The sequence below is a fragment of the Phoenix dactylifera genome, unplaced genomic scaffold (genome assembly GCF_009389715.1).
Source record: "Phoenix dactylifera cultivar Barhee BC4 unplaced genomic scaffold, palm_55x_up_171113_PBpolish2nd_filt_p 001446F, whole genome shotgun sequence".
NCBI classification, from domain to species: Eukaryota; Viridiplantae; Streptophyta; class Magnoliopsida; order Arecales; family Arecaceae; genus Phoenix; species Phoenix dactylifera.
Window position 1 is genome coordinate 1 of NW_024068765.1, and position 72,089 is coordinate 72,089.

The following is a 72,089-nucleotide window of genomic DNA, read 5'->3' on the forward strand; positions in this document are numbered from 1 at the left end:
CTCCACCTCCTATTTTCGGTATCACCAGATGGACCGCCGACTTTGGTCCATGCCGGTCCATCTGGTCCGGGGTTTACATTCTTCCCTCCTTAAAAGAAATTTCGTCCTCGAAATTTTACATACCTGAGCCTGCAAAAAGCTGTGGATACCTCGTACGCATTTCATCTTCTAGTTCCCAAGTTGCTTCCCTTTCAGAATGGTTATTCCATTGAACCTTCACATAGGAAATGGTGCGCCGTCTCAAAACTTGCTCCTTGTGATCAATGATGCGTAGAGGAAACTCTTCATAAGTCAGATCCTTTTCAACCAGTAATGGCTCATACTCTACTACATGACTAGGATCTGCAATATACTTTCGTAGTAGAGAAACATGGAAGACATTATGTACACTCGATAGCTCTGGTGGTAAGGCTAATCTGTAAGCAACCTCTCCTACTTTGTTCAGAATTTCAAAGGGACCAATGTAGCGAGGACTTAGCTTACTATGTCTTCCAAATCTCATAACTCCCTTCGAGGGGGATACCTTCAAGAAAACAAAGTCACCCTCCTGGAATTCCAATTCTCTTCTTCTTTTGTCTGCCCAACTCTTCTGTCTGTCCTGAGCTGCTCTGAGCCTTTCTCTGATCAATAAAATTTTCTCTCTGGTAACCTGCACTAACTCAGGACCCAGCAACTTTTTCTCTCCTACCTCATCCCAATGTACAGGAGATCTGCACTTTCTTCCATAAAGGGCTTTGTAAGGTGCCATCTGGATGCTAGAATGATAGCTGTTATTATAAGCAAATTCTACCAGGGCTATATGATCATCCCAGCAGCCTCCAAGATCAACAGTACATGACCTCAGCATATCCTCCAAGGTCTGAATCGTCCGCTCTGACTGACCATCCGTCTGAGGATGATAAGCAGTACTGAGCCTCAATTCAGTTCCCATAGCATTCTGAAAGCTCCTCCAGAATCTAGATACAAATCGTGGGTCCCGATCAGATACAATACTAACCGGTATGCCATGTAGGCGCACAACTTCCTCAATATATCTCAGTGTCAGCTTTTCAAGAGGAGTGCCAACCCTAAAGGGTAAGAAGTGAGCTGACTTTGTGAGACGATCAACAATCACCCACACTGCATCATTCTTCTTAACTGTCTTGGGAAGTCCAATAACAAAATCCATAGTGATATGTCCCCACTTCCATTCTGGTATCTCCAACGGTTTCCAACAAACCTGCCGCCTTTGATGTTCGCTTTCACCTGTTGACACACCAAGCATCGAGCCACAAAATCGGCTATTTCTCTTTTCATGCCACTCCACCAAAAATGCTCCCTCAGATCTCTGTACATTTTTGTGCTACCTGGATGGATGGAGAAACGGGACTGTGAGCTTCTCCATAATTTCCTCTTCAATTCGATATCATCTGGTACACATAAACGGCTACCAAATCGAAGAGTACCATCCTGATAATACTGAGCTCGGGTCGCAACCCTGTTTCTACATCTTCTCTAAGCTGACATAAATGAGCATCTGTCTGTTGGGCAGCCTTAATTCTCTCAAGTAATGTTGGTTGCACCATCAAACAAGCCAGCATACCCCCAGTACTCATAGTAGTCACCTCGATATTCATCATATCGAGATCTCTTATAATCTGCTTCTGAGTGGTGAGCAGAGCTGTAGTGCCTACTGTAGACTTTCTACTGAGAGCGTCAGCCACTACATTAGCCTTTCCTGGATGATATTTAATACTTAGGTCATAATCCTTCAGCAGTTCAAGCCATCTCCTTTGTCTCATATTAAGCTCCTTCTGTGTAAATATATACTTCAAGCTTTTATGATCAGTAAAGACTTCACATGGTTCTCCATACAAATAATGCCTCCAAATTTTCAGAGCAAAGACTACCGCTGCCAGTTCCAGATCATGTGTTGGATAGTTCTGCTCATAGGGCTTCAACTGTCTAGAGGCGTAAGCCACCACTTTTTCATTTTGCATTAGAACACAACCCAGTCCTTTCTTGGAAGCATCACTAAAGATGGTGAAACCTCCAGAACTAGGTAGAGTGAGGACAGGAGCAGATACTAATCTCTGCTTCAACTCCTGAAAACTCTGCTCACATTCTCCACTCCAGATGTACTTTGCTCGTTTCTGTGTCAAACGAGTTAAAGGGGTGGCTATCTTTGAAAATCCCTCCACAAACCTCCTGTAGTAACCAGCTAGACCCAAGAAGCTTCTGATCTCCGTCACATTAGTCGGACGAGGCCAGTTCACTACTGCTTCAATCTTCCTTGGGTCCACTGAAACTCCGTTCCTGGAGATCACATGCCCAAGAAATGCAATGCTATCCAGCCAGAATTCACATTTGCTCAGCTTGGCATATAACTTCTTTTCTTGCAGAGTTTGCAAAACTAACCTCAAATGATGTTCATGCTCTTCCTTGCTTTTGGAATAAATCAGGATGTCATCAATAAACACAATAACAAACTGATCCAGAAATTCCTTGAAGACCCTGTTCATCAGGTCCATAAAGGCAGCAGGAGCATTGGTTAATCCAAAAGGCATAACCAAAAATTCATAATGACCATACCTAGTCCGAAATGCTGTTTTGGGCACATCCTCTGTTTGAATTTTCAGTTGGTGATATCCGGACCGTAGGTCTATCTTCGAGAACACTTGAGCCCCTTGCAACTGATCAAATAGGTCATCAATCCGAGGCAATGGGTACTTGTTCTTCACAGTTACTTTATTCAACTCCCTATAGTCAATACACATCCGCATGCTCCCATCCTTCTTCTTTACAAACAACACTGGAGCTCCCCATGGGGAAACACTAGGCCGGATGAACTTCTTATCTAGGAGTTCTTGCAGCTGAGTTTTCAGTTCTCTCAACTCTGCCGGTGCATCCGATAAGGAGGCTTGGAGATCGGTCCAACTCCCGGTACAAGATCAATTTTAAAATCAATCTCCCGATCAGGGGGCAGTCCAGGTAGGTCATCAGGAAAAACATCAGGATATTCTCCCACAATAGCAATATCATCTAGTGTTGACTGATTTTGAGTATCTATGACATAGGCTAGATAGGCTTGACACCCTTTTCTTAATGCTTTGCGTGCACATAATGCAGAAATAATATGTAAAGAGGACTTACATTGCATGAGTGCATCGCCTTGAAAGAAAAATTCCAGCTCCCCTGGTATCTGGAATACTACTCTCTTTCTGAAGCAGTCTATATGAGCATGGTACTTGGACAGCCAATCCATTCCCAAGATGATGTCAAAATCTCGCATGTCTAGCTGTATTAAGTCTGTCACTAACTCCTTTTCTCCTAACTGAATTATGCAATTCTTGAAGATAATGTCAGCAATTACTATTTTTTGTAGGGGTGTTAGCAACATATAATGGCTCCACTAATTTCTCAGATAGGCAATGTAAGGAGCTAGAGAATTTGTTAGATACAAAAGAATGTGTAGAGCCAGAATCAAACAATATAGATGCATCAACTGAGTTGATGGAAATGGTACCTGTCACCACACTGTCACTTGCACTAACATCCTGCTGAGTCAGTGCAAAAACCCGAGCAGTCCCCTTCTGCTTCTGATCCCCTGATCCAGTAGGGCCTGAGGTCATTCTTCTTCTGCTGACAATCACGTGCAATATGCCCAACCTGACCACAGTTAAAACAAGCTCCCATCTTCTTAAAGCAAGGTCCTCCATGTGACTTGTTACAGAACTTGCAGACCCCGAATTTCTTCTTCTTGTTTGCATTTTCTCCAGAATTTCTTGGCCTTGCATTCTGATCCCCGGTTGCCCTAGACCTTTTCAGCTCATCTCTTTCCTTTTCTGTCCTGTTCAATTCAGCTTCTAATTTCAAAGCCCTTTCCAACACATCCTGGTAACTAGTGAAAAGCAGAACAGCCAACCTTGACCTGATCCCATATCTCAGGCCTTGTTCAAACCTTTTAGCTTTACTTATCTCCTCCTCCATAAACTGAGGACAAAACCTGCCCAACTCATTAAACTTGCTGGCATATTCCAAAACTGTCATATTCTCGGTCTGTTTCAGGGCCAAGAATTCGTTCTGCTTCACCAATCTCACTGACTGAGGAAAGTATTGGTTGTAGAATTTACCTTTAAATTCCTCCCATGTCAGTTGTTCACCATTTCCTTGGACAGCAGCCTTCATAGCTATCCACCAGAACTTAGCGTTTCCTCTGAGCATAGGAACCGCCAATTTGACCTTGACCTCCTCGGGAAATTGTAGGGCATCATACATCTCCTCTATCTCCCGAATCCAGGCCTCCGCAGCCAAATAATCAGCACCTCCCTCAAACATTGGAGGGTGCAGCCTCCGAAATTTCTCATAATAGGTATCGGTGGACGATACCGGTCGGCAAGAGAGCTGCGTCTGCTGCTGCTGCTGAAGAAGCTGTGCCACCACCTGACATACCCCAGCAAGATCTGCCTGAGTGGCTACAGCATTTGCAGCTGGCCTTGCTGGCATGTTGGTAGCTTCTTGAGATGATGTTTTCACTCCTTTTCTTCTATAGTTAGCCAGAACTTCGTTCTCGCTATCACTCATCGTCACCTATCAAAATATAGTATTAATCATTATTCATTTCATCACATTATATATATATGGAACTTTTCTCTTATTATTATTATTGCTATTATTTTTTATTTATTTAATATTTAAAATGTCATTATTGTTCTTACTGTGACTCCAGTCATGTGAAAGCTAACTTAGCTACCCATTCCCATGATTAGTCTTAAAGTTTTTAATCATAGCTAAAAATTATTGCTCTGATACCACTAAATGTCACGCCCCGAATTTGGTTCGTGACACGGCCATGTTATTGCCAAGTAAAGCATACAATAACACGCAGCCACATAAAACTTCAAATTGTAAACAACTATATTCATGAAAGTCATTAGATGTTCATGTATTAAAATTCATACAAAACTTCTAAAAACAATATCAACATTTAACATTTGTCTTTCCCATAACCCTGGAGCATGTTACGCTCCTTGTTCCTAGCATCGTCTATTCATCTGTAAAGACATAAATAAAATGGTGTGAGCTATAAAGCTCAGTAAGTAAACAAGCATAATCTTATCGGATCAAGCAATATGTTATGTATGCTAATGCACTATTTGAAGAACAAACAGTTGTAGTAACAAGAGCATTTTCTTTAATCAAATCCAACATAAAACTATGCATGTCCATTTATGCAACTTTATAAACATGATTATGCATCATAAAACTTTTTGCCATTATGCCATGCATTGAAATCCGTACTCTCAGATAGTAGTGCAGCTATGGCCGCTCTTATTCCCACGGCAAGGCCTTTACCACTGCAGGGTCATCTTCCAGTTACTATTACCCACTGGCGGGGGTCGTAAAGCCAAGTTACTTTTACCCACTGGCGGGGGTCATATGCCTAGTTACTGTTACCCACTGGCGGGGGTCATACATAGCGATCTGAGAGTTCTTAAAACATATCATGCTTTTCATAAATCTCATTTCATAGAAACATTGGAAAATGGATAATGGCATCATGATAAATAAAATTCATGTTCATGCTGAAACCTTTGGTTTTCGTGCATCTTTCTATATCATCATAATCATGTGTACATAATATAATAATAAACATGATGAATGCTATATATCCAAAATCATGCAACTATTGCTAACACATGCTTGATCCTAATTTTTGTATAAACATAAATAATCATATACAATTTCATAAACAAATATTTGATAAACCATAAGATTATATCAGGGTTACTTACATTAGTTCGCCCACCAACCTTAGGTTTGAGTGCCAATTCTTCAATTACCTAGCAACATCATTAAATTACTTGTTAATTACACATTCGACTTCATTTAATTACTATCTTTCTTAATAGCCTAATTCAATTTCTGGTTCAGGCCCATGGCCCAATTTAATTTCTGGTTCAAGCCTGATTTAGCTTCTGGTTCAGGTCTGGGCCCATTTGTATTCAGGCCCGACTTTTAATTAGATTCTGGATCAGGCCCTTGGCCTGATTCAATTACTGGGCCCATTTGTACTCAGGCCCAGAAACACAATAGTTAATTAAATCTTATCAATTCTAATTAATTTAAAGGGGGCCTAAACTTAAACCATATTCCATTTAGTCCCTATATTAAAACTTGAACTCTTCAGGCCCAGTTAGTTCTGGTTTTAAAAACACTGGGCTTGGATCAGGGCCCAGCCCGGCCTCAGGCTCCTAAAGCCAAGTTCATTTGAAGCCCACTCCGGAATCAGGCCCACAGTCTTTTTTTTTTTTTTTTCTCTTTCTTTTTCTTCTCTTCTCCCTTCCCGAAGCTTCCTCCCTCTTCTTTCTTTTCTTCTCTTCTTCTCTTTCTTTCTTCTTTCCTTTTCCATCCCGATCCCCTCCTCCTCTTCTCCTCTTTCCCCCCACGAAGCTAGGGGTGAGCTCGGAAGGGCTCGGGATGAGGCCGGCCCGAAGCCGGCGGCGCTGCAGCCAACCGGCTGCACTGGCGGCGGCCGTGGTTCCACCTGCGGTGCCTACGGCGGCTGAGATCTTTCCTCCTCCACCTCCGGTCGGGGAGATGGGCATGGCCACCCGTCGAGGAGCGGCAGAACCGGCCGAAGCCGGTGGTGCACGCACAGTGCACGGCCGACACCCGCTGTCGGTCCGATGGCCTCCACGGTGGCCCGAGCCGGTAGCGTCCACGGCCAGTAGGGAGATCCCCTTTGGCTCTCCTTCTCCGATCCTCTCCGGCCAACACCGGTTCCACCTATGGAAATCCGATCGGTCCGAGCCGAGGACTCTTCCGTGCATCAGAGGTAAGTATTCATTTAGGGTTTAGATCTAGGGTTTAATGGGAAGAGGAAAATCGCAGTCGAGTGGAAGGGGGAAAGGCTAATTCGGCCTGGGCCGTCCATGGCCTTCGATCGACCGATCCAACATTGGATGACGGTCGCTCACAGTGAGATCTTCCCCTTCTTTCCTCTGTTAATCGTTTCCTAGCTAGGTTAAATCTAGCTTAACAGCATGTAAATGGAGGAGTTAGAAGTTTACCTAGCTTCGAGAAGCCGTGAAGTGTTCCCGGCGACTGCTATGTCTGCTCCGGCAGTGTAGTTCGGCGTCGAACTGGCGATCCTTCCTCCTCCGGCGCCACTGCTCCCGATCCAGCTCCTTGCACAGAGAAAAAGAGTGAGGAAGGTAAGGATGGATGATGGAGTCTTCTGTGACTCCATGGGCTTTTATAGCCCTCCATCTACCTCGGAGGGGTGGGGGACCGCGGCTGTTAGGCAGTTTTAACTGCCTCAACAGCTGCCGCTCTCCACCTCCTATTTTCGGTATCACCAGATGGACCGCCGACTTTGGTCCATGCCGGTCCATCTGGTCCGGGGTTTACACCAATCAATACAAACTACAAAGTACAGAGGACAGACAGACATGAGGATGGACCATGGTTGCCGTACAATGGATGCGTCTCAGCTTGATTTCGACACGCGTCATGAATTTCTTAAAAAATTATATCAATTTATCTGTAACAAAAAAAAAAGTTCTAAATTTTACCGAACCACTAAATTTGTACTATGTGGAGTGCAAAAATGTATTTGAAGCTTAGAAGGAAATATATCTTAAACAAATTTGATAATTAATATTTTCTACTAAGTATTCTATAAATTATCATTCCCATGCTATGCTAATCCACTCCCCTATATTTATATGAGAATAGTAACAATTAGATCTGTTGGAGAAAAAATAGATTGCCCTAAAACACATGGAGATGCATCGCCGGCACGTGACGACGGGCGCAACGGCAGCAACCCTCAAGGCGCCCGACCTCAAAGGCGCCCGACCTCAAGGTGTCTGACCTAAGTGCGCCCGACCTCGGAGCTCACCGCCTTGCGGCCCTGATCTCGGCTAAGCTGAGCCCGATCGACCTTACGTCCGAAGAAGACCCAGTCAAAGGATGAAGCAGACCTCTCCACTCCACCAGGAATCAAGCCCCTCTCCTCCTCATCCGGAATCCAATCCCGCGACCTCCGCCTGAGCGACTGTCAGCAATTAAATGCGCACGATCTCCACGGACCTCCCGCCTGCCCAAAATCTCAGGTCATCTACGGTAACTCGTTGACTCACTCAATTTCGTCCAGTCATCCACGGCAACTCATTATTTCACACGATCACACCCAATCATGACAGTAACCCATTAATTCGCCCAGTCACATCGCAGGTAACCCCGACCCTCCTCCTATAAAAAAAGGGACTGGAAACTTCTAACTTGGACTCCTACATACAAACTCTCTCTTTTTTCCACGAAAGCCCCCTCTGACTTAAGCATCGGAGGGCCGGCGTCGGACACCCCGGCAACCGGCTTCTTGCAGGTCTTCCGGAGGACGCAGCCCGCCGACGCACTATCTCCCGAAGCTCCTCCTTCTTAGCCAGTGGTTGCCTCCGGGTTCAGTTTCCAACAACAGTTGGTGCTAAAGGAAGGAATTGAAGCTTCGACTTCTGCTTCTGCTTACTTAAGAAGCATCGGAAAGCCGGCGCCGGACACCCTGGCCACCGGCTTCTTGTAGGTCCCTCGGAGAATGCAGCCCGCCGACGCACCACCTTCCGGAGCTTCTCTTCTCAGCCAGTGGTCGCCCCCGGGTTCAGTTTCTAGCAACAGTTGGCGCTAGAGGGAGGGATTGAACCTTAGAGGAAGCGATCCATCATAACTAATATTTTCTAGTTCACTTACTTATAAAATAAATTTTTCCATGTAGGAGCAGCACTTCACCATCACCATCTACGACTAATAGCCTTCAGATTTTGTATCACCATGCTTGTATCGCATACACATGAGTCTACGCTAATCTTCTATCCTATGTACAAGGGATCAATAACAAAACATTAGTGTACATTTTCTTCTTTGACATGAATTACACATTTTGTTCTACTATTTAGAATTTTTTTTTTTTTTGTCTTTTCGTTCCCTCTCCTATCTTCAAAATTAAAGATAAAGAAGCACATTTCAGATAATAGAACCCTGTTTTTACAATGTTGTAAACAAAATTCACCTAAATATATACACATTCCAAATTTCCAACACATGACTAGGCACCCTTTATAAAGCTCCCAAGAGAGAATGTTAAAAAAAAAAAAAAAAAATCTAAGAATTTTTTTTTAAATTCTAAGTGGCAGACCATCAACAGTACCATCACACTCGTACTTTAATATCTATTTTCTTAAACCCCGCTTTTTATCAAGCGCTCTCCCTCCCTCTTGCATCCTGACCGTCCGTCGGCTGCGCGAACACACCGGTCAACGACAAAAAAACTTTCAAAGCGACATATTGACACGTGTCAGTATCAGGGAGACCCAGAGGACGTCCTGGAGGATACCGTAGTAACTGTGGTCGAGCAGGAGGTCCTTGGCGTCATCGTCGGCTTCATCAGGACCGTCGGCACCCTGCTCCTCCTCCAATCGTGCTCCCCGATGAGCTCTTCCGTTGCCCACTTCAGCTTCTCGCCGTTAGTTCGCTCCGTTACTTTCCTCCCCCGAAACAGCACCGACTCCACGTTCCTCTCCGCCAGCGCCTCCTCCGCCGCTTCAACTCCGTCCACCGCTCTTGCCAAGCTGACCCCATTTCCCTGAAATACCCCTCAAACTTTAGCTCTCCTTGTTCCCAAAATGCCCTCTCCAGTAGGGCTATTCTGGTAATTTAGATAAAGTGGGAATAAAGCGAGAACATTTTTTTCCGAACAATACCTGAATGCGGATGTAGCTCGTTGTCCTGTTCGTCCCGAACGCCATGGCCACCGCTTGATCCACCTGATAATTTATAAAACAAAATAATTCAGAAAATTATTTCTAAAAGTGAAATGACCAAAATGTCCAGGGTATTTTCGTCATTTGAAAAAACTAGCGACGGAAGAGGTGGCGGGATTCGTACCACGTCGGCCTGGCCAATCCCTGCGATACGGACGAGGTCCGCCGCGGACGGCGGTGCCGAAGTTCTTCCGGCGGGTTCCGGCTCCCCGGCCCCTAGCGAGAGCACCAGGAGGTTCTCTACACCGGCAGCGAAGGGGAACTCCAGGTTGTTATTCAGCACGTGCGTGACGGCAGCCGCCGTGGGGTTGCTCATCACCAGCCCCCCGCCGACGGCCCGGATCCTCGTACGGCCGTCCACCGACCGCATCTCCACCGCCGCCGCTCCCGCCGCCGCGCACGTGGCGGCGCACACCTCCCGCATCAGGAAATCGTAGCCGTCCGTCTCCACCGCGTCCGCCCGCGAGAAGACGAACGGCGCCCCTGAAGCCAGGTCGTAGCACGGGATCAGCACCGGCTTCACGGTGTCCCGCAGCGTCGCGTCACCGAAGATCCCTCGGAAGAATACCCCGGCTTGTCCGCCAGAACGCCGGAAAATCTTGCGGAGGAGCCCCTTCTCGCCGGAGGTGGCGAGCCGGGAGCGATTCTTCGTGAGGAGGCGGTGGGCCTCGTCGGCGGAGAAGAGCGGGCGGCCGTCGGGACCCCGGGTGAAGAGCATGGCGGCGAGGACCCCGCCGGCGCCGGATCCGGCAGCCAGGTCGAAGAAGTCGGCGATTCGGGCGGCGGGGTCGCCGGAAAACTTGCGAAGAAAGGCCTCGAGGCGGGCGAGGGCGAAGCCGGCGAGGATGCTGTCGGAGGCGGCACCGCCCCCGTCAATGGAGAGGATGCGGACCCTTCCAGCGGCGGAGGCCTTGGGAGGCGTCGTCGGCGGGCTTCCGGCGGAGAGGAAGAGCTTGGGGTCGTCGCAGCCGAAGAGGAACTTGTTCTCGAGAATGGAGAAGATCTCGTACCTCAGCTTGTCCACGTCGAGGCTCGGCTCCATCCAAGCCGCCGCTGACTCCATTCTTGAAATAATAACTCGTATCGATCCGAACTGGCTACTCAATCGGTGGGAGAGAGACGGGGGAGAACGGAGAGCCCTCCGTTTGGCTTTTATCGCAAGAAGAAGCAGCGCAAGTTAGCATGTAATCACCGTGCATGTTAGTTACAGATCGTGAGCCCCGCGATCAATCGGCAGCTGGCACCTCCCGCTTCGGTCTCGGAAGACGACACGAGGACGAGCATACCCTCGGTTATGAACAGAAACTACAAGTTTGTCGTCGTCAAGTGCACAGATTGTGATGTCTAATCTGCAATGGACGGTTCTGATTTCTAAGGGATTTGAGGGAGCGCGGCGGGGCGGGTCGGGGCAAGGCGGTTAGAGTTGAGGGAAGGAAATCGCGGGAATTTGCCGAGGAATTGGGAATCTCGATGCACACGTGGTTCAACCGGGATCTGGGGACCGACGCCCTCCGAGTCCGCAACGGTAGTTGGAGAGAACGGGGATCGGACGGTAAAAATTTGATCAGAGAGAGGTGTCGGGGGAGGAGGCGACACAGCCAAGTGGGAGCTGGTGGCATGGAATCGCTGCTGGGTTTGAGCATCCAAGCAAGATATTAATAACTAAATATGAATTAAGGAAAAAAAAACATATTCTTATGACCGAATCTTGCACTAGTACAAAGTTTGGATATATTTCTACCCAAAAATAAAAAATGTTTGGAATATACCAATGCGGACATTCTATTTTTACTTCCCATGTTTTGATACAGAATAGAGATATAACACATGGTATTTATGCACTATAACTTTGTAGGCACTCTTTTATCTTTTTTATTGTCTTCTAAGTATGATATCAAATATATGTTTATTTATAAATATTTTGATCATCACAAAATTTTCATTAAAACTAAAACAGTTTTTTTGACGTCTCCTAGAAAAAAAACTTTTAGAGATTTTTTTTAGTTTTCTAGCAAAATCAAAACAATTGTTAGATTTTTTATAAATAATCCCTACACCATTTAAATTTTTTTGGGAGAGCTAGAAAGTATTTTCTGGCTCTTCCAAAGCTTTGCCAAAAAGTGCCTAAGTCCTTCTAACTTATGCTTAATGTCACTAGTACGGTAGTGCAAGCAAAAACACATTTAAAAATAAAATAGTTTAAATATTATCAACTTTTGATTTGATTTTATAGGATAGAATTGTAAAGAGAGAAGATTAAGTTTAGACAGGGATCATCATGCTATAGGATATGATTTTTATAGTTTTGGGAATAATGAGAAATAAATAGCTTTATTTTAATTTACTCTAAAATCTACAAGTGAAAGCAAAGACAATAAAGAAATAACAATTCACCGGCAAATTTCCTCTTTCTTCTTTCTGGGGAGGCTACAAAATTTTTCTCTTCCTGATACAATACAAACATGCTATCACAGTCCACCATGATAGATCTTTCCACTAAATTTGTCCTCGTTTTCATAGCACTTCTATCGAATTATACTTATCTAGAAACTTTGATTATTAAGATGCTCATCTTTTTCTCATGATCTAGTCTTTCCTTCCATGACCATTGATTTTACCATTTCTTAGTGAAGAAATACTTGTTGGAAAATACTATCTAGAAATTGCTATATTGTTATTATAGAATACTGTTATAAAAGAATAATCTAGCCTCAAAAATGTGATTCGCCCCAGATATATGGCTTTGTGGCGATCTCGTCCTCAAAATACAACAACCTGACTCAGCCCGATCCTCCTCTAACAAGCACGATCGCTGGAGATACTTAACCTGATCGACTCTTTTAGATGTCCGAAAAAGAAAAATATAGAAAAGAAAAAATTTAAAAGTAGACGAACTTTGTCTGTGGAAGAAACTCTCGAGAGATAGAGCACTAGTAAATGATAGAAAGAGATCAGATTGTGTTGGAATAATTATAGATGCTGGATTTAGAGCTTATTTATAGATTCTAGCTATATGACCGAGGAGATGCAATGGTTTTGAAAATACGTAATATTTCGGAAGCAAACGTTCTCTTCTAAAAAGTCACAACTCTTTTAAAACATGCGTCTAACAAAAAAATATTTTAAAGCATTTAAAATAACTAAAATTTAGGAGATAAAAATTTAAATCTTTTTTAAATTAAAACTTCAAGAATTCTCCATAAAAGATTTAAATTTTAAAAATCATAAAGTAGAATATCTGGGTCACTTACATTGTGCAATAGGTGAGGTGTCCTGTATACTTGAACCTCACTTAGTGTTGATAGTATCTATCGGAAGGAACCATAGTGGATTAAACCTTGAATTAGGTTCTTTGACTCAGACTTCTACTTATCACATATACAGTATGGATCAATTGGATCTTTATGTGGTTAGTACTATTTAAAAGTCTTGTGCTTAGTGTTTTGATTTTTTATGAAAATTTTGTTAGAGTTAGCCCAAACTCTTAGTCGCAGCCTATACGACAATTTCTATATAGGTAAGTCCTCCAAGGGTATTTGTGACCTAATACCATGCAGATTTTCTATGTTGGACACATTAAAAGTATAACTCAATCTTTTTAATATATTTTTGTCACTGATAAGTGCACTCATCATAGGGATGGAAGCAGATATACTCTGAAAAATGTGCTATGATATAACCATTCAATCAACTTTGTTTCTACCACATTAAACCTCCTTTATGGAATCTCCAATCACAAAGGTTCGGTATCCACTGTTGGTAAGCAAATAGTAGACTTAAGCTCCATCTCCCTCGATGATTTTAGGACTCCACTCCTGGACAAACTCTTAGTTAATTGATCTGTCAAGTTTTTCTTAGACTTGACAAATTTCAAGAAAATCACATTGCTCCTTTTGAGCTGTCTTACAGATTTATGACGAATTTGGATATACCGGTTCATCTTTTTGCTAGTATTCTTTTCGTTTGTCAGCTCTATCACAGTCTTACTATCACAATGGATTAATATGGCCACAACTGGCACTAAAAGTGCTCTAAGATAAGATTTTTAATCCAGTCTGCTTTAGTACAAGTGGTATCCAAAGCAATCAACTCGGCCTCCATGGTACTTCAAGATATAATTATTTGCATTATAACCCCAAAACTTATTTAAATTATTAAATAAATTCACGTAAAAATTGAAAATATGAACATAATAAATTAATTATTTAATCTTTTTTGTGTCAAATACTGCTCTCTATCTCTCGTCAATTGGTTAAACTCCCTATTTTTTCAAATTTTTACATTATTTACCCCATTAAAGAATTCCAACACAGCAAATCAACCTCAAGGCTAAAGTTGTGATACAGACTGTGCATGCACTAATGTTATCTTAAAACAAATTATTAGCATGTATGATTGAGGATGATAGTGTTATTTTGATGATTAACACAACAATTGAGGAAATATCAAAATAATAATACAGTTTAACTTGATACATCACTAATGAATACCACACTCTCGATACATTGAAAGAATGAGATCAAGATGACTTCCAATGATTAACAACGAGATAAAATTTGTAGTAGAAAAATGATAGAAAGCTTTTAAATCTAATTCAACAAAGTTTCAAATAAAATATACTCTTAAGGGCAAAACTGTAATTTTATTGTTAAGGGTATGAAGCTCTATCGTGGCATACACTCAAAATTACTTAAAATATGTTCTATTGATTTATAAATTAATCTAACATTAAGATGCAGGAAATTATGGGTTGAGTCAACCCCAAAAAAGTTTGGAGTCGACCCTGATACATATGGCACGCACTGGCACGGAGTAACTTACTTGGGACAGTGTATGAGTCGACCCTAGAAGAAGTGAAGTCGACCCTGGCACATTTTGGATCCATCTGGCACACCCTTGAAAAAATGGCTCAGATGAACAGTAAGTTGGGTCGACCCCAAGTATCCTTGAGCCGACCCCAAGAGAGGAGCCGACCCCAAAGAACTATGAGCCGATCCCAACTTGAAGCCTCCAAGAAAACAACTTTCTAGATTTTACTGAGAGGGTCGACCCCAAGTTTCCTTGAGCCGACAGCAGATGGAGCTGACCCCAAGAAGGCTTGAGCCGACCCCAATGGAGCCGACCCCAAGCAAACAAGAGCCGACCCCAGGATAGGTGTTCAAAAACCATGTTTCTGGAATCCCTGAGAAGGTTGACCCCAATGGAACTTGAGTCGACCCCACTGTAGCACGGGTCGACCCCAAGAAAGTATGAGTCGACCCTAGTGAAAATGCCGAAAAACAAGGTTCCTGTGGTTCCTGAGAAGGCCGACCCCACTGTAGCAGGGGTCGACCCCAGAGAAGTTTGAGTCGACCCCAAGGCTGATGAACAGTAACTTGAGTCGACCCTAGGAAAGCTTGGATCGACCCTAGCACGGGCAAGAGAATAACAGCTAGTTCTGCAGAAGTACTTTTTGACCTCCTAACGGCTAGAAACGGCTAGTATTTCAAATCTAGCGAATGAAAAGTGACTAATAGAGGTTGGAAAAGTATTTAAGAGATACTATTCATCAGAGGAAAGAACCTTTTGCAAAAAATCAATAGTGCATTCAAGAGAAAGCAAGCCCTAGTATTTTTCATCAAGTTACTTCATTCAAGTCCCAAAAGAAGGTAGTTGAGCAATCTGAAAGTGCATTTAACAGCTCCACCAACTCTTTGTGAAGTGAAGTAACCTGAGCAAAGAAGAGAATAGCATCCTCAAAGCGATAACTATTTCTCATCTCTTCTTTTAGTATATATTTGTTATATTTGCTCATTTAGGAGCTTCAAACTTCTTCCTTTTTAATTTTCTTGTAAGGTTTGTTGGTGAGCCCGTAAAACCAATGGTGTAGGTTGTTGGTGATCCCAGAAAACCAAAGTGTAAAGATTTTTAGATTGTGAGCCCGAAAAACAATCCAACTGTAATCCGCAGGATTATAGTGAATTTCTAAGGGGACGCTTGGGGAGTGGACGTAGGTGTTTAGGTGTTTAGGGGAGTGGACGTAGTTGTTTGGAACAATTAATAATATACATAGTTTTTAAAGCAACAGTAAATTCTCCATAATTTTTAAAGATGCAGAAAATCAATTTTCATAGAAATTAAAGCTGTAGCAAACTTATGCATGGATTTTAAAGCTATTGTAACTTTCTACACAGATTTTAAGTATGTAGGAAAATTTTGCATAGATTTTGAAGATCGAGAAAATTTTATGTATAATTTTTAAAGCTTGCAAAAAAATAGTTCGTACAAAATTTAAAGCTATAGAAAATTTCTACGTGGATTTAAAGTTGCAGTAACTTTCTATACAGATTTTTAAATCTGCATAATTTTTTTGCACATACTTTAAAGTTTCAAAATTTTTATACGGATTTGAAAGTTGCAAAAAATATGTTCCCATTATTTCACAGCAGTTCGAATTTCTTTAAATATTGATTTTTGTAAAGAAGACAACTTTTAAATGATAAAGTTAAAGCTATCTAATTCTATTAAACCAAATTTAATTCTATGCAATTAAATTAAATTTGATAAGCAATCAAATAGCAATTTTTAGTATAATCAAGATTCATATTTTTAGACTACTAGAAAGTATTGCCTAGAAATTGCTATATTGTTATTATAGAATACTGTTATAAAAGCATAATCTACTAAAACAAATTCAGAAGATTGAAAAGACATTGTCTGGATTGAGGCGTCTAATGCACACTGCCTTAAGAACGTAATTCGCCTCCTACATGCGGGGCTGTGGCGATCGTTTTCTCAAGGTATGATAATCCAACTCATCCTCATCCTCCTCTAATGAATCGCTGGGAAGACTTGATCCGACTGACTCCTTCTGATGCCCAAAAAAAGAAAATGATAGAAAAAAGAATAAGAGTGGAAGAACTGTCTCTAGAAGAATCTCTCAAGAGAAAGAGCACTAGTGAGTGAAAGAGATCGGATTGTGTTGGAATAATCCTGTGTGCTGGATTTAGAGCATATTTATAGACTTGTATCCAGATGACTGAGAAGCTGCGATGATTCCGAAGATACGCAATATTTTAGAAACATCATATCTTTTAGAAAACTAACATTCTCTTTCGAAGAATCACAACTCTTCTGAAAGAGACATCTAATAAAAAAATATTTTAAAATATTTAAAACAACAAAATTTAGGAGATAAAAAAAATTTAAATCTTTTTTAAATTAAAACTCCAACAATAATAGCCTCGTTGAAAGGTTATCATCATGACAAGATTTATCACTACAGAAAAAACAATTATTTTCGACACTTAACTGCCGATGCTAGGGAGAAGCATTGGCAATTTGGCTGGCGTGCCAAAATTTGCTGAAGCTTCTAAAATAGCGTCGGAAGATATCGATGCTTTCTCTAGAGCATCGGCAGAAAACTGACTTAGACAACGCTAAAAAGCGTCAGCGAAAACCAAAATGGAAACTGTTGTGGTTCAAATCTGGCCTGAGGGTGGTCACGCCGGTTGAGCCGAGGAAGCCGCCGGTGTGGAGAGGGGAAGATGGGAACCACCTCCTGCATGACGGCCGCGGACCTGCACAAAGCCTCACTGGTTTTCTCAGTGAGGGCCCTCCGACGATCAAAGCAGGCAAATTTTGGACCGGCCTAGAGAGTCCCTTAGGAATTACCTGACTGAGCTATTTATAGCCTCGGTGGAGTGACCTGGGTGATGGAGGTACTGTCAGTCCCCATCATGGGGGGTATGGCTCTGAGCCAGATGGCGTGCAGCCCAGGTAGGCAGGTGACGTGCGGTACAGTCCGTTCTTAAGAACGATAGGGTGTCGACCGTTATAGTAGGGCATGGTCAGAGTAGTCAAGGTGTCGTTTGACTGCTATTGGCCGGTTATGGAGGCATGGCGCGGCAGTGTGGTGGAGTACAGTCGTGTAGGTGGGCGTGGGCCTACACGTGGAATGTGGTTGTTGGCCAGGCCGAGCTTGTTAAGTAGTCATGTCAGGCGTTTAGTGAGGCCGGCTTGGTGTAGGCTTGGAGGGCTCGATTTTCCGGATTCTGAGGTGTACTTGAGGGAGCGCTCCGAGCTCGGGGGTCAGAGCGTATGCTGTGCATTGCTGGGGTCAGCGTCTCGAACTTGGTCGGGACAGGTCGGCGTTTATTGGGAGGCACCCCGAGCTCGGTCGGGGGAGTCAGCGAATGTCCGGAGTTGGTGGAGTTCCAAGGACGAGCTGGCTCTGGGCTGAAGTGAAGGTTTAGTCATTCGTCGTTGGTATTTACTGGGCCGAAACTGGGTGGCCTAATTAGTTGTAGGCTGGACGATCCGTTTTTTCCTCTATTAGAAATGACGCTTTAGAAAGCGTCGTCGGAGGCCAATTCTCCAACAACGTTTTACAAAGCATCACGATTGGCCCCCCCCTTCCCTACAAATCCCTAACCCCCTCCCCTTCTCTCTTCATTGCTCGCCTCTCAATCCCTAACCCCTCCAGCCACCTCCCCACCTTACAAATCCCTAACCCTCTCCCCTTTCTCTCTCTGTTGCTCGCCTTCGGATTCCTAACTCCTCCAGCCGCCCCCCCTCCTTACAAATCCCTAACCCCCTCCCCTTCTCTCTCTATCGCTCGCCTTCCGATCCCTAACCCCTCTAGCCACCTCCGTCCTTACAAATCCCTAACCCCCTCCCCTTCTCTCTCCATCGCTCCGAGTTCTTCGGCTTCTTCGACCCGTTCAACGCGGCAGCTGGTGGGGGCATGTGAGATGCCGCAGCAGGTGGCTCCTGCGGCAGCTGGTGGGGGCATATGAGATGCCGCAGCAGGTGGGTCTTGCAACGGCATTGCTTGGTTCCCGAGAGGCATCTTTGGGGAGGATATCTTCTTTGCATTTGGCGGAGGGAGAAGGGGCGGGGAGGCGTCTGCCAGGAAAGCGCCACATATCGTGCAGACATTGCTTTGCAGCGTCAAGGATCTATAAAGGGGATGACAAAGAAGATGAAGATCTCGAGGTATGTGATGGATTCCAATAGGTGAGTCTTGTTGCTCAATTTCTTCGTCCGATGCCCAAAATTCTTTGCTTCTATATGTCTTTGCTAATCTATTTCTGCATTTTTTTTCTATTTTTTGTTGTTGATGTGTTAATTCTCTTATATAATAGAAACCTATGAAGCCATCCTGTTGCCCAAAAAGACAACCCAAGAGGGGGGGTGAATTGGGTTTTAAGTAATTATTGCAATTAAAAACTTAATGAGTAACTAATTAAACCTTATTGCAAGTGGATTAATTAGTTTACTATATGCAGTGGATGAAGAGAATGGGAGAGACAATTAAGCAATCACAAACACAAGAGATTTTATAGTGGTTCGGAGCTAACCCTTGCTCCTACGTCCACTCCCCAAGCTTCACTTGGGAGTTCACTATAATCCCTCGGATTACAGCCAGTTGTTTTACAAGCTCACAACCCAACTTGTTGTTTTACGAGATCACAACGAACTCGGTCGGTTTTCACAGGCTCACCGACTAGAACCACCCGATTGTTTTCCCGGGATCACAATCAAACCCTTACACCGTTGGTTTTAACCTCGGCTCACCAACCAACCTCTACACCCTTGATTCAATCCCCTGATTGAATCAAGTAACAAAAAAACAGTTTGTAAAGAGTACAGGAATAGCTTCTTGAAAAGCAAATATAAACAATATAACTAAAGAAGAGTTAGAAGCCCTCAAACAGATTTTTAGATTTGAGGAAAGAGGCTTCTCGAACTCTGCAATCTCCTCGTGAGTGGGATGAAGATTTGCTGTCAGATGAGGAGCCTTGAATGCGAGGAAGATGTTGGGAGGATGGACTTCAATGCACTTCTTCCTTCTTTCTCTTGTATTTACTCTAGAGAGGCTTTGGTAGGTGGAAATCCCTTTTGCTTTAAGGAGTCTCTCTTTCTTACTCTATTACTGTTCACTCTGGCTATTTAAGCCATCCCCAACGAAAACTAGCCGTTAGACACACATTTATGGCCGTTCTGCACACTCTGCAACTCCTGACAAAGTGTCCGTTGGGATCGGAGTCGACTCAGCTGTTCCTGGAGTCGACTCATGCTTTACTGGAGTCGACTCGTCCACTGTTCAAAATTTGAAATAAAGTGTCGTCCCGTTCTGGAGTCGACTCGGCCAAACGTGGAGTCGACTCGCCAATGTCCGGAGATGACTCGGCCCTCCGGAGACGACTCGTTCTCAGGGTTCCAGAGATATGTTTTTCTTCATTTCTTTCTCGAGTCGACTCGGATCATTTTGGAGTCGACTCGGCTCTCAGAGTCCGAAAACTGATCCTCTGTGTTTGGAGTTGAACTGCCTCTGAGTCGACTCGGATTTTGTTGGGGTCGACTCGGCTGACTTGGGAGTCGACTCGTGAGTACTTGGAGTCGGCTCGACTCTCAAGATCCGAAAACTGTTTCTCTGTGTTTTGAAGGTGAACTGCCTCGGAGTCGACTCGGACTTTGCTGGAGTCGACTCGGCTCTCAGACACCGAAGTTGGCTCTCTGACTTTGTCTTGCATTCCTCTGAGAGTCGACTCTTGCTTCCTTAGGAGTCGACTCGCCAACCATTGGAGTCGACTCGAGTTCTTCTGAAGTCGACTTAGTTCTCAGAGTCCAAAATGACTTCTCTGTCTTTCAGTCTGTTACTCCATGGAGTCGACTCGTACTTTGCTGGAGTCGACTCTAATTCTTCAGGAGTCGACTCGGTGATAGGGTCTGAGATTTATCTTTCTGTCCTGCTGTCTGTTCTCAGTCAGAGTCACTCGTAATGTGCCGGAGTCGACTCGAGCTTGTGCCAGTGCTTTTGATACACTTGGAGTCGACTCGTAATCTTTCGGAGTCGACTCGAGCTTCAGACTTTGGTTCAAATTGATTTCCATACTTAGCCAAAATGTATTGAACCAAAGCTAGAGACATTTAAACATAAATTCACAAATATTTGGCTGAAACACTAGATTGAATTCATTAGTATAAGATATACTCAAATGCTTTGAGCTCATCAAAATCAAATAGGGTTATAATCAATCACTCCACAATCTCCCCCTTTTTGATGATGACAAAACATTGAGTATTTATAAAGTGAATTGCTCAACCAAAAGGAGATTTATAATAAAGTTTTGAAATGAATTCAAGTGTCTAGTCATTTAATTTATCCAAAATTGAAAGGTGTGAAACAATAAATTTTGAAGTTAAAGCTCCCCCTTTCATTTGGAATTATATAAGCCTTTATGTTATGTAATCAATTGTTTGGCCTATATGTGTTTAATGAATTTGCTTTCTTAAAATTTCAGATTCTCCCCCTCAACATATGCATTCAATTTTGTTTAGATTCTCTGAATTTTCTTTTAATGTCTTGAAGCTTTTGAGCTTAAATTTTTGATTTTAGAGGGAAAATCTGCCAATTTGTTCTTGAGTATGATTTAACTAATCTCCGAATATCCTTTGAATGGATTCTGGAGATTACTCCTTTAGGAGCCCCAACAGAGAGATAATGAGCCTCGAGGTATCGAATCCACTTAGAACAAAATACTTTGTGCTTTAAGAATTTTCTTTTTATTGATTCTCCCTTTACATTTCAATTCAATATATTTTCTTCCCCTTTTTATCATCATAGCAAAAAGGCAGAAAGCATAGAAAAGTACAAGAACTCAAGAATGCACAAATTTGAAAGGAGGTGTCTACTCATTGTATTGATGCTAATTTGAGTACAATTGTAATTACATATCAAAAGAAGTCCTCAAGGGACTGTACATCATAAAGTAAAAAGAACAAAAACACTAGGGTTTCTTTGTGGTGGAGGATGTGGCTTCCTTGCTCAGTCTAGTGTGTTTGATGACCATGCTTAACCCCTCATTGATGTTTTCCAGTTGTTCAAGTATCTCCGAGGTGGTTCTAGACTGAATCGAAGAAATGTGGTTGACACTCTCCTGGAGGGTGTCCAACCTGGAGAGCAGTGCATGGGCTAGTTTCTCGGCACCCTGGCTCCGGCTTCCTAGCTCTTGTCTGATGCCGTCTCGCATCTTCTTCATGTCGTCCTTGACGTCACTCATGTTCCAGTATTGAGCTTGGACCAGGCTGCGCACATTTGATATCTCCTCCCTCAAGTGCGCAGTCATCTCGGCTAATGCTGCCAGGGAGGGAACAATCTCGGTGGAGGGAGCACTCGAAGGACCTCGGAGCTCCCTCAGCAACTCATCTCTGAGATCCCTCACTATCTCCTGCCGCAACTCTCGGAGCTGCTCAGAAGAAATGCGGACCTCCAGTGGCTGCTGCTGAGTAGATGGGGCAGTGGAGGTGGAGGGCTCGGTATGGGTATGGGCAGAGGTGGAAGGGTAGGTGGAGGGATCTGTATAGTGGTCCTGGTCATGATCAGGACTGGGTGAGTGATGAGTGGTAGGGTCAGAAGATGTGGATGACTTCCTAACCCAGACTCCCCCTACCTTGTGGAATCCCATCCTATGAAAGGTTCCCTCACCCATGCGATCTGTAAACCGCTGTGAGCGAGAGGGTTCCTCCTCAGAAATGGGGACCTCTAACTCCCTAAATATAAGGGTGAATAACATGTCATAAGGGAGGCTGAGCCTAGGTTTATCTAGGGGCTCATAGAGGTACTTGTAGATAAGTTTTGGAAAGTTGATAGGAGTGTCTTGGAGGAGGTAGAACATCAAGGCTAGGTCTCTCTCCGAAATGAAGTCAAACCTACCAGTCTTCGGAAAGAGAGTCCTAGAGATAACACTAAGGAGAAGTCGCATTTCAGCCGAAAGCTGATTTGCAAACACCTCCTCTATGGGGGACACTGGTGGACTCCCTAGAATGGCCGTAAGGGACTCTGTCCTGTCAGAGGGGTGTGTGGGAACAATCCCCTCACTCGAGAGATGGAGGACTCGTGCAATAAAGTCCTCCGAGATGAATACAAAGACACCCATAACAGTTCCCTGGATACCTCCGCCTACCCGTGCCACTGAACCATAAAACTCCCTAATAAGCCCTGGATAGGTAGGGAGGTCAAGAGTGCAGAAAAACTCTAAACCTTGGGCTCTAAGGTGATGCCCTAGGTTGAACCCTTCCCGGGAGAGGAAGTCAAAGTTGACTTGCCTCCCGGTAGAGACAACCTTCCCGGCGCATGAGCGCAAGGGAACCGGCCTAGGTGGGGAAGGAACCGGAGGTGGTGGCCTCGCCGGTTCGTTTCGAGCCTTGGACCGTCGCTCGGCCCCGCTCGCGGAGATGGGTCTCTTTCGGCTTGGGACAACTGCTTTCCTAGGCATTTTTGACCTAGACACGGGAGAGGAACTAGGAAAAATGGAGGAAAACTCGATGGAGAAGACCTAGAATGGGTCGGAGACGAGGTCGGAGTCGGCTCTAGGGTTTTGGAACAGTGTCGGCTGTGAATAGAAGTGAGGAATGAACGTTTCGATTAGGGTTAAAAGTCGGATTCCCGACCTCGAGTCGACTCCAGTAAGTCGCGAGTCGACTCGACCGCGAGTCGACTCCAAAATATGCGCGAGTCGACTCCCCCATGAGCCGACTCTAAAATGTATCCGAGTCGACTCGAACTCTGGCACGCACCCAAAAATCATGTTATTTTCGCGCCACAAGAGAGAGTTATGGACTTATCCATGATTTAGGAACTGATTTGATGATCATAGATAACAAGTTCTATGTCCACCATAGACTAATCCTCAAAATCTATGAACTAGAGGAGAGTATCACTAGAATGGATCAATCACTCCTAACCCTCTTCTAAGTATGCAAAATCGATCTTCACTCAGAGGTTTTGTGAAGATATCAGCAAGTTGATCATCAGTACACACAAATTGAAGTGTCACATCACCATTGAGTACATGATCTCTTATGAAGTGATGTCTTATCTCAATGTGTTTAGTTCTTGAGTGATGAATTGGATTTTTAGTTAGATTAATGGCACTTGTATTATCACAGTTAATAAGAATTTTATCTTGTTTAATGCCATAATCTTCAAGTTGTTGTTTAATCCACAAGATTTGAGCACAACAACTCCCGGCAGCAACATATTCGGCTTCCGCCGTAGATAGTGCAACCGAGTTTTGTTTCTTGCTAAACCAAGAGATTAAATTTTTTCCTAAGAATTGACATGACCCGCTGGTGCTTTTTCTATCAAGTTTACAACCAGCAAAGTCTGAATCTGTATACCCTATTAAGTTTATGCTAGATTCTTTAGAGTACCATAAACTTATATTTTTTTGTTCCTATTAGGTATTTAAAGATTCTTTTAACTGCAATTAAATGTGATTCCTTAGGATTAGATTGATATCTAGCACACATGCATATACTAAACATGATATCAGGTCTACTTGCAGTGAGATATAATAAAGATTCTATCATACCTCTATACATCTTTTGATCTACTGATTTACCTGATTCATCTTGGTCTAGTTTGCATGATGAACTCATGGGTGTGCTGATTGACTTGTTTCCTTCCATATCAAACTTCTTAAGCATCTCCTTGATATATTTAGCTTGATTGATGAAGATCCCTTCTTCAGATTGTTTGATATGGAGCCCGAGGAAGTATTTCAGCTCTCCCATCATGCTCATTTCAAATTCACTTTGCATTAGGTCAGCAAATTCTTCGCAGAGGCGATTGTTAGTAGCACCGAAAATAATATCATCTACATAAATCTGAACTACTAACATATCTTTGTTTTTCCTTTTTAAAAACAATGTTGTATCAACGTTTCCTCTAGAGAATTCATGGTCTAACAGAAATTTGCTAAGTCTTTCATACCATGCTCTAGGTGCTTGTTTCAAACCATAAAGTGCTTTGTTTAATTTATACACATGATTGGGGTATTGATGATTTTCAAAACCAGGAGGTTGTTCTACATACACCTCCTCATTAATATACCCATTCAAAAAGGCATTTTTTACATCCATTTGAAATAATTTGAAATCTTTAGAGCATGCAAATGCTAGTAACAATCTAATTGCTTCAAGTCTAGCTACAGGAGCAAAAGTTTCATCAAAGTCTATACCTTCTTCTTGATTATAGCCTTTTGCTACTAGTCTAGCCTTGTTCCTAATCACGATTCCATTTTCATCAAGTTTATTTTTCTATATCCATTTGGTTCCTATTATTGAGTATTCAGAGGGTCGCTCAACTAGGTTCCATACCTTGTTTCTAGTGAATTGGTTTAGTTCTTCTTGCATTGCATTTATCCAATTTACATCATTTTCAGCTTCTTCTATGTTTTTAGGTTCAAGGTGTGAGACAAATGCTAGATGATTATTTAAATTTCTAAGAGATGCTCTAGTTCTAATAGGTTGAGATGGATCATCTAAAATTAATTCCTTAGGATGCCCATGAGCATACCTCCAAGCCTTAGTCAGCCCATGATCCACAATTACCTCTTGGCTTGTTGATGCTTCTCCAATTTGCTTTGGTTCATCTTCTTGTAATGTCATCTCATCAATTTTTTCTTCAAGAATTTCTGCATCATCATCAAGAGCTACTTTCTTGCTGGAAGAGATGTCATTAGTATCATCAAAAACAACATATATTGACTCTTCAATAACAAGGGTTCTTTTGTTAAAGACTCTATACGCTTTACTTGATGTAGAATATCCTAAAAAGATACCTTCATCAGATTTAGAATCAAATTTACCTAAGTTATCTTTTCCATTATTATGAATGAAACACCTACATCCAAAAACATGAAAATAGTTTATTTTAGGCTTTCTACTTCTCCAAAGTTCATAAGGTGTTTTCTTTATAATGGGTCTCAATAAAACTCTATTTAATATATGACATGATGTATTAATGGCTTCTTCCCAAAAGTACTTAGGGAGGTTACTTTCACACAACATGGTTTTAGCCATTTTCTCTAGGGTTCTATTCTTTCTTTCTACAACTCCATTTTGTTGTGGTGTCCTAGGTGCAGAGAAATTATGAGTTATCCCCTTTTTACTATAGAATTCATCAAATAGATGATTTTCAAATTCCGTTCCATGATCACTTCTAATAGCTATGACTGAAGCATTTCTAGCATTAGTTACTTCCTTATGAAATTTCTTAAATACAGAAAATGCTTCATCTTTATGAGCTAAGAACATGACCCAAGTATATCTAGAAAAATCATCTACAATAACAAGACCATATTTGTTTCCACCAAGACTTGTGGTTCTAGTTGGTCCAAATAGATCCATGTGTAGTAGTTCAAGAGGTCTACAGGTAGAGACACAATTTATGGATTTAAAAGAGCTCCTCGATTGTTTGCCATATTGACATGCTTCACAAATTTTATTTTTCTCAAATTTTAGTTTTGGCAAACCTATTACAGAATCTCTTTTAACTAACTTAGATATTGTATCCATACTTGCATGTCCTAATTTACGGTGCCATAACCAGCTTGCATCATCAACCTTAGTATCACTAGCTACTAAGCAAGGACTGTTTTTAGCAAGATCATCTAGATCTACTACATAGACATTTCCACGTCTTATTCCTTTGAATACTAAGCTATTGTCAATTGAGTTGGTTATGATGCATAGGGATGGTTTAAACAGAACATCAAAACTCTTATCACATAATTGACTTATGCTAAGTAAGTTATGTTTAAGACCATCTACCAATCGTACATTATCAACAAAGGTTGAGGAGATGATTTGTATTTTACCTATACCAATGATGTGACCCTGATTATTGTCTCCAAACGTCACTACACCTCCCTTTTTAGACCCTAGGGTGAAGAATTGCTCCTTGTCACCCGTCATGTGTCTTGAGCAGCCACTATCCAAGTACCAACAGTTTTTGTCGACTTTGGCTGCAAGACACTCCTACACAAGGAAATCATACAATTTTAGGTACCCAAATTTTCTTGGGTCCTTCATGGTTAGTAATGTTGGTTCCTTTTGGAACCCAACCCTTTTTAATTTTTCTTTTAGCTTTTTCTTTTCTATGGTCACATACATTAGCTTTATGTCCTATCTTTCCACAGCAAAAATAAGTTATATTCTTAATTTTGCTTTTCCCTGCTCTCACAAAAAAATTACTAAGGAGCTTTTGCTTATTCTTAGGTTTATACCCTAAACCAGCTCTATTGAACACAGCTCGTTGATTATTAAGTATCATTTCCAATTTTTCAGAACTATATGTAAACTTTTCTACAAAAGGTTTGTATTTTTCAAGTTCTTGTGCCAACTTTTGTTTTTCAGTTTTTAGTATGTTTAAGTCTTTTGTGAGATTATCTCTTATAGTTTGTTTATCGTTTTTAAGTTCTGAAATTTTCTTGGTTAGTTTTTCGTTATCTTTAATTAAGGTATTAATTTTTTGAATTAACATTTGCTTGCTTGTTTTAAGTTCTAAATTTTCTTTAATGATAAAATCCTTATCCTTAACTAATTTATCGTATTTATGGAAATGAGATTGATTGGTTAGTTTTAGCTCTTTATTCTTAAGATTTATTATCTTATATTCATCCATTAATTCATTAAACGCATCATATTATTCATCAAAGGTAAAATCTAAATGCGTTTCAGATGTTACCTCATTTTTATTCGCCATAAAGCAGAGGTTAGCCTTTTCCTCTTGTTCCTCATCCGATGATGATGATGATGAATCGGAATCCGATAAGGTGGAGACGAAGACTTTCTTTTTCTTATATTTGCTGGCCTTCTTGAGCAAAGGATAGTCCGCTCTGAAATGTCCCGGCTTCTTGCATTCATAGCATCCGATTCCCTCATTTTTCCTTTTCTTACCTTTATCCTTGTAATAGGAACTCGAGGGACCTCTCCTCTGATGAAAGGACTTCTTTCGGTTGATGAATTTTCTGAACTTTCGCACGAGAAGAGCCTCATCATCATCTCTCTCATGATCTTCTTCTTCACTGCTGCTACTGCAAGATAAATCCTTGTTAGAAGAAGTAGATTTGAGAGCTATTACCTTTTTCTTATGAGAGGATTCTTCTTCGCTGTGTTGTTTCATTGTGAGCTCGTGCGTCATTAGGAATCCAAGAAGCTCCTCAAGTGGAAGCTTGTTCAAGTCCTTGGCTTCTTGGATTGCCGTAACCTTGGCCTCCCATGACCTTGGCAGACATCGAAGAATTTTTCTGACTAGGTCACTGTTAGTATAATTTTTGCCAAGGCTTTTTAGGCCATTGACAATATCAGTAAATCTAGTAAACATGCAAGTGATAGTTTCATTGGAATCCATCTTAAATAATTCATACTTATGTACTAGTATATTTATTTTAGATTCTTTTACTTAATTCGTGCCCTCGTGGGTCACTTCAAGTCTATCCCATATCTCTTTTGCAGAATTGCAAGTAGAGACTCTATTGAATTCATTTCGGTCTAAAGCACAATAAAGCACATTCATTGCTTTGGCATTTAGTTGTGCCTTCCTAATATCATTGTCATCCCAATCTTTTTCAAGTTTGGGTATAGTAACACCCTCTACAAAAATTGATGGGATGTATGGTCCATTAAGTATGGTGGTCCACATCTCATAGTCTTGTGCTTGGATAAATATCCTCATCCTAGCCTTCCAATATGAGTAGTCGGTTCTATTGAAGAATGGAGGTCTATGGGTGGACTGCCCCTCAATATGAGAAGATCCAAATGGGGTTGTCATTTTGATCTTTTACTCTTTTGATAGAAGAGTTCCTGCTCTGATACCACTTGTTGCCCAAAAAGACAACCCAAGAGGGGGGGTGAATTGGGTTTTAAGTAATTATTGTAATTAAAAACTTAATGAGTAACTAATTAAACCTTATTGCAAGTGGATTAATTAGTTTACTATATACAGTGGATGAAGAGAATGGGAGAGACAATTAAGCAATCACAAACACAAGAGATTTTATAGTGGTTCGGAGCTAACCCTTGCTCCTACGTCCACTCCCCAAGCTTCACTTGGGAGTTCACTATAATCCCTCGGATTACAGCCGGTTGTTTTACAAGCTCACAACCCAACTTGTTGTTTTACGAGATCACAACGAACTCGGTCGGTTTTCACAGGCTCACCGACTAGAACCACCCGATTGTTTTTCCGGGATTACTATCAAACCCTTACACCATTGGTTTTTAACCTCGGCTCACCAACCAACCTCTACACCCTTGATTCAATCCCCTGATTGAATCAAGTAACAAGAAAACAGTTTGTAAAGAGTACAGGAATAGCTTCTTGAAAAGCAAATATAAATAATATAACTAAAGAAGAGTTAGAAGCCCTCAAACAGATTTTTAGATTTGAGGAAAGAGGCTTCTCGAACTCTGCAATCTCCTCGTGAGTGGGATGAAGATTTGCTGTCAGATGAGGAGCCTTGAATGCGAGGAAGATGTTGGGAGGATGGACTTCAATGCACTTCTTTCTTCTTTTTCTTGTATTTACTCTAGAAAGGCTTTGGTAGGTGGAAATCCCTTTTGTTTTTAATGGAGTCTCTCTTTCTTACTCTATTACTGTTCACTCTGGCTATTTAAGCCATCCCCAACGAAAACTAGCCGTTAGACACACATTTATGGCCGTTCTGCACACTCTGCAACTCCTAACAAAGTGTCCGTTGGGATCGAAGTCGACTCGCTCGATCTGGAGTCGACTCTGCTGTTGCTGGAGTCGACTCATGCTTTACTGGAGTCGACTCGCCCACTGTTCAAAATTTGAAATAAAGTGCCGTCCCGTTCTGGAGTCGACTCGGCCAAATGTGGAGTCGACTCGCCAATGTCCGGAGATGACTCGGCCCTCCGGAGACGACTCGTTCTCAAGGTTCCAGAGATCTGTTTTTCTTTATTTCTTTCTCGAGTCGACTCGGATCATTTTGGAGTCGACTCGGCTCTTAGAGTTCGAAAACTGATCCTCTGTGTTTGGAGTTGAACTGCCTCTGAGTCGACTCGAATTTTGTTGGGGTCGACTCGGCTGACTTGGGAGTCGACTCGTGAGTACTTGGAGTCGGCTCGGCTCTCAGGATCTGAAAACTGTTTCTCTGTGTTTTGAAGGTGAACTGCCTCCGAGTCGACTCGGACTTTGCTGGAGTCCACTCGGCTCTCAGACACCGAAGTTGGCTCTCTGACATTGTCTTGCATTCCTCTGAGAGTCGACTCTTGCTTTCTTAGAAGTCGACTCGCCAACCATTGGAGTCGACTCGAGTTCTTCTGGAGTCGACTCGAGTTCTCAGAGTCCAAAATGACTTCTCTGTCTTTCAGTCTGTTACTCCATGGAGTCGACTCGTACTTTGCTGGAGTCGACTCGGCAAGCATCGGAGTCGACTCTAATTCTTTAGGAGTCGACTCGGTGACAGGGTCTGAGATTTATCTTTCTGTCCTGCTGTCTGTTCTCAGTCGGAGTCGACTCGTAATGTGCCGGAGTCGACTCGAGCTTGTGCCAGTGCTTCTGATACACTTGGAGTCGACTCGTAATCTTCCGGAGTCGACTCGAGCTTCAGACTTTGGTTCAAATTGATTTCCATACTTAGCCAAAATGTATTGAACCAAAGCTAGAGACACTTAAACATAAATTCACAAATATTTGGCTGAAACACTAGATTGAATTCATTAGTATAAGATATACTCAAATGCTTTGAGCTCATCAAAATCAAATAGGGTTATAATCAATCACTCCACACATCCCAAGCTTTTCCCTCTCTCTCTCTCTCATGGCTCTATGGGGTACCATATACTTTCTGTTCCTCTTTGTGTTACTGGCAGAGTTGAGCTTCTACTTTGCATCTCAGGTGGATTTCTTTTGATGATAGCTTTTAAATTTTTTTTTCTTCTTTCTGAGGTATGACATTTATTTGGCAATGAACCCCTTTTTATATTCTCAGGCTTATATCATTTATATGAAAAGCAGAAGCACCCACATGGGGTATTGAGACGGAATCACCAAATGCGCATTGTTGTTCATGGAGGAAGGTTTGAACAGTGGTTCTAAGATCTTTTGAACCAAAGCACTGATAACAATTGCTTAGCAGTCAAAATCTTTTGAATAGGGCTAATTTTTAAGTAGCCCGAATGGTTTTGAATTACTCAATCACATCTCTCCTTAAGGCGCCACGGTGCTGGAAGGATGACTTCTGAACTTTAAAACTTGCTAAAAAAGAAAAAAAATTATATAATTTTTTCAAAAAAAAGATAATGATGCTTTAAAGCGTTGTTATAAAAAAATAAGTGGTTAAAAGCTGATATTTTCAAACGTCGCTAACTGCCCGACGCTTTTAAGCATCACTAAAATGCATCACTAAAAATCGACCCTTTAGCGCTGTTGCCCAGATAGACAACCCAAGAGGGGGGGGGGGTGAATTGGGTTTTTAAATTAACTTGAATATTTAAAACTTTGTGGATGATTAATTTAAAGCTATAGCAAGTTGTTTAATTAAAGCTAAGTGCTGTGAGTAGTGTCCGGAGAAGAAGATGAGAGACAATGCACTACAAACACAAAGTTTTATAGTGGTTCGGAGCTAACCCTTGCTCCTACGTCCACTCCCCAAGTCTCACTTGGGAATTTCACTATAACCCCCTTGGATTACAGCCGGTTGTTTTGCAAGCTCACAACCAAACTTGTTGTTTTACGAGCTCACAACGAACTCGGTCGGTTTTCCCAGGCTCACCGACTAGAACCAAACCCCGATTGTTTTCTCGGGCTCACAATCAAACCCTTACACACGTTGGTTTTAACTTGGCTCACCAACCAACCTTAAACCCCTTGATTCAATCCCCCGATTGAATCAAGTAAATACAAGAGATAGAAGAAAACAGAAAATAGCTTCTCAAAAAGCAGATTTAAAACAATATAATCGTAAAGGAGTTAGAAGCCCTCAAACGCTTTTAAGCTGGTGAAGAGGTATGGCTTCTGGAACTCCGGTCTCCTCTTGAAAGAGTGGTCGACTTGAATGCAGGAGGAGGAAGCTATGATTGTTGGAAAGAAGTTGTTGGAGCAGTAAATGCAGATCTCCCCTTTTTCGTTTAAGAGCACTTGGAGAGCTTGAAAACTTGAATGCTTGGAGTGGAATGTCTATTCTCTACCTTGCTACAGTCCTCTGTGGCTATTTAAGCCAACCCCCACGGAAACTAGCCGTTACTCTGCTTTTTCTGGCCGTTCTGCACACTCTGCGCAGCCTGACAATATGACCGTTGGTGGGTTGGAGTCGACTCGCGCGATCAGGAGTCGACTCGGCTGTAGCAGGAGTCGACTCACGCTTTTCCGGAGTCGACTCGGCAACTGTTCCAAATTTAAATTAAAGTTGCCGTCTTGACTGGAAGTCGACTCGTCTTGACCTGGAGTCGACTCGCCAACTTCTGGAGCTGACGTGGCAATTTTGGAGTCGGCTCATCCACTGAAGTCCGTGGATCCAAATTTGAATTTTGTCCACTCGAGTCGACTCGACTGTCCTGGGAGTCGACTCGAATCTCAGAGCCCGAACTCCCGATTCTCTGTCTTTTGGCTCATCCAGTCTTGGAGTCGACTCGAACTTCCTTGGAGTCGACTCGATTCTCAGTTTCCGAAAGTTGGTCTTCTGCCTTTTGACGTGAAGCTTGTCTCGGAGTCGACTCGAGCTGTCTGTGAGTCGACTCGAATCTCAGAGGCAGTAACATGGTCTTCTGTCTGTTGATGGTCGCTCAGTCTCGGAGTCGACTCGCGTACTGCGGGAGTCGACTCGAATCTCAGACCCGAAAACTGCTCTCTGACTTTTCTTTGTGTTTCTCTTGGAGTCGACTCTTACTACCCTGGAGTCGACTCGTTGAACATTGGAGTCGACTCGCGCACTTCGGGAGTCGACTCGTTGACAGTTTCTGAGTTGAAGCTTTCTGTCCTTCTGTCTGTTCTCAGTCGGAGTCGACTCGTACTGATCTGGAGTCGACTCGAGCTCGTGCCAGTGAACTTGATACGCTTGGAGTCGACTCGTGATACTCGGGAGTCGACTCGAGTCTCAGACATTGGTTCATGCAGACTTCTTAACTTATCTAAAATACTATGAACCAAGTCTAGAAACACTTGGACAGGATTTTCACTGAAACACTCAATTGAATTCATTAGTAATCACAAGGTATACTCAAATGCTTTGAGCTCATCAAAATCAAATGGGGTTTTAATCAATCACTCCACAATCTCCCCCTTTTTGATGATGACAAAACTTTGAGTATATGTAAAGTGAATTGCTCATAAAATAATGAAGTAAAATCCATAAATGAATTCAAATGTCTGATAATTTAATTTATCCAAGTTTGAAAGGAGTGAAACATTAAATTTCGGAGTTAAAGCTCCCCCTTTCATTTGGAATTATATAAGCCTTCATATTATGCAATCAATTGTTCGGCTTATATGTCATTAATGATTTAGCTTGATTAAAATTCAGATTCTCCCCCTCAACATATGCATTCAACTATGTTTTGATTCTCTGAAATTCCTTTTAATGCTTTGAAGTTTTTGGACTGAATTTTATCTTTTTAGAGGGAAAATCTGTCAATTTGTTCTTGAGTAGGATTCAGCTAATCTCCGAATATCCCTTGAATAGATTCTGGAGATTACTCCATTAGGAGCCCCAAAAGAGAGATAATGAGTCTCGAGGTACCGAATCCACTTAGAACAAATTTGTGTGTGTTATTAAGAGTTTATCTTTTTATTTATTTCCATTGATTTCTTTTACATATTTTTTCATATTTCTCCCCTTTTTACATATTTTATACATATTTCTCCCCCTTTTTGTCATCATACCAAAAAGGAGGTAATCACACACAATCAATGGCACAACCAATCATCAAATGGCACATAATTGAAGATAAAATGTCTACTCATTGTATTGATATGAATGTGAATACATGTGAGAATACAATAAGTAAAGCAAAGCAAGACAAAACACAACTCAAACACATCTATGTCCTCCTCGAGGATGAAGCTCCCCCTCTCGAGGATGCATCTCCTCCTCTGGAGGGTGTGGCTCCTCCTCTCGAGGATGTGGCACCTCCTCTGGAGGATGGTGCTCCTCCTCTCAATCGGCTCTGCTCCATGAGGAGGGTGACTGCATCTGTCACATGTCCGAGCTGCGTGATAATAGACGTGGTGGCTCTGCTATGTGTAGTGGAGAGCTCTGTCACCGACGCCTGAAGTCCAGTCACCGATGTCTGTAGTGCGTCCAGCTTGTCGATGAGTACATTCGACAAGCGCTCGGCCCCCTCGGTGGTGGTGTGCATGTCACGACCTATCTCCTCTCGCATCTGTCGAGTGGAGCTCGTGACCTCACTCATGCTATGGAACTGGGCCTGGACCAAACTCCGGATATTGTAGATCTCTTCCCGTACATGAGCCATCATGTCAGTCACGGCTGTCAAGGAAGGGACCAGGGCAGAGGAAGTGGGCGCAGAAGAGGGAGCAGGCACCGAGCCGCGGATCTCCCGAAGCAGCTCGTCCTTCAGATCTCGGACGATCTCCTGCCGCAGCTCCCGGAGCTGCTCTGTATCAATACGGACCTCCATAGATGGTGGAACTGAGGAGGAAGGTCCGGCAGAGGTGGTAGGAGCAGGAGGAGTGGATGGGAGGTCTGGATGGTCTGGAAGGTCTGGGTAGTCTGAATCTGGCTCAGGACTGGGTGATGGTCTGGTGGTCTAAGCAGTGAGAGTGGACTTCCTAACCCAGATCCCTTCTCTCTTCCGAAACCCCATCCTGTGCATAGTCCCCGTACATAAGCGATCAGTCCATCGCAAGGCACGAGAGGGTTCCCTCTCAGGAATGGAAATCTCGTACTGCCTAAAAAGAAGAGTGAATAACATACCGTATGGGAGTGAGAGCCTAGGTCTATCTAGGGGCTCACACATATACCTATAAATGAGCTTTGGGAAGTTGATCGGGGTGTCCTGAAGGATATAAGACATAATAGCTAAGTCCCTCTCATTCACAAAATCAAATCTCCCTGTCTTAGGGAAGATGGACCTGGACAGAATGCTCAAAAGGATTCTCACTTCAATAGGAAGTGAGCTAGCAGATACCTCATCTAGGGGGGACTGAGGTGGATGCCCTAAGACGACCGTAAGGGCCGCAACTCTATCCTCAGGGTGTGCGGGAGCCACCCCCTACTAATGGAAGGTGAAGGATATGGGCAATGAGGTCCTCTGTGACACGCAACGGTACACCTACTACCGTGCCCTCGATACCTCCATCTCCCCGATGGACGGTACTGTAAAACTCTTGAACTAGGCCAGGATAGGTGGGAAGGTCCAAGGTGAGGAAGTACTCTAGGCCCTGGGCTCTAAGCCTATCGCCTATGGTGAACCCCTCCCGGGAGAGATAGTCGAAATCGACAAACCTCCCGGAGGTGACGGCCTTCCCGGCCAACGGCCTAACGAGAACCACCCTAGGCGGGGAACGATCCGGAGGTGGTTGCCTCGCGGGATCGTGCCGCGCCTTGGAGCGCCGCTCGGGACCGGCCTCGGGACGGGACCTCTTCCTAACGACGGTCTTACGAGGCATCTTGACCTAAACGGGAAGAAAAATACCTAGAGGACGGTGAAGGACCGACAGAGGAAGCTCGGGACGGACCGGAAATGACCTAGGAACGGACGGAAACTCAATGTCCGGCGAAGAATCGACGGAAAAAGGGCTTGGAGACGATCGGGGATGACCTAGGAGTCGGCTCTAGGGCTTTGTGAACAGTGGCGGCTTGAGAAAAAGTGTTTGCGAAACGACAACCCTAGGGTTAAAAAGTCGGATCCCGACTGCGAGTCGACTCCCCTGAGTCGCGAGTCGACTCGACCTCGAGTCGACTCCAGAATATGCGCGAGTCGACTCTCTGTTAGCGCATGTAGACTTCGAGTCGACTCCTGACATTGTGCGAGTCGACTCCCCCTCAGCTGCCAACTTTGCGAGTCGACTCCCGCAAATGTGCGAGTCGACTCTCCCTTAGGAGCCGGCTCTGAAACTTACTCGAGTCGTCTCTAACCTTGGCACGCACCTAAAAACCATGCCATAATCGTGCCAAATGAGGGAAAATCAGCTAATTAAGGACTGATTTGATGATCACTATATAGAAACTCTATTTTAACCTCATTCTAATCATCAAAATCAATTAATCTAGTGAAAAACTCCCACTAGGATGGATCAATCACTCCTAATCCCCTTCTAAGCACACTAAACCTCTCTTCACTTAGGGGTTTTGTAAAAATGTCTGCTAATTGATTATCAGTACACACAAATTGGAGTGACACATCACCATTCAATACATGATCTCTTATGAAGTGATGTCTTATCTCAATGTGTTTAGTTCTTGAGTGTTGAATTGGATTTTTAGTGAGATTTATGGCACTTGTGTTATCACAATTAATGGAGATTTTATCTTGTTTAATGCCATAATCTTCTAATTGTTGTTTAATCCATAAGATTTGAGCACAACAACTCCCGGCTGCAACATATTCAGCTTCTGCAGTGGATAATGCAACCGAGTTTTGTTTCTTGCTAAACCATGAGATTAGGTTTTCTCCTAGAAATTGACAGGACCCGCTGGTACTTTTTCTATCCAGCTTACATCCAGCGAAGTCTGAATCTGTGTACCCTATTAAGTTTAGGCTAGATTCTTTAGAGTACCACAGCCCTATGTTCTTAGTTCCAATTAAGTATTTAAAGATTCTCTTAACTGCAGCTAGGTGTGATTCTTTAGGATTAGCCTGATATCTAGCACACATGCACACACTAAACATAATATCAGGCCTACTTGCAGTAAGATACAGTAAAGAACCTATCATACCTCTATAAAGTTTTTGATCTACAGCTTTACCTGATTCATCTTGGTCTAACTTGCATGATGAGCTCATGGGGGTGCTGATTGACTTGTTTCCCTCCATATCAAACTTCTTGAGCATCTCCTTGATATATTTTGCTTGATTAATGAAGATGCCTCCTTCAGATTGTTTGATTTGAAGCCCGAGGAAGTAGTTCAGCTCTCCCATCATGCTCATCTCAAACTCACTCTGCATCAAATCAGCAAATTCCTCGCAGAGGCGATTGTTAGTAGCACCGAAAATGATATCATCAACATAAATCTGTACTAATAACATATCCTTATTTTTCTTTTTCAGAAATAATGTTGTATCTACATTTCCCCTAGAGAATTCATGTTCTAATAGGAATTTACTAAGTCTCTCATACCATGCTCTAGGTGCTTGTTTTAGTCCATAAAGTGCTTTGTTCAGTTTATACACATGATTAGGGTATTGATTATTTTCAAAACCAGGAGGTTGTTCTACATACACCTCCTCATTAATAAACCCATTTAGAAAAGCACTCTTTACATCCATTTGATATAGTTTGAAGTCCTTAGAGCATGCATATGCTAATAGAAGTCTAATTGCCTCAAGTCTAGCTACGGGAGCAAAAGTTTCATCAAAATCTATGCCTTCTTCTTGATTATAACCCTTTGCTACTAGTCTAGCCTTATTCCTTATAACAATTCCATTTTCATCTAGCTTATTTTTATATATCTATTTAGTACCTATAATTGGATATTCAGAAGGTCTCTCCACTAGATCCCAAACCTTGTTTCTAGTAAATTGATTTAGTTCTTCTTGCATTGCATTTATCCAACTTACATCATTTTCGGCTTCTTCTATATGTTTGGGCTCAAAGTGTGAAACAAAAGCTAGATGATTATTCAAATTCTTAAGGGATGCTCTAGTCCTAATCGGTTGTGATGGATCATCTAGAATTAGTTTCTTAGGATGCCCGTGAGCATACCTCCAAGCTTTAGCTAGCCCATGATCCACTATAGGCTCTTGGTTTGACGATTCTCCTTCAATCAACTTTTGATTATCATCTTGTAATCCCATCTCATCTATCTTTTCTTCAAGTATTTCAATATCATCATCAAAATTAACCTTCTTACTAGATGAGATGTCACTAGAGTCATCAAAAACAACATGTATAGATTCTTCTATAACTAGGGTTCTTTTATTAAAGATTCTATAGGCTTTACTAGTTGTAGAATAACCTAGGAATATTCCTTCATCAGATTTAGGATCAAATTTCCCTAGATTATCTTTCCCATTATTATGTACAAAACACCTACATCCAAAAACATGAAAATAGTTAACTTTTGGTTTTCTGTTTTTCCACAGTTCATAAGGTGTTTTCTTTATAATGGGTCTTAATAAAACTCTATTTAATATATGGCAAGAAGTATTAATGGCTTCTCCTTAAAAGTACTTAGGGAGGTTACTTTCACATAACATCGTTCTAGCCATTTCCTCTAGAGTTCTATTCTTCCTTTCCACAACTCCATTTTGTTGTGGTGTCCTAGGTGCAGAAAAATTATGGGTTATCCCCTTTTTACTACAAAATTCGTCAAATAATTGATTTTCGAATTCGGTACCATGGTCACTTCTAATGGCTATGACTGAAGACTCTCTAGCATTTGTTACTTCCTTATGGAATTTTTTAAACATAGAAAATGCTTGATCCTTATGTACTAGGAACATGACCCATGTGTACCTAGAGTAATCATCTACTATAACAAGACCATATTTATTTCCACCTAGACTTGTTGTTCTAGTTGGACCAAATAGGTCCATGTGTAATAATTCTAGAGGCCTAGAGGTAGAGACACATTTTATGGATTTAAAGGAGTTCCTAGATTGTTTGCCAAATTGACATGCTTCACATATTTTGTTCTTTTCAAATTTTAATTTTGGCAAACCTATCACGGAGTCTCTTTTAACTAATTTAGTTATTGTGTCCATGCTTGCATGACCTAACTTACGGTGCCATAACCAACTAGCATCATTATCTTTAGTTTCATTTACAACTAGACATTGGTTATGTTTTGCAAGATCTTCTAGGTCTACAACATATACATTTCCACGTCTAATCCCTTTAAAAACTAAGCTATTATCATTAGGATTTGTTATAATACATAGTGATGGTTTAAACATAACATCATATCCTTTATCACATAATTGACTGATGCTTAACAAGTTATGCTTAAGACCATCAACATATCTGACATTATCTATAAAAGTAGAAGGGGTGATTTGAACTTTACCAATACCAATGATGTGACCTTGGTTGTTGTCTCCAAACGTCACAGCACCTCCCTTCTTAGCTTCAAGGGTGAAAAATTGGTCTTTATCACCCGTCATGTGCCTTGAGCAGCCACTATCCAAATACCAGCAATTTTTGTTGACCTTGGCTGCAAGACACTCCTACACAAGCAAATTATGTCATCTTAGGTACCCAAGTTTTCTTGGGTCCTTCATGGTTAGTCAAGTTGGTTCCTTTTGGAACCCATACCCTTTTAATCTTTCTTTTAGTTTTCCTTTTCCTATAGTCACATGCATTTGCCTTATGTCCTATATTTCCACAACAGAAACAGATCATTTTCTTAGTTTTATTTTCTCCAGCTTTGACAAAGAAGTTACTAAGAAGTTTTTGTTTATTTTTCGGTTTATACCCTAAACCCGCTTTATTAAATACGGCTCGTTGACTGTTAAGTATCATGTTTAACTTTTCAGAACTATATGTGAATTTTTCAACTAAGGGTTTGTATTTGGTAAGTTCTTTAGTTAATGTTTGATTTTCGGCTTTTAGATCATTTAGTTCTTTTGTTAGATCCTTGTTTAAGACTTGTTTATAGTTTTTGAGTTCTGAAAGTTCCTTAGTTAGTTTTTCATTATCTTTAGTTAAGGTACTAGTTTTCTTAATTAAGAGTTGGTTGCTTGTCTTAAGTTCTAGATTTTCTTTGGTAATAGCATCTTTATCCTTAAATAAAGAATCATACTTACGGATATAAGTTTGGTTAGTTACTTTTAGTTCCCTGTTTTTAACATTAACATCCTTATATTCAATCATTAGTTCGTTAAACGCATCATAAAGTTCATCAAATGAAAAATCATAGTGCGTATCAGAAGTTACCTCATTTTCGTTGGCCATGAAACAAAAATTGGCCTTCTCTTCTTGTTCTTCATCCGATGATGAGGATGATGCGTCGAAGTCCGATAGGGTGGTGACAAGGGCTTTCTTCTTCTTCTTGTACTTGCTGCTCTTCTTTAGTAAGGGACACTCAGCTCGGATGTGTCCCGGCTTTTTGCACTCATAGCACCCGATCCCCTCACTTTCCCTTTCCTTACCTTTGTCCTTGCGGTAGGAATTTGAGGGGCCTCTCCTTTGATGATAGGACTTCTTGTGGTTGATGAATTTCTTGAACTTGCGCACAAGAAGAGCCTCACCACCATCTTCCTCATCTTCTTCTTCTTCACTGCTGCTGCTGCAAGACAAGTCCTTGTTAGAAGAAGTAGATTTTAAAGCTATTACCTTTTTCTTATGGGAGGACTCTTCCTCGTTGTGTTGTTTCATGGTAAGCTCATGCGTCATAAGGGATCCAAGGAGCTCTTCAAGTGGAAGCTTGTTCAAGTCTTTAGCTTCTTGGATTGCCGTCACTTTAGCTTCCCACGACCTTGGTAGACACCGAAGGATTTTTCTGACAAGTTCACTGTTAGTATAGTTCTTGCCAAGGCTTTTTAGGCCATTGACAATATCAGTAAACCTAGTGAACATGCATGTAATTGTTTCGTTAGAGTCCATTTTAAATAGTTCATATTTATGAACCAAAATATTTATTTTGGACTCTTTCACTTGATTCGTGCCCTCATGGGTCACTTCAAGTCTGTCCCAAATCTCTTTTGCAGAATTGCAAGTAGAGACCCTATTGAATTCATTACGGTCTAAGGCACAATAGAAGACATTCATTGCTTTAGAGTTTAATTGTGCCTTCCTCATGTCATGTTCATCCCAGTCCATTTCTAGTTTAGGTACCTTAACACCATCTACGTATATGGATGGGATGTAGGGCCCATTTACTACAATGGACCACATCTCATAGTCTTGGGCTTGGATGAATATTCTCATCCTAGCCTTCCAGTATGAGTAGTCAGATCCATTGAAGAAAGGGGGTCTTTGGGTGGACTGACCCTCAATGTGAGAAGATCCAAATGGGGTTGTCATTTTGATCTTTTAACTCTTGAGTGGAAGAGTTTTTGGCTCTGATACCACTTGTTGCCCAGATAGACAACCCAAGAGGGGGGGGGGTGAATTGGGTTTTTAAATTAACTTGAATATTTAAAACTTTGTGGATGATTAATTTAAAGCTATAGCAAGTTGTTTAATTAAAGCTAAGTGCTGTGAGTAGTGTCCGGGGAAGAAGATGAGAGACAATGCACTACAAACACAAAGTTTTATAGTGGTTCGGAGCTAACCCTTGCTCCTACGTCCACTCCCCAAGTCTCACTTGGGAATTTCACTATAACCCCCTTGGATTACAGCCGGTTGTTTTGCAAGCTCACAACCAAACTTGTTGTTTTACGAGCTCACAACAAACTCGGTCGGTTTTTCCAGGCTCACCGACTAGAACCAAACCCCGATTGTTTTCCCGGGCTCACAATCAAACCCTTACACACGTTGGTTTTAACTTGGCTCACCAACCAACCTTAAACCCCTTGATTCAATCCCCCGATTGAATCAAGTAAATACAAGAGATAGAAGAAAATAGAAAATAGCTTCTCAAAAAGCAGATTTAAAACAATATAATCGTAAAGGAGTTAGAAGCCCTCAAACACTTTTAAGCTGGTGAAGAGGTATGGCTTCTGGAACTCCGATCTCCTCTTGAAAGAGTGGTCGACTTGAATGCAGGAGGAGGAAGCTATGATTGTTGGGAAGAAGTTGTTGGAGCAGTAAATGCAGATCTCCCCTTTTTCGTTTAAGAGCACTTGGAGAGCTTGAAAACTTGAATGCTTGGAGTGGAATGTCTATTCTCTACCTTGCTACAGTCCTCTGTGGCTATTTAAGCCAACCCCCACGGAAACTAGCCGTTACTCTGCTTTTTCTGGCCGTTCTGCACACTCTGCGCAGCCTGACAATATGACCGTTGGTGGGTTGGAGTCGACTCGTGCGATCAGGAGTCGACTCGGCTGTAGCAGGAGTCGACTCACGCTTTTCCGGAGTCGACTCGGCAACTGTTCCAAATTTAAATTAAAGTTGCCGTCTTGACTGGGAGTCGACTCGTCTTGACCTGGAGTCGACTCGCCAACTTCTGGAGCTGACGTGGCAATTTTGGAGTCGGCTCATCCACTGAAGTCCGTGGATCCAATTTTGAATTTTGTCCACTCGAGTCGACTCGACTGTCCTGGGAGTCGACTCGACTGTCCTGGGAGTCGACTCGAATCTCAGAGCCCGAACTCCCGATTCTCTGTCTTTTGGCTCATCCAGTCTTGGAGTCGACTCGAACTTCCTTGGAGTCGACTCGACTCTCAGTTTCCGAAAGTTGGTCTTCTGCCTTTTGACGTGAAGCTTGTCTCGGAGTCGACTCGAGCTGTCTGTGAGTCGACTCGAATCTCAGAGGCAGTAACATGGTCTTCTGTCTGTTGATGGTCGCTCAGTCTCGGAGTCGACTCGCGTACTGCGGGAGTCGACTCGAACCTCAGACCCGAAAACTGCTCTCTGACTTTTCTTTGTGTTTCTCTTGGAGTCGACTCTTACTACCCTGGAGTCGACTCGTTGAACATTGGAGTCGACTCGCGCACTTCGGGAGTCGACTCGTTGACAGTTTCTGAGTTGAAGCTTTCTGTCCTTCTGTCTGTTCTCAGTCGGAGTCGACTCGTACTGATCTGGAGTCGACTCGAGCTCGTGCCAGTGAACTTGATACGCTTGGAGTCGACTCGTGATACTCGGGAGTCGACTCGAGTCTCAGACATTGGTTCATGCAGACTTCTTAACTTATCCAAAATACTATGAACCAAGTCTAGAAACACTTGGACAGGATTTTCACTGAAACACTCAATTGAATTCATTAGTAATCACAAGGTATACTCAAATGCTTTGAGCTCATCAAAATCAAATGGGGTTTTAATCAATCACTCCACAAGCGCCGCTTTCAAAAAGCGTTGAAAAAAAAAATTTCATTCCCACCTACCAAACGCTTTTGCGATGCTTTGGTAAGCATCAGCGCCAAAATTACCAACGCTTATAAGCATCGGTACATGCTCTAAAAGTTGTTGAATTTTTTTTTTTTTTTTTATAGTGTATCCTTCATTACTTTTTAATTAAAATTTTAGTAATAAGTTGAGGATCGTGGTAATTTGAACTACATCATCTGAGTACATCACACAAGCCCTCTTGAGAATTTAACAAACGGAAAGCTGGGACTCAATCTTGATATGACGACTAGATTTTAGTAGTACCTAGCTATCTCCACCAGCATCCAATGCTTACATAGAATTAATAAAGTTCATACCTAGAAAGATGTTGGCACAGCATGAAGAGAGATTCTAAGATTTTATTAGGATATGTTTCATATTGACATAAGATTCCTTTCCTTCAAACATTTTGAAATGAAACAAGGTGAATTGTCGCCATTTGCCTTTTTCTTACTAAGAAAATAAGAAGAAGAAAGAAATGTTGATAAAAGGTTCACATGATGGTTTATCTGATTTATGTATGAACTTATTTGGTGGGATTATGACAGAATCCAAACATTCTTATTTGTTTGTACTCCTATGAGTCATAATATATTAAACTCCTTGTTGCTGGAAATTGGACCCGGGGGCGATCGTCGGTCGAAGAGAGGGAGCGGCAGACGTTCACAGGGGAACGGCGGTCCGTCGGCAGGCGGCGTCCTCCGTCCGGGTGCCTGCAAGAAAGCCGGTGGCCGGGTCTTCCGGCGCCGGCCCTCCGATGCTTAAGTCAGAAGGGGGGGCAAATTGTATGAGAAAAGAAAAAGAACAGTATTTGTAGAGTTCGGGGTCCCTCCCCCCTTCTCTAAGAAGCAAAGGCTCCCTTTTATAGGGGGGAGGTCGGTTTATCTGTGATGTGATGGGGCGAGGCCATTGTACGGCTCGGCATGTTGCTCGGATCGGCGCACGATTGGGTGAATCATCGCATTGATGTCGGAGGTGACGTCGTCGTACGACCCGAGCTGGCGCGCGATCGAGTGAATCATTGTATTGACGTCGGAGATAAAGCCGAGATCAGAGACTTATCATGGTTGATTGGACTCTGCGGAGCTGACTTGCCGTGGAGAGCCGCGGGTCCGTAGATAACAGGAGCCATGCGCATTAATTGTGGAGTAAGCCGGAGATCCGCATTAATTGTTGAGTAAGCCGGAGATCCGCATTAATTGTTGAGTGAACCGGGGGTTTGCAGGGGTCATGCGCAATAAATGCCGGGGCAATGGCAGGATATGGCCCTCGGCCGGACCTCGAGGGGGTACGGCCGTAGTAGGTGGTCGATAAAAACAGACCTCGGGTGTCGGGAGTTTTCCGGGTTGGAGGTTCCAAGGTCGGACGCCGACTTCGGCTGTCCAAGGTCGGCGGTTGTGCGACTCCTTAGGGGTAATTATGTCGCTGGGGAAAAATCATATTCCCCCAACACTACCCCCCGACTTCCGAGTGCGAGCAACTTGCAGGCTCGGACGTGGGAAGTAGAGATTATTATTATTAAAGTTGGAGGGAATCGCGTCCGCACCCTTACGCTTCTCGGAGCTTTTATAACGGAACCTGCGCCCTTTGGCGCTTCGAGGTCGCTTTAGTCGGCGAGTTTATGATGGGGTCTGCGTCCTTACGTTTCCCGAAGCAGCCGCGACGGGGATGACGCCTTTTGGATCTCCGAGATCGCTTCGTGCGGCGAACCCATGATGAGGGTCCCCGGGCCCGACGAGGCGGCGCCTCGATTTCGTGGTTGAGGTCTCCCTCATAAATAAATATGCCGTTTCGTGCTTCAAAATGAACACGCGGCGTGATCCGAGGTCGTACGCTTCTGATCTTGTATTAGTGGATCACTGATCTGGGGAGGTGGAGGCTACATCGGCACTCCACGTGTCTCGGAGGCTTATTAAATGAAGGGAGCGGGGGTGACGTCCGCTCGTCTTTCAAGGAGGTCCGATTTTGCGGACCCATGATGAGGCCGTGAGATCCGATGGGACAGCGTTTCGATCTCGTACCCGAGTCGTTGATCCGGAGTGAATGTGGTGCCTCGGCTTCTGAGGCCGACACATGGCGCAATCCAGTCAGGGGATGGGAACCGATCCGGTCGATCGGGGCCATCGGGGGGTCTATATAAACCCCACAAGTCTGCCCTAAGAATTCTATTTGGTTGCTTCTCATTTTTGCCATCTCCTCCTTCGCTCCACCTTTCGACCAAATTTTGCCGACAGTGCCCGGAGTGATTTCCGGCGACCTCCCGTAGGTTCCCACCCTGTACTAGCTGGGGTTCCTTTTCCTCCTCCCTCCTCTATCTTCAGTTTTATTTCATTTTTCTTCAAAATGGGTCTCGGTCCCGGGGAAGTAGGGTCGAGTTTGTCGGGGGAGGAGTTAGAGTTGATCCGCTCCCGGTTCTTCTTCCAGCCTGGGTTTCATCTCGAAACCGCGGGACTGGAGGATAGGGTGACGCGGCCGCCCCCAGGTCGGATCGCGGTTCACCGCGAGACGCTCTGGGCTGGCCTGCGGTTCCCTGTTCACGAGTTCGTGAACAACTTGCGGTCGAGTATCAGCTCGTCCCAGCACAGCTTGCTCCGAACTCGTGGAGGACCATAATCGGGTTCCTATCCTTGTGTCTCGGGCATGGGATCCCGACCTCGGTTAGCATCTTCCGTCGGTGTTTTTTATTAAAGAAAAACCCGGCGGACGCAGGGTGGCTATACTTCGCCTTTCGGGGCGGTATGTCACTCTTTTAGGGTGCCCCTTCCTCTATTCATGAGTGGAAGGGGAAATTTTTCTTTTTTGCATCCGAGGTACCGTGGGGGTTCAACCCGAGGTGGGGGCACCCTCGGTTGAAGGCTCTCAATAGGCTCTCCGAGCCTTCGGGGAGGGAGTTGAGGGTCTTGGACTCCCTACGGGCCCTCGGGAAGGGGTTCAACCTGACCGAGCTCTTACGGGAGGACGCCTTGGCGAGCGTAGGCTTGAGTTCAGCGCGTCCCGAGGGTAAGGGTAGTCGCATCGCTTCGTTTTTATCCGCTTTCTTTTCTCATAAATATCGGTCTGACACTTAAAAAAATTTTTGGTTTCAGATATCCCCCACATGCCGACCAGCAACACGTCCCTTTTCTCTCGAATAAAGAGGCGGGAGGCCGAGGCCGGGGGGCTATTCCCCAGCCTTGGAAAAAATCGAGATCGGCCGGTGCTTCTTCGTCGGCCGGGACGAGAGGCCCAGAGGTGGGGGCCTCCGCAGCCGACCAGGGGCGGACGTCGGCCGCCGGTGATGCGGGCTCGGCGGCCCCGCCTTGTCCTGCCCCCATCGCCCAGCGGGGGCCGACCATGATCCACCTGCAACGATCGGGGCCTGAGCCGAGAAGAGGCCCCGAGGTCCCTAGTTCGGGAGAGCCGAGCTCTTCAAGGGGGCCAAGGGAGGAATCGGCCGAGCCGGGGTCCCCTCTCCTCGAGGGGAGCTCGGCTATACACGACGTCGATGTCGCACGAGCCGTATTTCGGCGTGCGATGCTTCCAGCGGACCGGGTCGAGTTCCGAAACTTACCGCTGGAAGAGATCGTCGACGGTACCTACCGCAATACCGTTCGGGTAAGCTACTTTCCCAACTTTTCTTAGGCTATTGGCGAACATGCTGTACGTTTTTCGACTTATAATTGCTTCATCCTTTTTCTCTTGCAGCACATTCACGAAGTCGACACCCTGGTATTCATTGCCCAAGGGTGTCAAGAAGAGACTCGGCGGCTCAGCCGGCAATTGGAGCCGGCTAAGAAAAGAATTGCCGAGTTGGAGGCGGCACTGGCCGAGGCTGAGGCACGGAGGGAGGCCACTGAGGCCGGGCGCCTGGCTATGGTCGAGGTGCTCGAGGAGGAAAGGGCCGCCCATTCGCTGGCCAGGTCGGCCTTGCGCGCCTCGGAGGCGCGACTGGGGGAGGCCCAGTCCGAGATCGCGGGCCTCAAGTACGAGGGCGGGGTCTTCCGCCTCAAGATCGAGCAGCTTGACGCCCGAGAGAAGAGGGCGCTCGAGCGAGCGGAGAATGCCGTGGAGCTCTTCAAAGAGTCGGAGGAGTTCCGCGACATGCTAGAGAAGGAGACTGTGGACGGGTTTCTCCGGGGCTTTGATAACTTCCGAAAGCAGATGGCTCGGATCTGCCCCCAGTTCGACCTTTCGATGATCCGTCCGAGGATGAGGCTGGGGTACAGCTCCGACTCTGACGACGTTCCTGCCGCCCTTATGTCCGAAGAAGATCTTGCTGAGGCCGAAGCCGAGGCAGCCGAGCCGGCGGTGGCGGAGGCCCTCCCTTGCGAAACCAGTGAGAACATTCCCGCGGCGCCAGCCGAGGCCCTCGCCGCAGACCCCGAGTCCGTACCCGCCGAAGGCCCCTAGGTCATCGCCGTGGACGACCCCGAGGGTGACGCGGACGCTGCTGCCGCCTCTTAGGACTTAGGCTTTTATCTTCTCTTTACTGTAAATGAGGTCGGCCTTCACACTTGTTAAACAGCCGACCTCCAACTTTGTACCTAGCCTTTCGGCATTTTGCTAACGAAAGTATCCCTTTTTTTTGTCACTTTGTCTTTCTTTCTTCTTTTGTCGTAAACGAGGCTGGGATCTTAACCTATCGTTCCACCGGCTGTCCGCTTCATATCTTAGCTTTCGAGCTGCTTAACAGAGGCGTGTGTCTTCATCGGACATATCTTCGCTTCCGCTAGTTCTGATCGTACTAACCAGAGGGAGCTCCGAGCTTAGGTTTTTAGGAAATTTCTCTAAGTCCTACAGCTCGGACTCTAGGATCGCAAAGGTGGCCATGTTTGGCTTTTAGGTTTGTGAGGCACCGAGCTTGGGCCTTAGTCCTCCAAGCGGGGCCGTGCTAGATTTGCACTGGCCGCTATCTGGGGAGTCTAATTGATCTTCCGAACTCGGTTCCCAGATTATAGGACCATAGAAAGGGTTGGTGCCGTCCTGCATGGGGGAGCATAAGCTAATAACCGAGTTGTCGTCGGGCTTTTCATAATTATCGTCCTCGGACTTTGCCGAGGTTTTGGTGAGCGGGGTCGGGACTTTTAAAGAATACCTCGGCCCTTCCGAACTCAATCAGCACGTCCGTGGTCAAGGTTATTTTCATAGCTCGACATTGGGGTCCACATATGGGGGTCGAGTTGGGCCTTAGTTTACGAAGACTTACATAAGTCGCCGTGGAGGTTCAACAGATGGAGCATGCATGAGGTCAATGGAGGATTAGTCTCAAACCGACTTGTAGGAGTAATCTGGCTTTGGCCAGAATAAAGTTTCGACCCTGATCGAGATTTTGCTAGCAACGTGTAGATGAATATGACAAGGCGAGTATCGAGTAAGATGTACCTTATGCATTTTCAAAGTAGTGCTCCACATAGCGGGGCGGACTGCTTCGTTTTCCCGTCGACTTTCGGGGTCATTCTGACTTTTTTGGGGGGCTCGGTCTTCTTACGGACCCGATAGCGCCCGCCGAGGTCGAGAGAATCTGGGGATGCTTTATTGGCCCGCGACTCTTCCCGAGGTCGAGGGAGTTTGGGACTCTCTGGCCTTAATTGAGGAATCTTGCGTCAGGTCGGTGGGTTTGGGAACGCTCTACCGACCTGCGATACGTCCCGGGGTCGAGGGAGTTTGGGACTCTACGGTCGACCCCCGGGGCATCCCGACCTTAGTCGAGGAATCGTTCGTCAGGTCGACGGGTCTGGGTACGCTCTATCGACCTGCGATGCTTTCCGAGGTCGAGGGAGTTTGGGACTCTACGGTCGACCCTCGGGGCATCTCGACCTTAGTCGAGGAATCTTGCGTCAGGTCGGTGGGTCTGGAAATGCTCTACCGACCTGTGATACGTCCCGGGGTCGAGGGAGTTTGGGACTCTACGGTCGACCCCCGGGGCATCCCGACCTTAGTCGAGGAATCGTTCGTCAGGTTGACGGGTTTGGGTACGCTCTATCGAACTGCGACGCTTCCCGAGGTCGAGGGAGTTTGGGACTCTACGGTCGACCCTCGGGGCATCTCGACCTTAGTCGAAGAATCTTGCGTCAGGTCGGTGGGTCTGGGAACGCTCTACCGACCTGTGATACATCCCGGGGTCGAGGGAGTTTGGGACTCTACGGTCGACCCCCGGGGCATCCCGACCTTAGTCGAGGAATTGTTCGTCAGGTCGACGGGTCTGGGTACGCTCTATCGACCTGCGACGCTTTCCGAGGTCGAGAGAGTTTGGGACTCTACGGTCGACCCTCGGGGCATCTCGACCTTAGTCGAGGAATCTTGCGTCAGGTCGGTGGGTCTGGGAACGCTCTACCGACCTGTAATACGTCCCGGGGTCGAGGGAGTTTGGGACTCTACGGTCGACCCCCGGGGCATCCCGACCTTAGTTGAGGAATCTGAGGATCACAGATGACCCAACATTAGAAGAAATAATCATAATCATTGAAATGGGCGAATTATTTGTAGAAAGGAGACTGAGTTCACGTTCCTGATCATCTTGGACCCCTAGGGGTTTCATTGGTAGTACATTCGTAGATTCTCGGAGTTCCAGCTTCGCGGAATTGGAGTTTCCTCTAGGGATTTCAACTTGTATGCTCCGGGTCGCTGTACTCGGGCGATTTGATACGGCCCTTCCCAATTTAGGGCGAGCTTTTCCTGCTCGGTCGGTTGAGAAGCCTCGGCTCTCCTGAGGACAAGATCCCCTACTTTGAAGAGCTTGGGCTTAACTCTGGAGTTGTAGTATTGGGCCGTTTTCTGTTGGTATCTTGCCATACGGACCCGGGCAACCTCTCGTGTCTCTTCAACGAGGTCCAGGTTGCTTCTAAGCCGGGAAGAGTTGGTGTCGGGGTCGTAATGCTCCACCCTTGAAGAAGGGAGGCCGATTTCCAGCGGGATAACGGCCTCAGTGCCATATGCTAGGTTGAAGGGGGTCTCTCCTGTGGGCAGTCGGAACGCAGTCCGGTACGCCCAGAAGACGTTGTACAAGTCCTCGACCCACTGTCCTTTGGACCGATCAAGCCTAGCTTTGAGTCCCTGCAAAATGGTACGATTTGTTACCTCGGTTTCTCCGTTTGTCTGGGGATGGGCGACCGAGGTGAAGCGGTGGTCGATGCCGAGCTCAGAGCAAAATTCCCTGAAGTGGACATTGTCGAACTGTCGACCATTGTCGGATATAAGGATACGGAGAAGTCCGAATCTGCAAATTATGGACTTCCACACGAAGTTCCGCATTTTTTGCTCGATGATCCGGGCTGCAGGTTCGGCTTCGACCCATTTGGTGAAGTAGTCGATGGAGACGACCAGAAATTTTCTTTGCCCGGTGGCCAGAGGAAAGGGCCCCAGAATATCAATCCCCATTGGGCAAACGGCCAGGGGGTGATGATTGAAGTCAGCAGGGCCGAAGGTCGGCGTTGGATGTTAGCATTCCGCTGGCACCGGTCACACTTCCGAACGAAATCCGTCGCATCTTTCTGGAGTGTGGGCCAGTAATATCCTTGTCGCAGAATCTTATGGGCTAATGCCCGACCTCCCAGGTGATTGCCGCAGATTCCTTCGTGGACCTCTCGGAGGGCATAGTCCGCCTCAGAGGGGCGGAGGCATCTGAGAAGAGGAGAAGTAAATGATCGACGATAGAGTCTGTTTTCATGTAAGACGTACCGGAGAGCTTGGCGCTTGATCCGGCGAGCCTCTGTCTCATCCTGGGGAAGGGTTCCGTCCTGGAGATAGCAGACGAACCCGTCGATCCAGCTCGGTTCAAAGTCGATGCACATGGTGGGTTCTGGTTCATCCGTGCTGGGAGTCCGAAGATATTCGAGCGCTGTCCCCGTGGGAAGCTCGCTCATGCGGGAGGTCGCTAGCTTGGACAACTGGTCTGCCCTGAGATTCTCCACTCTGGGAATGTGTTGGATACTGAAAGAGCTCAGGGCAGACACGAGTTCCCGCACTTTTTGGAGATATTTCTGCATGGAAGGCTCTTTTGCTTCAAAGTTCCCCTGGATCTGGCTTACTATCAGCTGGGAATCACTGAAGGCCTTCAAGTCTTCTACTTTCAGCTCCTTTGCTAACTTGAGCCCGGCGATGAGAGCCTCATACTCGGCCTCGTTGTTCGAGGCCGGGAACTCGAGGCGTAAGGCTTGCTCGGCCACCACTGCTTCTGGGCTGGTGAGGATGAGTCCAGCCCCGCTACCCCCCATAGTTGATGACCTGTCTGAGTGTAGGACCCATGGTAGCCTTGGGGTTTCCTCTATGGATACGGATGGTAGCTCGGGGTCGTCCGGCAGGGTGCACTCTACGATGAAGTCGGCGAGTATTTGAGCTTTAATAGCCGGCCTGGGCTGATATTCAAGATCAAATTCTCCGAGCTCGACCGCCTATTTAGCGATCCTCCCCGCACGATCTGACCTTTGCAGTATTTGCTTCATAGGCTGGTCGGTCAGTATGGTTATTGTGTGGGCTTGGAAGTAAGGCCTGAGTCTCCGAGCTGAAATGATAAGAGCGAAGATCGTCTTCTCAAGTTTGGAATATCGAGTCTCAGCATCCCTGAGGACCCGGCTGATGTAGTAGACCGGCTTTTGGAGCTTGTCCTCTTCCCGGACGAGGACTGAGCTCACTGCAACTGGGGAGACGGCCAGGTATAAGTAAAGGACTTCATCCCTCTGAGGCTTGGTGAGCAGCGAGGGAGAGGCCAGAAGGCTCCTGAGCTCTTCAAAGGCCTGCTGGCATTCTTCTGACCATCGGAAGTCCTTTGGCCGCTTGAGGATCTTGAAGAACGGGAGGCAGCGCTCAGCCGATCGGGAGACAAATCTCCCCAAGGCGGCAACCCGCCCGGTAAGCCGCTGCACCTCCTTGACTGTCCTCGGGGGTGTCATTTCTTGCAGCGCTCGGATTTTCTCGGTATTGGCTTCAATTCCGCGCTGGGTTACTATAAAACCCAGGAACTTGCCCGAGGTGACTCCGAACGCGCACTTCGCTGGGTTGAGCTTCATTCGGTATCCCCTGAGCTTGGAGAATATTTCGTTGAGGTCAGCTACATGGTGCTCCGCCGCTCGGCTCTTCACCAGCATGTCGTCCACGTAAACTTCCATATTTCGGCCGATCTGGTCTTTAAAAATTTGGCTGACCAGCCTCTGATAGGTGGCTCCAGCGTTCTTCAGGCCGAAGGGCATCACCTTGTAGCAATAGGTGCCCTTGTCAGTGATGAAGACCGTCTTCTCCTCGTCTTCTGGCGCCATTCGAATTTGGTTGTACCCCGAGAAGGCGTCCATAAAAGTCAGCAGTTGGTGTCCTGAGGTGGAATAGACGAGCTGGTCGATGCTTGGGAGGGAGAAACTGTCTTTTGGGCAAGCCTTGTTCAGGTCGGTGTAGTCCACGCACATGCGCCATTTTCCATTGGCCTTCTTTATGAGGACTACGTTGGCGAGCCAGTCTGGGTAAGAGACCTTCCGGATGAAGCCGGCTTCAAGAAGTTTATCCACCTCCTCGGCCGCAGCTCGTTGCCGTTCCGGGGCAGAGCCTCTTTTCTTCTGCTTTACAGGTCTGCTGGTTGGCTTCACCTGAAGCCGATGGACTATGACCTCAGGGTCAACTCCCGGTACATCCGCGGACGACCAGGCGAAGATATCGGCATTGTCCCGCAGGAAGCTGATGAGGTGATTCCTTTCGCGGGCGCCAAGGCCGGAGCCGACCTGCACAGTTAGCTCGAAAAAATTTTCTCGTAGTGGAACTTGAACAAGAAGCTCACCAGGCTCTACTTGCTTCTTCCAAAGGGTGTCCCTCGCATCCAGGGTTTCTATGGGTAGTGAGGGGCCCGTTGGCTGAATCGGCGCCTCGGTCGGTTGCCTTACTCGGTAGACCACCATGTAGCACTGCTTGGCAACCAGCTGGTCTCCACGGACCTCGCCTACTCCTTGGCCGGCGGGGAACCGCATGAATAGATGGCGGGTTGAGACCACGGCTCGAAGGGCGTTTAGCCCTGGCCGCCCAAGGATGGCGTTGTAGACTGAGGGCAGGCGGACCACAAGGAAGTCCGTCCTCACAGTGCTCTCCTGGGGAGCGAGGCCAACTGTGACAAGGAGGCTGGCCTCGCCTTCAACTAGGACCGAGTCCCCAGTGAACCCAACCAGTGGGGCATTGATTTTCCGGAGATGTCCTTCTGGCAACCCCATTTTTTGGTAGGCATGATAATACAAAACGTTGGCTGAACTTCCATTGTCAACTAGGACACGTTTTACATCAAACCTATTTACAATCATAGAGATGACCACAGCGTCATCGTGGGGGGTCTCAATCCCTTCCAGGTCCTCGTCCGAGAACGAGATGACTTTATCAGTGCGCAGGCGCTTTGGGGAGGCTCCCTGGGCTGCCTCTCCTGCCGAGGCTCCTCCGATCATATTGATGGTGCCGGCAATAGGCCTGTTGTCGTCCGGATTTTCGGGCGGTGTGACGTTTTCCGTCGGCCTCCTTGCCTCACGTCAGTTCCTCATGAACCGGTTGAGTACTCCTCGACGGATGAGCGCTTCTATCTCGTCCCGGAGCTGGAAGCAATCCTCCGTGTCATGCCCACGGTCTCGATGGAAGCGGCAGTACTTCCTGGGATTGCGGGGAACTCCCGTATCCCGCATAGGAGGCGGGGGTCGGAAGAAATCCCGACCCTCGATTTCCATCAAGATCTCGGCCCGGGGAGCATTGATAGGCGTGTAGCTCTCGTACCTCCCTAGGTACGTCCGGGGCCGTGGTGGAGACCTTGGTCGAGGTGGGGTTCTCCGCTGAGGTCGTCCCTGCTGCCGAGGCGGGCTCCTCAGTCGGGGGAGGTTCTTCTCTCGACGGGGGGATCGGCTCCTTTGTCGGCCGCGCTCCTCGCGGCGTTTCTTCTGCTTCCTTGAGGCGGGCTCAATCGCACCCCGCCTGGAGGCGACCGCCTTCTCAGCCTTGGCATACTTCCGGGCTCGGGCTAGCATTTCGATGAAGTCGACCGGGAAGCTCTTCTCAATGGAGAAGAGGAATCGATAGGAGCGAACTCCAGTTTTCAGGGCCGACATGGCTATTGACTGGTCTAGCTCGCGAGCTTCCCACGTGGCGGCAGTAAAACGGTCCAGATACTCCTTGAGAGATTCCCCCTCCTTCTGCTTAACGTCCAGGAGGGAGTCTGATGTCTGCCGTTGGCGTCGGCTGGTAGCAAAATTGGTAGCGAACTGCCTGCCGAGTTGCTCAAAGGAGGACACCGTGTTCGGCTTTAGTCCCGAAAACCAAAGCCGAGCTGTCCCCCGAAGAGTCGCTGGGAAGGCCTTACAAAGTACGGCCTCCGAGGATCCTTGTAGAGCCATGAGGGCTCGGTAGCTCTCTAGGTGGTCGAGGGGGTCGGTAGTTCCACTGTAGGGCTCCACCTGAGGCATTTTGAACCTCGTGGGGACCGGCTCATCCTCGATCTGGCGAGAAAAGGGGGATTTGGTGGTGAACTCAAAATCTCCCTCTTGCCTTGCTTTCTTACTGTGGAGCGCTTCGATCTGGCGCTCCAAGTGCTCAACTTTCCTGTCGAGCTCTCCAACCCGTGGAATCGTCGCCGTGGTTTGCTCCGGCTCACGGCGGTCCGGAGCTGATTCAGCTTCAGAGGATTGGGGTCTTCTGCTGAGACCTTCCCCCAGTAGCTCTCTCTGGGGGGAGGTTCGCCCCTCATTGTTGGCTCTGGAGGAGCCATGAAAGTTCTGGCCTGGGAGAACCGGGCCGTTGGGAGGAAACTCCGGCTGGACCTGGGCCTGCGGGGGAAGCGTTGGTAAGGCCTTCACGCGTCGCAGGCTTTGGACGGCGGCGGCCAGGGCCTGGACTTGCTGTACCAGAGCATTGAATTGCTCCGGCTGGACCTGAGGAACTGGGTCAGCCGGAGTAGGTGAATTCTGGACGGAATGTCCAGGACTCTGTGGGGGACGCCGGGAGATGTTGGAGGCTCCCTTGCTTCTCAACTTAATGATCGCTACTCGGTCCCTTCCTCTAGCGCCAACTGTTGCTGGAAATTGGACCCGGGGGCGATCGTCAGTCGAAGAGAGGGAGCGGCAGACGTTCACAGGGGAACGGCGGTTCGTCGGCAGGCGGCGTCCTCCGTCCGGGTGCCTGCAAGAAAGCCGGTGGCCGGGTCTTCCGGCACCGACCCTCCGACGCTTAAGTCAGAAGGGGGGCTATGAGAAAAGAAGAAGAACAGTATTTGTAGAGTTCGGGGTCCCTCCCCCCCTTCTCTGAGAAGCAAAGGCTCCCTTTTATAGGGGGGAGGTCGGTTTACCTGTGATGTGATGGGGCGAGGCCATTGTACGGCTCGGCATGTTGCTCGGATCGGCGCACGATTGGGTGAATCATCGCATTGATGTCGGAGGTGAGGTCGTCGTACGACCCGAGCTGGCGCGCGATCGAGTGAATCATTGTATTGACATCGGAGGTAAAGCCGAGATCAAAGACTTATCATGGTTGATTGGACTCTGCGGAGCTGACTTGCCGTGGAGAGCCGCGGGTCCGTAGATAACAGGAGCCATGCGCATTAATTGTGGAGTAAGCCGGAGATCCGCATTAATTGTTGAGTAAGCCGGAGATCCGCATTAATTGTTGAGTGAACCGGGGGTTTGCAGGGGTCATGCGCAATAAATGCCGGGGCAGTGGCAGGATATGGCCCTCGGCCGGACCTCGAGGGGGTACGGCCATAGTAGGTGGTCGATAAAAACAGACCTCGGGTGTCGGAAGTTTTCCGGGTCGGAGGTTCCAAGGTCGGACGTTCCAAGGTCGGACGCCGACTTCGGCTGTCCAAGGTCGGCGGTTGTGCGACTCCTTAGGGGTAATTATGTCGCTGGGGGAAAACCATATTCCCCCAACACTCCTAATTAGTTGATTGCATTTATTATTCTTATTGTCACGAGTTAGTCTTATTGTGAAATAGTAAGACATATCATTGGATGTACAAACCATACAATTAAACTTTATGATATACAACACTTTTGATCACATCAAATTCATTCATATTTTAAACATAATGCTTGAAACACCCATTTTTGACAAAATCTGACATATCCTCCCACAATGGGATTTTAATTAACAGGTTTAGAAAAAAATGATATATAATTACTTTTTTTAGCTTCAAGTTATACTTATCTTATCATACCTTCATCATCATAATTTTTGTATTTGTATATACTAGATCTGTTTCTACATCTTTGCTCCATCCAACACAATTATACTCGTGGTCTCAATTTGGCTATGCTGTCTCATACTCTCAAATCTTCCCCCCCAGTCAACATAGTGTGATAGATGCATGTTCATAATTAGCGATAAAATCAAATTAAATACGGATCAGATACCAGTATATCCATATTCATATTTGTTTTGTTTAACAAATACAGATATTAGTCGGATGCAAATATTTATATCTATATTTGTTTTAAATGGATATGGATAAAAATCAGATATTAGAAGTATAATATAAATATAGATATAAGTCGGATAGTTAAACTTCATGGTGATAGAATCAAAAAGAAATTGCTAAATAAAAAGTAAATCAAGTTAATAGTATATTAACATGGTGAATTAGTTTCTTTCAAAATTCATATATGCTATATAAAATTAAATAAAATTTAAATAAAATTGCATATTTGAATACAAATCAGATAGTTATCTATTTAATATCCATATCCATTTTTCTTCGACGGATATAGATGTGAACGTAGATATTAGTCGGAAGCTTAAATTTTTATTTATATTTAGATGTATTCGGATATAAAAATAAATTTGGATGGATAGTATCTGGTCTATTTTTATGTTCAAGTCATGATCAGAAGCACATTAGGAAGTGCAATTATAGGGACAAGAATCCACGACTCTTTGTGCCCGGTCAAGATGCAAGACATCCATGTTCTAGGCACTAGTTTCTTGAGCCTTATGATTGTGCTCTAATCATGAGATTTCGACAAGTTTTGCTTATAAACTAAGCCTTTGAAAGCTTTAAAATAGGAGGTTTTGCCCATCCTCACTACAAAAGAAGGAATAACTCCCGACGCTTTTTTTTGTCTTTACCGACGCTTATAAGCGTCGGCGAATTCCCAGCCCACGCTTCGCAAAGCGTGGCTCAGACGTCGGGCAGGTGGGCGTGGGTCGGGTTTAACCCGACGCGTTAAAAAAGCGTCGTTGGTCTATGCCGACGCTTTTAAGCGTCGTTCCGTTTACCATATTCCGACGCTTATAAGCGTCGGCAAGAGGGGTAGCTTTTCCCGACGCTTTGAAGCGTCGTTTCGTCTATCAGACTCCGGGTGGTTACTACGGGTTTAAGCCGATTCTTAAAAGCGTCGTTAAAGGCTTGCTTTTCCCGACGCTTTTGAGCAGACTCCGACGCTTAAAAGCGTCGCGGAGAACGGTTGGTTACTACGGGTTTAGACCGACGCTTAAAAGCGTCGTTAAAGGCGTGCCATTAGGTTTAATTCCGGTTGCTTTTCCCGACGCTTATAAGCGTCGGCATTAAATTTTTTTAACCAAAAAATTTAACATAGCGACGGCATTAAATTAAACCCGCAGCACACCGGATCGATGCAACGAAATAAGCAAAGATAAAAGCAGAGAGGAGGATGGAAACAGGAGAGTGAGGACCAAGTTTTGTCTTTGCACAAACTGCCTATTAACTGCACGATGGATAGATAAACACCTGTACGCAAGAAGCTAGCATAATAAGGCTTGCATCAGGCTTCAGATATAATAAGTTTGCCTTAGCCTTTAGGCGACATAAAGACTTCATCATGCCTATAAACTGGTCGACTGGCTATCTCTAAACATCAAAACCAGAGTACCCTACAAAAAGATAAAGGATAATACTAAAAGAAATGAGGTGACAGTGGTCAAATATTCTTTGACAGGCCTATTCGACCTATTTCTTGTGTCTTAACAATAGGCCTGGAACCCTCTTATTCAAAAGATATAGTAAGAACAGCCACCCCTAACTCATCATCGCTGGAGTCAGGTAATCTCTTCATCACATTTATAATTGTAACAGAGGTTCTGACTAAATTTACCACCGCATATAAATATATATTCTAATCAGTAACAATGAAAAAGTGGCATTCAAATATAACAGCAACATTCTCGAGATTTATCAACAATCATGTCTGGAATCTCGCTAAAGATATAAACATATCCATATGCACCAAAAATAGATTTACAACAGACGTCAGAGTGCAGCAATATCAGAGTCGCTATGTTACATCATGCCAACGTAAGATTCATATCAGAGTGCAGCAATATCAGAGTCATATTCTAATGACTAGAAGGTTCCTGTAACACCCCAGATAAAAAAGAATGAAGACATGAAAAAGATGAGTGCTCAGAATTTACTCTAAAAAAAATAACAGAGGACAAACAAATTCCTAATTTGAAAATGGTATCAAGTGATCCGTACTTACAAAGTCGTCCATAAATGCCAATCTGTAGTGATCCTGGGACAAGCTGGCAATCACAAAGCATAAGCTGGCAATCAAAATAAACTCACAACAATTAATTAGAAAAGCAAATGAATGGATGTTGCATTCCATTCTAACAATGAAGGAAAGCGGAAGAAGGCACATAGGTTTTGATAGATTCTACTTATCATGTTGCTCAAAAAAGATCTCATGATCATCATACAAGATTAATCAAAGGAATCTCCAAAATTTTAAAAACATATAAGTCAAATTCCTAAGTATACAATCTACAATATGTATCAAGGGTCGGCATCATCATCTCTACGAGTAGATGAAGTATCATCAACCTACAAGAAAAAAAAATATTTTAGAAACTAAAAATACGAAAGTCATCACGCTCAAACAAGAATACATTATAATTACATAAAATATTCAAATAGATTTAGTTATGTACCGGAGGAGCAAATCTCTGCAAAAAGGATGAAATATGGTCAAGCTGGTCCTGCAAAGATTGTATCTTCAACTCTTGGCTTTGTTTCAACTCCGCCATATCAGTCATATGACTCTGCCTCATCTCCTCTATCCTTGTCTCATATGACTGCTTTATCTGTGCCATCTCTGTCTTCAAACTACAAACCTCTGCAGTGCTAGTACCTTGTCTGGCATCTTGGGTATATCGGCTCACTGCAGACAGCTGAGTGGGGGTAATTCCGATACCGTAACCCCTCACGTGTCCATAACGTTCTGGGCCCATCAATTCTGCATAGACCTGAGCCTCGACGCGACTGGCCGCGTCGGATGATGATGACTCCCCGACGCGCTCTGAAATGAGATTTGTAGCTCTTTCCTATATCTCTCTCAAAAAAATAAACAGTCACATTAATAATTTAAAGGAAGTAAAATTAATAAAATAATTATGATCAAATAAAAAATGAATACATACAACTATATCTCTCGACTCGTCCCGGACAAAGCTGCCATCTCGGTGAGTGTGGGTCATCTTATAAAACTCTACCTCACCAGGCTCCCTTCCATGCTCTACTATCTACACATACGGAAAGTATATGGGCAAACTATATATCATGATACGTGCTATATGTTAGTAGAGTTTCAAATAGTTTCAAAAGAACTTACGAATTCATTTCTACGTCTCGCATAACTCTTCGAGCCTGAAGTATGAGGAACTGCTTGAGATGCTCGTGCAGCTCTACCAATATTAGAATATGTCTGCTAAAATAAAAGCACACAGTATAATATGATTCAATGTATATATTTGCAATCTATATTAGTAATAAAGATAATAGAAGATATTGAAACAATATACATGACCTGTCCTCTTTCAGAAAACCAGTAGTGAACAAGCTCCCTCCACTGCTGAGGGTATACATCAGGAGGAGTCACACGAGCAACCTCCTCCTCTGTCATACCCTCGCGCTTGAAGTCCGTCTTCAATTTTGCTTTATATTCTTTCCATTTGCGGTTGAGGGACTTTAGCACCCAATCATGGCTCTCTGGAGGGAGTACAAACTTACCCTACAACAAGGTACAGAATGTTATAATAATATTAAACCTCTAAAATAAAATTATGGTACAAAGCAAATTAACATACAGAAGATGTCGAATTAAAAAGAATAAATTCAATTCATTACCTCTATAAGTTTAAGAAGCTCAACCTTATACGAAGGAAGCATGTCATTCCACTTCGTATAGTTGAGCGGACACAACTGACCCTTGCGTGCAACCGATCCTAAAAAACTTGATAGTAGACTTCCAGCTCTATTGATGGGCTGCCCCAATTCGTTGCATCGGATGATGATCTTCTCACCCGGAGGAAGCTTCCACACATCCTTTGCTTGAGTGGGTCCCCGTCTCGTCCTCACCGTCCCTTGTCCATCTATTAAAATTAAATAAAATATGTCTTAAAAAGTTGAAGACAAATATGAACATAAAATATGAAATATTTTATTGAATTACCCTGGATCCGGAGCTCATCCTCCGGGCAATCAGCAGGAGGCTCGCGCTGAGATCCTGACTCGTGCTGCTGATGCTCACATGGCTGCTGGGACTGTAGGGACTGATCAGAAGTAGATCCCACCTGAGAATGCTGGAACTCCACATCTCTAAATCGTCTCCCTCGGGGCATATTGTTACCTGGTATGCACAAAAAAGAATCAATATTTGGTTAAATGATAAATTTATACTAAATAAAGTTCCATTGCCATGGAGGCATCATCATCTTGCAAGAAATTTTAATGCTTTCATGGTCGTAAACATATTACTGCATGGTTGTAAGACTTGGAAAGAATGACATCAACTTTTGGTTGTTAGACTTGAAAAGAATGAACCAAATTGGACACGACATGCTACATTATAGATGTTCTTTTTGCTCTGAAAGAGACCACCAAGCTCAATTAATTGACACCACAGTTGGAGAGCATACAGAAATGATATCTGTATTCAAGATGAAGGATATATGTAAATGCAAGTGGGCAACACATACTATGCTATTTTAGTTCTTTTTGTCATGCCACTGCTTCCACTTGTCTAATCCTTGGAAATGAACATTTCTTTTCTTTCTCAGGGCATATATCAGGCAGCTAAGGATTACTGAAAGCAAAGAATCTCTACATAAAAAACAAAGCGAAGAATCTCCGAAACATGGATTGATGTTATGTATGGGAGAATGACTCACCTGCAGATATGATACTGTTCTGTAAATTACTTAACTCAATTGTCCAGAAACATTTCTCTGTTTTTGATAAATAAAACTTTTGATAAATAAAACTAAATATTGTTTTGAGCAAGAGAACGATCTGCAGTTGTTTGGGGCATTACCTATTTTCAGTGCTTATGAAGGTTGCCAAAATGTTTTGGGACTATTTGATGAGTACAAGTCAGAAATCTGTGAATCTATTGAGTGGATTGCAGTTTGCAATGTTTGTTGAGGTAGGTGTATATAAATGATTGAGGTACTTCATCTGTCTAAAACTCACCATTAATGTCCTGAGACTGGAGTTCTGTAATGGACTTTTTCCCACCTTCTTGTTCTCAATCATCAAAATAAACTCTCTTGATAGTGACAGCAACAGAGTAATGCATATGTTTATTTAGAGGGGAAAAAAGCCAGAGTAATCTATAGGTCATTGGTGTTCCGCAAATATCTATTAATGTTGTAATTGTTTCAACCAGTGCATTATCATACTTGGAGAATTTCGAATAACATTGTTAAATTTGACTGCACAGCTTCTCATCAGTTATCACTCATTCCCTTTTTCCTACAGAGTAAAATTTCTATCAACATTCCTTCTTACTGATTTCTTCTTCTGAGAACAACCAAATGTAATACCCTATTGGAGGTCTGAATAGCATGATGAGATTTGCTTAGCAGGATCCCACCAAATACTAATCACTAAAATTACTGTACTCATGTATTACAGTGAAATAGCTGTTGGTCCTTAGTTGCAGAATTAATGCTGTTCACTGTATCAAATGTTTGGATTGAAAAAATCAGCCTGCCATCATGAACATATTAGTTAAGCAGTGTTTTGATTGCACATTCCTCAGTGATCACATCAATTAGTTGAAATATCATCTTTGCATCATTCATCAAGCATTATGTGTGCTGCACTTTTTAATGTCTACAATTTTTCGTTTTTAGTTGATATAGTATTGCTGGAACTAAAATATATAGTGATGGACATCCTTATTAAAATACCTCATAGTTCAATTCCATCAAGCATAGTGTACTGCAGTTTCTAACTGGTGTTACTGTTGCTTATTGATGACCTTTATTTGGGTCAGCAGCCTATTACTATCTTAGAGGATTAAAACTTCAGCATTTAGTTGATTTTGCTTCTGCACATTTGGCCATATCTGTTGATTATAACATGATTGATATTTTTCTGAATCGATTCAAATTGTTTGCACTACATTGAAACTTAAGGCAGCATCTCAGCAAGCATAGCCGGTGGCAGGAGATCTCAAATAGGTTTGACATGACTGGTTATTTAGCATTCTGTAGTTTCCCAAAACAACATCATGAGCTTGTAGTCTTCTGTAATAGGCAAAACACTTTTAGAAGAACTGTTGGACAGGATAGATTTCTCAGTAATGTTGAAATTTAGGTTGATTCAACTTGATCGCAAAAGTTCTAGGTGCCTGTAATAACCCAGCCTGTGGGAGGCATAAGTGTATTGGAAATCATTGCTCCTGTTATATTAGGATTTTATTCCCGGTTATCATTTTAGGGCTGTCCTACTTGTTTATCCCAATATTATCTCTAGTAGAACAGGGATTTTGTCTCTAGGTAAATAAGCACCACGAATCACCGCAAACAAGATCAGAAGTAACAGACAATACATCATGCATATAAATAAGAACTTCTATGGACCAATCCACGAGCTACTAATATTTGGTTAATTCTAAAATTTGAAATGCCAGAGACGGTTGGGGAAAAAACTCATCTGCTATTAAATGCCGGAGAGGAGAAAGGAGGAGAGGAGCTTGCCGTCGAATGTCGCTCGGCGCCGGAGAGGACAAGGGTCGGCCACTCGTCGTCGGAGAGGAGGGAGGAGGAGAGGAGCTCGCCGTTGGACGTCGCTCGGCGCCGAAGTGGACAAGGATCGGCCACTCGTCGTCGGAGAAGAGGGAGGAGGAGAGGAGCTTGCCGTCAGACGTCGCTCGGCGCCGGAGAAGACAAGGGTCGGCCGCTCGTCGTCGGAGAGGAGAGAGGAGGGAGGAGCTAGGGCAAGCCTTGATCGGGATGCAGAATGAGGAGGAGGGGAATGGCCACTAGGTTTTGCGTATAAGCCTTACTTCTGCCGACGCGTATAAGCATCGTCGTGGGCCACAGTCTACGACGACGCTAATTAGCGTCGGCCAAAGACGACGCTTTTTCAAAGCGTCAGAAGATTTGGGCGCGAGTTGGTATATCGCCGACGCTTGGAGAAAGCGTCGGCAAAAAAGCGTCGTTAAAGCACGATTCTGTTGTAGTGCCTGTCCCGTAGCTGAAGGTTGGTACGCGACACGAACATAAAAGTAAGAAGCTAATGCCTTGTTAAGGGCCAGCCAACTTATTCCCCTGGGTTCTTTTCTTTATTTTGACCGTACTAGAGAGCACAGGCATAATATTCTGTGCGTCAAAATAGAGTCTCTACTTATTCCAGGCCAACGTACGTCTTCTCTCTTCGTGGGGCAAACGTCTTCTCTTCCCTATTTATTTTATTATCTCAGCGCTGTTCCTTACCTAACTCGTTGTTTGGTGTTATCTGTGTTTCAGTCCTTGCCCCATGATTCTGCTATAAAGATCATGACCTTCCTGGAAGCCAGTGCTCCAAAGGTCCTCTAGTTTTGCTCCATTTTATTTTATCTTTTTTTTTTTTTTTTTTAACTTTAGCAAATTTAAGAACAACATTTTATGCTACGAGGTATGCAACATGAGGCACACAAGCTTAGTGGAACCATTTAACCTTGTCTCCTTGTCTTGATGTAGCTCAGCATGAGTATCAACCAATATAGGTCAGTTTAGAATTTAATAGGTAGACTCAAGTTGTTCATTCTCTTTGACACAAGATAGCCAGAAGGATAGGCACCTTTCTTTCAATCAAAAGGGATATTTTTATGAGGCAAGTACAAATAGATATTTATTATATTTAAATTCTATATTCATGTTTACTTCCAAACAAAACACATCGAATATCAATAACAAATATCGGTGCATATACAAAACAAGTAGTTAAACATTGTGGACAGGATATTTGTTGGTCTTATGTTTTATTGGCTCAAAGTAAGTATTTAAGCCTTCCATATTTCTTCGGTTAGCTTTACAAAGTAAACAAATGATAATACGAAAACAAAAACATGTAATTGCATCCACTTATTTACAAGATTCTTTTAGTGGATCTTTATAATTCTGCTAAGGATTAAATATTGACTTTTAAGGATGCAATCCACCAAATTAAAGATGAAAATTAAATTTAAAATATGCTGTTACACTGACTTTTTGTGCTTTATGTTAGAGTTACATGAAACTGAACAAGATTGGAAAATGAATTTAGATATTCAAATATGTATCAATTTTTTCTGCATTTTTATTTTAGTGGGGTGATAGATTTTGTATGCATATCCAAATGAAAACAAATGTGGATGGATGTTATCCTATCAATTTTTATCTCTATTTTTAATATGCCAACTTGAGTCACCATATGTAATTGAGATATCTCGATGATAGGGTGGTTTCCGGAGGCTAGCTAGTCCTCTCTAATTTGTAAATATAATTGAATCATTTACATTTATGCATTGATAAATGGAAGAAACCATGAGCTCAACCAAATGGTTACACCCCCTCTTTAAGGAATTATCTCTCAAGAAACAAAAACCCTGGTCCCATACCGTACCTTAGGGGCTATAGGGTGGCTCTGGCCTCCTTGTTATTGAAAGAGGAAACCATGGAGGGAATATAATTGTGAAAAATGTAGATTTACATAACAAGATGGGGCCACAAACTTTATCCAACCCATTCAATCAACAAATTTGATTGATGAATAGATGATGATGATGATGGGTGACTAAATTAGAATCTTCATTGTGAGAGAGAATCTATGTAACAATTTAGGACCTCACCCAACATGACTAGGCAGAAGGTATTATTTGGGTTCTTTGATCTTGTATAAGTATCTAAGATCTACCCAGTGAATAACCGATGGGGGATTAAACATACACCCGTACGAGTTGTCATATACTTTCCTCGTTTAAGCCCTGATATTTTTGTCAAGCTAAGAGTTCAAATTTATTCAAATCTAATCATAAATATTACGATCAGCTCGTGGTCAGCCAAAAAGGCTAGTTGGAAGAAATTTTTGGATCCTTAGTCTTGTATAAATACTCAGGATCTTCTCGGCGAATAACTGATGTGGGACTAAAGACAGATCCTCACATACTTTCTCTATGGACTAAAAGCGGGTCCTCACATACTCTCTGTTCAAGCCCTGACAACAAGCACCACGATAACCCATGGTCAGCCTTCATGAACCTATGCTGCAGTGTCCCCTACTCTACATAGGCTATGGGTTGAGTTCGCTCTGTTCCTATTTGTTACAACCCAGAACTTCACCCAAAAAAGCTAGCCGGCAAATATTTTTTGAGTTCCTTAGTTCTGTATAAGTATCCAAGATCTCTTTGACGAATAACCAATGTGGGACTAAAGGCACCCATCTAAGCTCAAGTCTATATGATGCTTCCCTTTCTATCAAGAGTTCATGGCTACAGATTTAGAGTACATTAAATGGAAACAATGGCGGAGCCAAGATTTTCAGATTGAAGGAGAAACAATGAAAGCAATTATAATCTATTAATATATTATATTATGTTTAAAATTGAAATAACTATTTGAGTTAGACAAAAATAAAATTGAAAATAAAAGCAGTGTATATTAATGCATATAGATAAATATTATTAAGAAAGTATACATGGAAAGAAGAAGGAAGGTGTAGATATTTTCTTGCATAAATGTTTTCCAGGAGTGAATAAATGGAGAAAAGAGTGGTTCAAATGCTAAACTCCAGGCATATTTGATGTTGCTTTTGTTTTGTAAAAATTAAGAGGAGAAAACAAAAGCTAGGTTTTTTTAGCTTCTAGAAGCACTTTTCTAAATTTCATCTTGTAGAAGTACTTTTCAAAACAATAATATCAAACATTTTTTTAAAAAATAAAAAATACTTTTTTGCTTCAGAAGCAAAGGAATTTATTTCTAAGCTTGGCATCCATTTAGGACTCGGACGTACCTGTATCAATTTCTTGTTTTTTAAGAGTAATGCCATGAGGATTAGTTATGTTCATGCAAAAATTTACGTAGGCCAACTAATGCACAGTTGGCAATTTCGCAATCAACCAACCCTCCTTTGATTGGCACCAAATGGAGCTATTAAAACAACCTGTTAATTATACCTGTTGCTGGTGGTCCAAACCGAGAACGATTGGCACAGCGGTGTGAACGGGATTCCGTCTGAGTTGCCTTGGTTGGTGTTGATTGCGCTCCACCTTCCACCGGGAAACCTGCAAGCAAGCCTCGCACCACCACTGGGGTAGTGGGGGCCCTCCGACGATCAAGTCAGAGGAGATTGGAGGAGAAGGAGAGATAATAGTAGCAAGTAAGAGAATGCACTGGAAGTTCTTGCTTACTTCCCCCCTTCTCCCCCCAGCCGCATATATACCAGGCTGGGGGGTCCTTCTGGGGGGTTGGTCATCGTGTGGCACGATGGAGTTGCCACTGACATGGCCGTTACAGGGCGTCGTGGGGTAGCGCTGGGTACGGCCATGACAGGGCGTAGTGGAGCTCCGCTTTGTACGGCTGTTACAGGAGATCGTGGAGCTGCGCCGGATACGACCGTTGCAGGGAGTAGTGGAGCAGAGGGTCGCGGCGTGCTTCAGGGGAACAGCCTGTCGTTGTCGAGAGATTGCCGACTCGGGGTCGGATTGCTGGATCAAGGGGCAGCCGACTCGGGGTCGGGCTGCGAGGCCGAAGATATCCGACTCGGGGTCGGACTGCTGGATCAAGGGGCAGCCGACTCGGGGTCGGGCTGCGAGGCCGAAGATATCCGACTCGGGGTCGGGTTACTGGATCAAGGGGCAGCTGTAGTCTTCTAGGGCGCGTGCCGGTCACGTGGGGCATGGTGGCTGAGTTCCCCCGTAACAGTAGCCCCCCACTTCCGAGCCTGGAACCAGAAGGGGAACGGGTGAAGGAAGTGATGCTTCGAGATTGCCGCCATCCCTCGGAGAGGCGCGCGCGCTTCGAGCTCCCCGCCTTCATCCGAGGGTTAGGCCTCAGAAAATTTTTCCGGCGCTAAGCCAGGCATCCGAGGGTTAGGCCTCAGGAAATTCTTCCGGCACTAAGCCAGGCATCCGAGGGTTGGGCCTCAGGAAATTCTTCCGGCGCTAAGCCAGGCATCCGAGGGTTGGGCCTCAGGAAATTCTTCCGGCGCTAAGCCAGGCATCCGAGGGTTGGGCCTCAGGAAATTCTTCCGGCGCTAAGCCAGGCATCCGAGGGTTAGGCCTCAGGAAATTCTTCCGGCGCTAAGCCAGGCATCCGAGGGTTAGGCCTCAGGAAATTCTTCCGGCACTAAGCCGGGCATCCGAGGGTTAGGCCTCAGGAAATTCTTCCGGCGCTAAGCCAGGCATCCGAGGGTTAGGCCTCAGGAAATTCTTCCGGCGCTAAGCCAGGCATCCGAGGGTTGGGCCTCAGGAAATTCCGCTCGTTGGTCGGCCAAGGCTGGCGCAAGCCGAGGCGACCGGTCGGGGCTTCAGGCTAGTCTGCTCCCGAGATGATCATCGGGTTAGCCTGGCATCCGAGGGCCGAGCCTCGGGAGATTCCGCTCGTTGGTCGGCCAAGGCTGGCGCAAGCCGAGGCGACCGGTCGGGGCTTCAGGCTAGTCTGCTCCCGGGATGATCATCGGGTTAGCCTGGCATTCGAGAGCCGAGCCTCGGGAAATTCCGCTCGTTGGTCGGCCAAGGCTGGCGCAAGCCGAGGCGACCGGTCGGGGCTTCAGGCTAGTCTGCTCCCGGGATGACCATCGGGTTAGCCTGGCATCCGAGGGCCGAGCCTCGGAAGATTCCGCTCGTTGGTCGGCCAAGGCTGGCGCAAGTCGAGGCGACCGATCGGGGCTTCAGGCTAGTCTGCTCCCGGGATGATCATCGGGTTAGCCTGGCATCCGAGGGCCGAGCCTCGGAAAATTCCGCTCGTTGGTCGGCCAAGGCTGGCGCAAGCCGAGGCGACCGGTCGGGGCTTCAGGCTAGTCTGCACCCGGGATGACCATCGGGTTAGCCTGGCATCCGAGGGCCGAGCCTCGAGAAATTCCGCTCGTTGGTCGGCCAAGGCTGGCGCAAGCCGAGGCGACCGGTCGGGGCTTCAGGCTAGTCTGCTCCCGGGATGATCATCGGGTTAGCCTGGCATCTGAGGGTTGTCAGGCCTCAGGAAATTCCGCTCGTTGGTCGGCCAAGGCTGGCGCAAGCCGAGGCGACCGGTCGGGGCTTCAGGCTAGTCTGCTCCTGGGATGATCATCGGGTTAGCCTGGCATCCGAGGGCCGAGCCTCGGGAGATTCCGCTTGTTGGTCGGCCAAGGCTGGCGCAAGCCGAGGCGACCGGTCGGGGCTTCAGGCTAGTCTGCTCCCGGGATGATCATCGGGTTAGCCTGGCATCCGAGGGCCGAGCCTCGGGAAATTCCGCTCGTTGGTCGGCCAAGGCTGGCGCAAGCCGAGGCGACCGGTCGGGGCTTCAGGCTAGTCTGCTCCCGGGATGATCATCGGGTTAGCCTGGCATCTGAGGGTTGTCAGGCCTCAGGAGATTCCGCTCGTTGGTCGGCCAAGGCTGGCGCAAGCCGAGGCGACCGGTCGGGGCTTCAGGCTAGTCTGCTCCCGGGATGATCATCGGGTTAGCCTGGCATCCGAGGGCCGAGCCTCGGGAGATTCCGCTCGTTGGTCGGCCAAGGCTGGCGCAAGCCGAGGCGACAGGTCGGGGCTTCAGGCTAGTCTGCTCCCGGGATGATCATCGGGTTAGCCTGGCATCCGAGGGCCGAGCCTCGGGAAATTCCGCTCGCTGGTCGTGCGCCTGTCGCTTGCCGCCCGATGGGATTTCTCCGTGGCCAGCTGCGATCGTGTTTCTCCTCCTCTCCAAGCGTCGCCTGGGGAACACCAGATGGGCATTAAATGCTAATTAAGGGGTTACCTGGGAAATCGGATCGCCAGTTGCTGCTTGCGAGGAGTGTCAGTTAAGCGGCCGCGATACGCGCGTTCTTCGAGGCGGATGCGGCCTGGGGCGCGAGCGGAGATATGTGGACCTAGGGGTACAGGCCACCCGGAGTGTCCTGCACAAAGAATGCGATTAAGGAGAATGACGCTTAGAAAATCGCGGGAAGATACGCCTCGAGAGCCGGATCGGCTCCGGATTCAATGCGCCCGCATTTATTGGAGCCACCCGCAGCGGAACGACCGGGGGGCCGCAATTTGGCTATAAATATAGGTGCAGGTGCGATGGAGCCTGCCAAGCCGGAGCTGTTCAGATTGCCATGGATCGTGGGCCTCCTCTCCGGCGCATGGTTGAGAGACCCCTATCGAAGGAACGGGAGGCGTGCCCTTCGCGACTTCCGCCAACTAGCCGTTTCATCTGGGATCAACAAGGAGGTTCTCCCCGGCGGAACTCCGCTCTAGGCGTTTCATCCGGGATCACGTCTCCCCTCCTTGAAGTTCGGCCTCCCGATTGAGCTCCGCACCAGGCGCTTGATCCGGGACCGCGCCTCCATATGCTCTTCCCCCTTGTATTCCTTCTCTCCCCTAACACTGGGGAGGACCGGAATATCCCTTGGAGGTGGCGTTCCCCTGGAGGCAGCGGGAGCTTCGTCTGCGGCGGCTCCTCGTCTTTTTCGTGAGGCGTGGATGGCGCCTCTGGGTAGGAGCAGTGTGGACTTCTCCTTCGTCCACTTCTTCTTCATCCGCACCGGCTCTTCGTCTTCTTCGTGAGACGTCGATGGCGCCTCCGGTTGGAAGCACCCACTTCCGGCGGGATTGCAGCCGCTACGGATGGAGGTTTCGGGATCCCAGATCTTCAGCTCCTCGGAGTCTCCACCTCTTCTTTACTTTCTTTACACCCTAATTCCCCTCTGGGAATTCCTTGTGTTCACACGAGCACGCCATTGTAACCAGAAATTATTGAAATGAAAAGTGTTATACATTTTTGAACTGTCTTTCTGGCATTGTCGTTCTACTGGTAATACATCCGCAGGTTAACGGAATTCCAGCTCCTTGGAATTTCTCGACCATCTAGGGCCTCCAACTGGTAGGAGCCAGGTCGGTTTACCCAGCGAACCCTATACGGGCCTTCCCAATTTGGCGCTAGCTTCCCACCTTCCGCAGGTTGAGATGCTTTAGCTCGCCTTAGCACCAGATCTCCGATTCTGAAAAGCTTCGGTCGGACCTTGGAGTTGTAATATCGGGCCACCCTCCGCTGATACATCGCCATCCGAACCTGCGCCATTTCCCTCGCTTCTTCCAAGAGATCCAGGTTCCCTCGGAGTTGCTCCGAATTGGCCTCGGGTCGGTGCGCGGCCACCTGAGGTGAGGGGAGTCCGAGCTCCACGGGGACAACGGCTTCCGTGCCATAGGTTAGGCTGAAAGGCGTCTCCCCGGTAGGGGTCCGATGCGTGGTCCGATACGCCCAAAGGACATTCTCGAGTTCTTCGACCCAAGCTTGCCCCGTCCGACCGATTCGCGCTTTGATTTCTTGGAGGATTGTCCGATTTGTGACCTCGGCCTCGCCGTTGGTTTGGGGATGCGACACAGATGTGAACCGATGCTCGATCCCGAACTCCTCGCAGAAGTCACGGAAATGCTTGTTGTCGAACTGTCGACCATTATCCGAGATGAGGACCCGAGGTACCCCAAATCGGACAATGATGTTCTTCTTCACGAACTTCCGGACTTGCGCCTCCGTGATAGTGGCCAGCGGCTCTGCCTCCACCCACTTGGTGAAGTAGTCGATTGCAACAATCAAAAATTTCCGCTGAGCTGAAGCGACGGGGAATGGTCCGAGGATATCCATTCCCCACTGGGCGAAGGGCCAGGGTGCAGTGATTGGTGCCAAGGGGACAGAAGGGACTCTCTGGACGTTGGCGTGGCCCTGGCAGGCGTCGCATTTCCGTACATGATCCTTTGAGTCCTCCAACAAGGTAGGCCAATAATAGCCTTGCCTCATGATCTTGTGCGCCAAGGGCCTAGCCCCCAAGTGTGATCCGCAAACGCCTTCGTGGACTTCGCCGAGGACGTAGGCCGCTTCCGAGGGGCGGAGGCACTTTAAGAGGGGGGCGGTGAACGAGGTCCGATACAGCCTCCCTTCATAGAGTACGTAGTGGGCGGACTTCATAACAAGTCGCCGAGCTTGATCTTCGTCTTCAGGGAGGATCCCTTCGGCGAGGTAGGCGACAAGCGGGTCCATCCAAGACGGCTCCGGATCAATCGCCATCACCGCTCCAGCCTCGCCGATGCTCGGGGTATCCAGGGTCTCCAGGTAGATCGCCCTCGACAAGTTGTGCGCGTCTGCGCTCACTAAGCGGGACAACCTGTCGGCCCTGGCATTTTCACTTCTTGGGACCTGCTGGATGTCGACACTGCCGAGGTCGGGAATGAATGCTTGCACCTTCCAGACGTAATTCTGCATGGTCGGGTTCCGGGCTTCGAACTCCCCACGGACCTGCCCGACCACCAGCTGGGAGTCGGTGAAGACCTTTAGGCGCCGGATGCCGAGCTCCTTGGTGAGTTTGAGTCCCGTGACTAGGGCCTCGTACTCCGCCTCGTTGTTGGTCACTGGAAATTCGAACCTCAAGGCATACTCGGCTATCACTCCATCAGGGCTGGTGAGGACCAGCCCGGCCCCTCCACCTTCGGGGTTCGACGACCCATCGATGTGAAGCGTGCAAATCGGGAGGTCGAGGCTGGGTATTTCCGGCGACCTAGGTTCCGCCTCCTGCACCGTGCACTCAGCGAGAAAATCCGCGAGCGCCTGGGCCTTGATGGCGGGTCGGGGCTGGTAGCGGATGTCGAACTCACCAAGTTCTACTGCCCACTTCACCAGCCGTCCCGCATTCTCAGGATTGCTGAGGATCTGCCGCAGCGGTTGATCGGTCAAGAGGGTGACAGAATGGGCCTGGAAATAGGGGCGAAGCCTCCTGGTCGCGGTCAGCAGCGCGAAGGCGATCTTTTCAGCCTTCGTATACCGCGTCTCGGCATCCCGTAGGACCCGGCTGATGTAGTACACAGGCTTCTGGAGCTTTGCCTCTTCCCGAACCAGTACCGCACTGACTGCGGTTGGGGAGACCGCCAGATAGAGGTAGAGCATCTCCCCTTCTTGCGGCTTGGACAGTAGGGGAGTAGACGCCAAGTATTCCTTGAGCTGGTCGAATGCTGCTTGACATTCGGCCGTCCA

The 72,089-nt window shown here is 45.4% G+C and overlaps 2 protein-coding genes across 2 annotated transcripts; both read right to left on the reverse strand.

The window, feature by feature from the left end:
• Positions 1–3,528: 3,528 nt before the first annotated feature.
• On the reverse strand, positions 3,529–4,563 carry LOC120108630. Its single transcript, XM_039122287.1, has one exon. It carries the CDS (start codon positions 4,561–4,563, stop codon positions 3,529–3,531), a length of 1,035 nt encoding a protein of 344 aa, XP_038978215.1.
• Positions 4,564–8,978: 4,415 nt separating this feature from the next.
• Positions 8,979–10,905, reverse strand: LOC120108629 (patatin-like protein 3). The gene is made up of 3 exons (XM_039122286.1): positions 9,925–10,905; positions 9,741–9,803; positions 8,979–9,622 (listed from the first exon to the last, which is right to left on the reverse strand). Exons 1-3 carry the CDS (start codon positions 10,861–10,863, stop codon positions 9,341–9,343), a joined length of 1,284 nt encoding a protein of 427 aa, XP_038978214.1. The 5' UTR covers positions 10,864–10,905; the 3' UTR covers positions 8,979–9,340.
• Between the last annotated feature and the right edge of the window lie 61,184 nt (positions 10,906–72,089).

What these genes read in the sequence shown, in the direction of transcription:
- LOC120108630 (XM_039122287.1), bottom strand. Translation starts at nt 4,563, where the DNA reads ATGAGTGATAGCGAGAACGAAGTTCTGGCTAACTATAGAAGAAAAGGA.
- LOC120108629 (XM_039122286.1), bottom strand. Translation starts at nt 10,863, where the DNA reads ATGGAGTCAGCGGCGGCTTGGATGGAGCCGAGCCTCGACGTGGACAAG. An exon ending in GGATTGGCCAGGCCGACGTG is followed by an intron (nt 9,804 to 9,924) that starts GTACGAATCCCG and finishes ATAAATTATCAG; the next exon opens with GTGGATCAAGCGGTGGCCAT. An exon ending in CGAGCTACATCCGCATTCAG is followed by an intron (nt 9,623 to 9,740) that starts GTATTGTTCGGA and finishes GGGGTATTTCAG; the next exon opens with GGAAATGGGGTCAGCTTGGC.